The sequence below is a fragment of the Syzygium oleosum genome, unplaced genomic scaffold (assembly GCF_021117445.2).
Source record: "Syzygium oleosum isolate NSW1041296 unplaced genomic scaffold, Sole_v2.1 Sole_v2.18, whole genome shotgun sequence".
Classification (NCBI taxonomy): domain Eukaryota; kingdom Viridiplantae; phylum Streptophyta; class Magnoliopsida; order Myrtales; family Myrtaceae; genus Syzygium; species Syzygium oleosum.
The window spans coordinates 1575-73395 of record NW_026607502.1 but is presented as its reverse complement, the minus strand read 5'-3'; the positions used below and the strand labels follow the sequence as shown (position 1 = coordinate 73395).

General features: G+C 41.3%; 4 protein-coding genes and 1 pseudogene across 4 annotated transcripts; all 5 read left to right on the top strand.

Annotated features, from left to right (window-relative positions):
• Nucleotides 1-611: 611 nt before the first annotated feature.
• LOC115661744 (G-type lectin S-receptor-like serine/threonine-protein kinase At1g11330) lies at nt 612-4414 on the top strand. Its single transcript, XM_030583947.2, has 7 exons — nt 612-2157; nt 2498-2602; nt 2696-2895; nt 2985-3195; nt 3388-3625; nt 3713-3863; nt 3952-4414. The coding sequence occupies exons 1-7, from the start codon at nt 858-860 to the stop codon at nt 4258-4260; spliced, it is 2514 nt and encodes an 837-aa protein (XP_030439807.1). The 5' UTR covers nt 612-857; the 3' UTR covers nt 4261-4414.
• Nucleotides 4415-6294: 1880 nt separating this feature from the next.
• LOC115661743 (G-type lectin S-receptor-like serine/threonine-protein kinase At1g11330) lies at nt 6295-8502 on the top strand. Its single transcript, XM_030583945.1, has 2 exons — nt 6295-7848; nt 8398-8502. The coding sequence occupies exons 1-2, from the start codon at nt 6295-6297 to the stop codon at nt 8500-8502; spliced, it is 1659 nt and encodes a 552-aa protein (XP_030439805.1).
• Nucleotides 8503-21568: 13066 nt separating this feature from the next.
• Nucleotides 21569-28179, top strand: LOC115663073 (receptor-like serine/threonine-protein kinase SD1-8). Its single transcript, XM_030585125.2, has 7 exons — nt 21569-23080; nt 26054-26224; nt 26325-26515; nt 26609-26819; nt 26916-27153; nt 27239-27389; nt 27542-28179. The coding sequence occupies exons 1-7, from the start codon at nt 21787-21789 to the stop codon at nt 27848-27850; spliced, it is 2565 nt and encodes an 854-aa protein (XP_030440985.1). The 5' UTR covers nt 21569-21786; the 3' UTR covers nt 27851-28179.
• Nucleotides 28180-32813: 4634 nt separating this feature from the next.
• LOC130140426 (uncharacterized) lies at nt 32814-43338 on the top strand (annotated as a pseudogene).
• A 3481-nt stretch (nt 43339-46819) lies between these two features.
• Nucleotides 46820-51047, top strand: LOC115664141 (G-type lectin S-receptor-like serine/threonine-protein kinase RKS1). Its single transcript, XM_030586087.2, has 7 exons — nt 46820-48243; nt 48444-48566; nt 48975-49159; nt 49600-49810; nt 49899-50136; nt 50340-50490; nt 50584-51047. Exons 1-7 carry the CDS (start codon nt 46974-46976, stop codon nt 50887-50889), a joined length of 2484 nt encoding a protein of 827 aa, XP_030441947.2. The 5' UTR covers nt 46820-46973; the 3' UTR covers nt 50890-51047.
• Nucleotides 51048-71821: the final 20774 nt, after the last annotated feature.

Genomic DNA, 71821 nt, shown 5'->3' with positions numbered 1-71821 from the left:
AATTAATGATGCAAGTTCAGAGAAATTACTGACCTACTGACTAAAGGATGTTAACTTTGATACAACTTAGTAAATTTGGTTGCTCGAGGTCTCAATGCATTAAACTGTGATGCTACACGTATTGGCGTGTTGCGAAAGTTTCAAATGTTATAAATTGTAGAAAAACCAAAAAAAGTCGGGCATGAATTCTTAAGGGATCAATTTTATCGAGTAACGAGTTAAGGAGGAACTCTTAAGCGCGTATTTGAAATGACTTTTTTTCCCTGAAATTGTTTTTTTTCATAATTTGTGAAAAATCATATGATTTTACATGAGTTCAAATGCTAATATCCATATACTATATGAAAGTCGAGATGCTCAATACTTCAAATGAAATTTAAGACGCTAAAGAGAAAATGAAAGTCGAGTGAACGGATCCTAACAAACTCATGACCAAGAACAAGAAAATTGTTGATGTGAAGAACAAGTGGTTTAAGTGAAGATGATAGAGATCCAATATGCACCGCCTATGCTGAATAGCAGAGACCAGAGTCTTAAACTCTGCGAAAAACTGTGGGGCCATCTAGCTAGAAAAATCAGACTCTTCACTACCGCTTTATTCATGGAGCTCCTTAAGTCCATTAGCCAGGGACTATGCACATGATAATTAGGCCATGTGGGTATCTCTTATAGTGGGAAACCGCCATCACCTTCAACCACTAGGCCTTCCTCTGCAGAATTCTGATTTTCATCTTCTGTCCTCAAATTCACTTGCGGCTCGTGGTGTTCTTGGCACTTTCTCTACCATAGCCAATAGTGCTGCGGCAGCGTGCCATGTTATAGGTTGTTGTTGAGGAGGAAAGATTCAAGTTGTCATCATGATATTTCTGGGAAAAGCAGGATTGTTCTCTCTCTTTCTAATGTCTCATTATGTTGTACAATTTTGCATTGGAGGAGATGTCATCACAGCAACTGAGTATATCCAAGACCCTGGAAGTATAACATCAAGTGGAGGCCTCTACAGAATGGGATTCTTTAGCCCTAATGGTTCTGCAAATCGGTATGTGGGGATTTGGTTCAATAATGTTCCAACATATAATGTTCTCTGGGTAGCGAACAGGGAGAATCCGATTTTAGACTCTTCTGGTGTTGTGACGATATCCGATGATGGTAATCTTGTGGTCATGAATGGAAAGAGGGAATTAGTTTGGTCATCAAATGTTTCCAACACTGTAACCGATGCAAAAGCTCACTTGTCAGATTCTGGGAACCTTGTCTTGCTCAAACGGATCTTTAACTCTAGTGCAAATGATGCAGAGACTCTCTGGGAAAGTTTCCAGCACATGACCGATTCATTCTTAGCGAAAATGAAGCTCAGCACTAACTCAAGAACAAATGAGAAGCAAGCACTAACATCTTGGAAAAGCCCTTCTGATCCGTCAATTGGAAGCTTCACGGCGAGTATTGATCCCCGAAATATTCCTGAACTTTTTATTTGGAATGGCAGTTCTCTGTATTGGCGGAGTGGTCCATGGAATGGTAATATATTCATTGGAGTACCTGAGATGCAATCATTCTATATTAATGGGTATAACTTGGTGGATGATCACGAAGGAACAGTCTATCTGACTTACAGTTTTGCTGAGGCGTCTTATTTGTCATATTTGTTATTGAAATCAAATGGTGATTTGGTGCAACCACGTTTGGATCAGAATAGCAGTTCCTGGGGGATTGTTTGGTCATCTCGGGTGAGCGATTGTGATGTCTATGGCCAGTGCGGACCATTTGGAATGTGCAATGCCAAGACATCACCAATTTGTAGCTGCTTGAGAGGCTTTGAGCCTAAAAACTTTGAAGAATGGAGCAGAGGAAATTGGTCCAGTGGATGCATTCGGAAGTCATTGTTGCAGTGCAATGGAACTACAAATGGTAGCAGTACAGCCGGCAAAAAGGATGGATTTTTAAAGCTAGAACTGATGAAAGTGCCAAATTCTGGAATTTTTTTTTCTACTCTTGAAGCCGATTGCCCAGGAAATTGCTCAATTGATTGTTCATGTGTAGCATATGCATATGACTCTGGTGTCGGCTGCGTGCTCTGGAGAGGAGACCTAATTGACCTACAGAAGTTCTCCATTGGAGGAACAACTCTTTACGTTCGGCTGGCCCACTCAGAACTTGGTAAATTAACTTTACTCTTAGATGATGGTACTTGTCAATTTGGTACTGCAGCTTATGTTTAGATGGATCAATACCTTCGGCTCGACTCATTCTTCAAGACTTGGTGGTTTTGATTAACAAACCAACATGCGCACACACGTGCACGCTCAAATATAGACTCGATCAGGGTCTAATATGGAACCCTGATAAAGGAACAGATATTTGCATATCTTCTTGACTATGACCAAGTCTCATTATTAGCTATAAAAAAAGTGTTCCAAAATGATTCGTTTAGTAGTTGCTTACTAGCAGCATCAACATAGTCTGAGGCATCAGTTTATGTCTCCGTTCTGATCTCCAGATGAAAAGAGACATCTGAGAGAAATCATAGCAACTACAGTCATCATAGGAACACTCATCGTCATCATCACAATATCGTTTGCCAGGAGGAAGGCGAAAAAACGAGGTAACGAGTAATGCCGCTGTTGAATCTTGGAATTGCCAATAATTTCTGAGTTTGCATGGATTAAATAACAAACATTGTTTGCCGGATCAGCAGTAAAGGAAAGCAAGGAAAAACATTTGTCCAGTGGAGAAGCCCCTTTTGTGGTTTCTAATGAAATAATGCTTGGAGAGAACTTGAGCAGAGTTGAATTCCAGGAGTTTATGAAATATAAAATTGAAGAATTAGCTGCAGCAACAGGAAACTTTGGTGAGGCCAATAAGCTTGGACGGGGTGGTTTCGGGCCAGTATATAAGGTATAAGTATGCATGTAGAGTTAAGTATAATCAATGTAGGTGCGTGTGCGTGTGTTAACTTTAGTGGCTCATTTAGTCACTGTGTACAGGGGAGACTACCAAACGGTCAGGAAATAGCAATCAAGAGGCTATCGAGAGCCTCAGGACAAGGGCAGCAGGAATTTATGAACGAAATGATGGTCATTTGTAAGGTCCAACATCGAAATCTTGTTAGACTTCTCGGATGCTGTGTCGAAGGAGATGAGAAAATGTTGATCTATGAATTCATGCCAAACAAGAGTCTAGACACATTTCTTTTTGGTAATATTTCGCTTATTTCAATGTTGCCTCAAACTATCATTTATACCATATATCCGGAAAGCCTCATTTGTTTAGTTAGCCATTTGAACAGGATTGGACTGCTCTTTCTGTTTGGTTTTGAACTTCTGTGCATTTCACTCTTTTCCAGTTGCAAAAATGAATTTTTTGCATTAAACTTCTATGTCTATTCAGATCCACTTAAACGAGTACATTTGGATTGGAGAACACGGTTCAACATAGTTGATGGTATTTGTCGAGGTCTACTTTATCTTCATAGGGACTCTAGACTAAGGATTATTCATAGAGATTTGAAGGCAGGCAATATACTGCTGGATGAAGAGCTCAATCCAAAAATTTCCGACTTTGGAATGGCTCGGATATTTGGGGGAAACGAAAATCAAGCCAATACACGAAGAGTTGTGGGAACCTAGTTAGTACCTCTTTAATTTTGATGTTCCTAGTGATTTTAGGCTCTACTCATAAAAAGGAATCTGAATCTGTATGATGGATAATGCAGTGGTTACATGGCTCCTGAATATGCAATGGAAGGGCGATTTTCGGAAAAATCAGATGTCTTTAGCTTCGGCATATTATTGCTGGAGATCATAAGTGGAAGACGAAACACTAGTTTTCATGAGGAAGATCAATGCTTGAGCCTTCTAGGACTGGTAAGCTCTCATTGATATAGAAGTTGGAACTGGATTCTATTCTCATAAACTGGGACTCCAAAAGTAAATTGACTTGATTAATTTGCAGGCATGGAAGTTATGGAATGAAGACAATGTACTAGCACTAGTGGACCCAAACATACCTGTGACATGCTTTGAGGTTGAGCTTTTAAGGTGCATAAATGTGGGGCTTCTTTGTACACAAGAAAGGGCAAAAGATAGGCCTTCCATATCAACTGTTATTTCAATGATCAACAGTGAAATTGTGGATCTTCCTCGTCCGAAGCAACCTGCATTCACCGCGAGGAAACTAACCCAAGACACAGATTCCTCTGGACAAAGCCAAAAGACATGCTCTACCAATGACGTTACTCTTTCCGTTGTTCAAGGCAGATGACATGATCTGAATATTTGCACAATTCTCACTACGTGTCCTGTTCTTACCGTTTTGAGTTCGACTGGTTTTATTTTTACGCAATCTTGTTTGGAAATGTATAGAAACGCAAAACATGAACTATTTTTTCCACATTACATTACAGTTCTTTACCACACATATTTGTGTCATCAAAAGTTGGCCTTCAAATATTGGGAAAATTCCAAAAAGGGGCCCGAAGTGGAGTCATTTTCTCAAATAAAAGCCTGAAGTGGACCTTGACTCAAATAAGGTTTTGAAGTGCCATCATTTTCTCAAATAAGGGCCTGAAGTAACCATATCAGTCTCAAATAAGGACCTAACATCACTGGCCAAAGGGTATTTTCTTCTTTCACTTTTTTGAATTCGTTCTTTTTTCCTTTTTCCGTTTTTTCCTTTTCCTTTTCTTTTCTTTTTTTCCTCTCTTCCCTCCGTTGGCCATCGCCGGGGCCGGCGAATGCCGCCCTCGCCCACCCAGCCCAGGTAAGGCGACCCCCGCCCTCGCTTAGGTCGCCCTTCCCGACATCGGGACTGGTCGCCTCACTTGGGTTGGGTGGGCGAGGGCGACCCTCGCCCAATGTCGGGGAGGACGAACCTCGCCCAACGCTGGGGAGGGCGAGTGTTGCCCTCGTCGGATCCGACGAGGGTGACCCTTACCGGATGCGGGCTAGGCGGCCCTTGCCCGACGCCGGCGAGGATTGCCCTCGCCTGAGGTCGGCGGAGGTCGGCGGCTAGGCAGAGTAGCACCGGGAAGGGAAGAAGAAAAAGGAAAAAGAAAAAAAGAAAAAGGAAAAGAAAACGAATGTAAAAAAAAACAAAAAAATATACTTATAATTTTTTTTGACTAAAATAGCCCTTCTCCGGCGACGGAATAGTCACCGGCCGGCCAAAGGTCCTTATTTGAGACGATTTGACAACTTCAGGCCCTTATTTGAGAAAATGACTCCATTTCGGGTTCTTATTTGAAAAAAATAACTCAACTTCGGGTCCCTTTTTGGAATTTTCCCTAAAATATTTGGTAACTCCCGTTGGGAATAATGCTTCTACTTCTCATCTCAGGAGGCAGTGGTTTAGATAAAGTTCTGGAAAAATTGCAAACGGCTCCCCTCCACTGTGGGGTGAATTTCAATTAGCCCCTCCAAATGTTCGTAACTACACCTTGACATTTCTATATGTTCCAAATTAGACTCCAAATCTTAGCAACGCTGGAAATGCCCTCAATTTTGCAATAGCCACAAATGTTCGCTAACGTTCATCTCGCATGATAAATTCAACGACGTAGCTCGCTCAAAGAATTAAACTAATCCAGTTGGTTAGAAAGATATGGTTTATTTTATTCAACACTGCAATCCTTGTGGATTGATTGTAAGCAACTGGAAACAAAGTGCGTGGAAATGTTCATGAATCTACAAAGAAAGTGGCAATTCAAAAAAGGCAATTGGGGCCACAATTCTGAATGAAGGCAACAATCTAAAATTTCCATGGCATGCTCTCTCTGACTGGTAATCCTCCAAGATTCAAATGCTTTTTCTACAGTTGCTCTCATCGGCCAAAAATCATGATGTAGAAACTCAAGCACTTAGTTAATGCTCTCACGTTGGCGTGCTAGGTCAATATTCTTTTCTCATAGGTCAAGGTGTGGTGACACTTTAAGAATCTCACTATGAGGAAAAATAACAATGTCGATAAGAGAAAAAGAGGAAAGTGGTCTGATTAGAGATGTTATACCCAACATGTGACTCAACAGTAAAGACCACCACGTGTAAAACTTTTGAAAGGCCAGTTTAAGCCACTAGCCGGAAAAAACAGGACAATGACAGCAATAAGTGATGAGGAAAACTGTCATTAGAGCAGTATAAATTTCTTCATGGAGATGCTTAAACCATATTTTGCAGATTTACCATTATCTTCAACCACAGGGTTTGCTCTCAAATAATTGTGATTTCCACCTTCAGTCCCAACTTCAGGTTGTCTTCTAATGTTCTAAATCAGTTGTTTCTGAGAAGAAAAATTCAAGTCATGATCTTCCTAGGAAAAGTAAGAATATTATTTCTCTTTATATTGTCATGTTATGTTGTGAAATTTTGCATTGGAGGAGATGTCATTACAGCTTCTGAGTACATCCAAGACCCTGGAAGTATCATATCAAGCGGAGGTCTCTACAGACTGGGATTCTTTAGCCCCAATGGTTCTACCAATCGGTATGTTGGAATTTGGCATAACAAGATTCCTGCGTTTAATGTCTTTTGGGTTGCGAACAGGGAGAAGCCTGTTTCAGATTCTAGTGGTGTCATGACCATATCCGATGACGGTAATCTTGTAATAATGAATGGAAAGAAGGATGTACTTTGGTCATCAAACGTTTCCAATTCTGGAGCTAATGCAGAAGCCCAATTATTAGATTCTGGAAATCTTATCTTGCTCAAACAAAGTTCTAACACAAGCAAAAATGATACAGAGATGGTATGGGAAAGTTTCAAGAACATGTCTGATACATTCATGGTAAAAATGAAGCTCAGCACCAACGTGAGAACAAATGAGAAGCAGGTACTCACATCTTGGAAAAGCCCTTCTGATCCATCAATTGGAAGTTTCTCAATTAGTCTTGAACCGCTAAATATTCCTGAAGTTTTCCTTTGGAACGGCACCACTCTATCTTGGCGGAGTGGTCCTTGGAATGGTAAGGTTTTCATCGGAGTTCCCCAGATGGAATCAGTCTATCTTGATGGATTTAGCTTAGTTGATGATAAAGAAGGAGCTGTCTATCTGACTTACAATTTTGCAGAGGTGTCTTATTCGTCATACTTTTTTGTGAAGTCAAATGGGGAGTTGTTGCAGCCATTCTGGGATGAAAAATATAAGCATTGGCGGATTGATTGGTCAAGCCAGGAGTCCGAATGTGATGTTTATGGCAAGTGCGGGCCGTTTGGATTCTGCAATGCCGAGAAATCACCAATTTGCAGCTGCTTGAGAGGCTTTGAGCCTAAAAGAGTTGAAGAATGGAGCAGAGGGAATTGGTCCAGCGGTTGCATCCAGAGGTCATTGCTGCAATGCGACAGGATAAAATATGGTAGTACTAAAGCAGGAAATATGGATGGATTTGTAAAGCTTGAGAATGTGAAAGTGCCAAATTATGCAATCTGGTCATCTCCTTTGGAAGACAAGTGCCAAGAGCAGTGCCTCAGTAATTGTTCATGTGCAGCATATGCTTATGATGCGGGTCTTGGTTGCATGTACTGGAGGGGAGACCTAATCGATGTACGGAAGTTTTCCTATGGGGGAACAACTCTTTATGTTCGACTGGCCCATGCAGAAGGAAAACGAGATCAGAGAGCAATTATAGCGGCTGCAGTTGTTGTGGCAACAGTTATTTTCAGTGTTGGTGCTTTCTTCGCCTGGAAGAAGTCAAAAAAACAAGGAGGTAAAGACGGAGAACAATTTCCAGAGGCTTCTAGTGAGAACATGCTTGGAGAGAGCTTGAGCAAAGTCGATCTCCAGGATCTTGTGCCATATAAATTGGAAGAGCTGGCCGCAGCAACAAGCGACTTTAGTGACACGAACAAGCTCGGAGAGGTTGGTTTTGGGGCAGTATATAGGGTAATACGTTGTTGTGTAGAGGACCGCAGCTCCGTTTTTTTTTTTATCTTTTTTTAATTTCAGCAGCTCATTTTAAGTCCTTTTGTGCCAGGGAGACTGTTAAATGGAAAAAAAATAGCAGTCAAAAGACTATCAAGGGCCTCAGGACAAGGACTGCAGGAATTTATCAATGAAATGGTCGTGATTTCGAAGGTCCGACATTGAAATCTAGTTCGACTCCTTGGATACTGTGCCGAACAAGATGAGAAACTATTAATCTATGAGTTCATGCAAAACAAGGGTCTAGATGCATTTCTTTTCGGTAATATTCCATTTTTTGCAACATTCCCTCGATCTATCATCAAATACCAGTCTATAGGGAAGTCTAATTTTTAATTTTAGTGGTTTAAACAGCATCTGGCTGTACCTGTAGCACATACTTCACATTTTTGGTTTACATGGGAACCTCTTTCTTTGCATTTCACTCTTCTCCATTCACAAAACTAACAAATTATTTATGAATTTCACTTCTCTTGTATATTTCAGATCCGATCAAATGAGAGCAACTGGATTGGAGAAGACGGTTCAACATTATTGATGGAATTTGTCGAGGCCAACTTTACCTTCACCGTGACTCCAGACTACGGATAATTCATAGAGATCTTAAGACGAGTAATATCCTGTTGGATGAAGAGCTCAATCCAAGAATTTCAGACTTTGGAACGGCTAGGATATTTGGGGGAAAAGAAGATCAAGTAGATACACTAAGAGTTGTGGTAACCTAGTAAGTATTTCTTATATTATGAGTCTCATACTGATTTTATCTTTCTACCTAGCATAACGATTATGAAAGTGTTTCATGGAATGCAATGGTTACATGACTCCAGAATATGCGATGGAAGGGCGGTTTTCAGAAAAATCAGATGCCTGTAGCTTCGGGGTATTATTGATGGAGATTGTAAGTGGAAGACAGAACACTAGCTTCAATGAGGAAGACCAATCCTTGAGCCTGTTAGGATTGGTAAGCTGTTACAAACAGGGAGATTACCCTATTTCCATCAACTCAAATTCTCAAACTAATTGGACTTGAATTCTGTTTTTTGGCAGGCATGGAAATGTTGGGAGGAAGACAATGCACTAGCCCTCTTCAATGTTTTGCGGGGAGGAGAGGCTTGTGATCGCAGGGAAGTGTCGGGAGTCTGGGAAAGAGAGCCCCTACCAGCGATCTTGCCAAGTATGTCCTCAGCCTCAAAAGCAAAGAGGTCATCTCAATAGCTCTTCCACCAGTTGCCAAAGCTCTTAAGAACACTCGGAACCGGTGCAAACGACTTTACCACATGACCCTTTGATACTTCTGAGATGATCCAGCGACAGCAAATGAAAGGGTCAGATGTTTTGGTGACTGCGAATTGACGCTTCTCATTAAAAGGGAAGTCCATGGAATAGGGGGCAAGAATCGGCAAGAATCGGGATACCGTGCGTCAATCCAAATTGCCAAGCGCAGTATTGAGGAGAATATACTTCAACCCCAGATTTCAGTTTTCCCTTTAGAGGCGGCCTCAGTGTAAGATCGGATGCAACTAAAACAGAAAGCCAGAATCTCTAGGTATCTTTAGAGCGAGAGAAAGAGAAGATATCTTGGAAATCTAGGCGGGAAAGTGAACAGAAGTCGCTATCGCTTAACGAAATTTGGTAAAACCAATGAAGATAATACTTGAAGGCAGTGTTTCCTTTAGTAATGGGACGCAAACGGAAGCTCAGTAGCCGGGCTCCTTCGCTGTTTGGAAAGTAAGGTACAGCCTTGTGTCCCGAAGGAAGCTGAATTCGAGATTTAGAAAACAAAGATGGAAAATACAAGTGAATCCAAGCTTGGAGAATCCAGAAATGACCATGAAAAACTCTTGAAGTTGGCTCACCCATGTAAGTAGACGCGAAACCCAAACCTCGATATAAGGCGGTCAAGGCCGAACGCCCCATGGCGATGGGTCTACCTTTCGACAAGTGGAAGGCCAAACTCCTCAGCTCTTTTGCCACCTGAAGCGAGGGATGGAAAAAGAGGGGCTTGGACAACTAGTAAAGAAGGAAAGTGATATGTTCTTCTTCCTCGATATACCCCTTCCGAGAAGCGTACTCACTCATAACACGAGCATATGAAGGATCAGCAGTCTTAAGGAAATCTGGATAAGAGGAGAAGCCAAATAGGTTGGGGTCTTCTCCTGAAGGGCTTAACCCGGAGATGGCATAAACATCGAGAACGGTTATTGACATGGGACCCGATTGAAGAAAAAAGCAATCAGCAGACGGAGACCAAAAACAAACAAGGGCGCCTAAAAGCCTAGGGTTTAACCTCCAATCAAAGGTACAAAACTCAAGGGCCTTGTCAATCTTAGCTTTTCGCCATATCTCGAGCATAATAGGCTTGAGCCTGTTATACCATTCAAAAAAGATAGGATCAAAAGGAAAGAATGACCTGAGCCTCTAGGATGTGGACATCCAGACGTAGTCCACAATATGCTCTTTCTGAAACGGAAGAAGCTCGGTAGCATGCCGAGGGAAACAGTCGGAAAGGAAAGGTGGAGGACATGGAGTCCAAAAGACACGGACCCAAAACGATCTCCTCGTTGGCCTCTGAAGGGCAGTTTTGCAGCGACAGGAAAACGTTGTCTGCATATGCTAGTGATTGAAGCTGTTTGAAGAGACCCAGGTAGGTCAAAAAGTCGGGTGTAGAAGACATGGTAGGACCAGGGCAGAAGAAGAAGGTCGACGATGGCAACAGAAAAAGGATAAAAATCTGATCTTGGAGCAGCTGTCAATGGCGTCGAGAGGAGCTTAAAAGGCGCTTGGGATTGAAGCCCTAAAAGATATCGAACTGCAAGAAAGGATTTGGGGATAGAAATGACGCATAGCGCGAATCCAGAGGATAAGTATTAGCCAATACAATCGTCAAACCGAATTCTTTTAAAGGAGGCATTTGTTGGCTCTCAAATTTGGCTGATTGGGCTAGAAGGAAGAAAGAAAACCTCAAGCCCAAATCGCAAAAACAACGGCTAGGGTAAGGAAGTTGCATAAGGCCCAATACACAAGATACCGAAGACTCGGCATCAATAACCGCTCGAGACGATAGGGTAAAGATAAAAACAATTACCCCACTTGGTGCCGACAGTACTGCGGATAAGAGGAAACGGTTATCGGGAAGGAAGTTAAACATTTCGGAACAATCTAGAGTTGAGATGATAACTGCTCGACGGCGGTTATTGATAAGCAATAGCTATAAATAGCCGAAAAGCAGTCATTGAGGGGACCCTTTTTTGCAAAAAACACACTACTAAACCAGTTATCTTTGTAATCTTGTTTTATCCAATTGTTATCGTTAATTTACCTTTTATTGCACATTTTGTTTTATCTCGTGCACCTTTACCTTTATCGTCATTAGAGTAGATTTCGTCGCTTCCTTTTCGAAACGACACAGGACCCGGTTACTCACAAAAAACCGAAGATATTCCCCTTCATTGAAAGATTCTTCATCCAAGGCCAATCTCTGCGAAACAGAACTCAAAGCATCCTAACCCCGAAAACCTACCTGACAGTGCTCCGCTTCTGTTATCGTTCTGTGAAAAATATTCAAATATCCCTCATTCAAATTAAATTAGTTAACTCCGAAACTTTCATAAGTTAAATTTTAATGAAATAAACTGTAGAGTATCATATTTGTTATTCATTATTAGTCTTGTTCTTTTTGTTTTTGTATTAGTAATTTATTGATTCGTGGCAAAACTCGATGTGGGAGGATGTTCAGTTGTGAAGAACTGGGTTTCGATGAATTTCAATCTGACAGCCTAATGTTGCCACTGCTAGGATACACGCACACAAAGATTTATGTGTGGAATTAATGCTAATTCATTTTTTCTTATACACGTATCAAAATGTCATGACAGTTCTCTATATTGATGCTTGGTTTGACATTTTACTCCGGTATGATCAGTACCTACCGTGTAATAGCGGAACTACATCTGTTTGATAAGGAAGTAAGTTTACATTTGTCTTTTTTTACTTTATTTCATAAGGGCATCGGACTAGAGGAACTACTGGTACTTACGTTTTTAGGGTCACATCAGCCGAGTAGGAAGTTCTATTTAGAGCGTTTTAATGACGATTAAATGTACCGAAACGGTTCTCGCTCGAAATGATTCTTTTTTTCTGTGCCAGGAATTGATTACGAGCATTTTAAGGCGTTTGTTAACGGCCCAAAATTCCATCCCTGGAATAGAAAAAGAACAGAAATATGTTTGGTAACGCCACAAAATTTCTTTTTATTAATAATATTTTTAAATATTTTAATATTTCTTTCTTTTTTTCTTTTCTTTTTTCTTTTCCTCCTTCTTGGCCATGGCACGCTTCGCCCCATGGCCGGTAAAATATTTTTATTAATAATATTTTTATTAAAAGTATTTTTCTTTTTTGCCATGGCACAGTCGCCGACCATGACCGGTAAAATATTTTTTTATTAATAATATTTTTATTAAAAATATATATTTTATTTTTTTGGCCATGGCACAGTTCTGTATGAGCCATGGCCGGTAAAATATTTTTTTATTAATAATATTTTTATTAAAATATTTTTTTTTATTTTTTTGGGCCATGGCACGGTCGCTAGCCATGGCCGGTAAAAATATTTTTCTTATTAATAATATATTTTTATTAAAATATTTTTATTCAAAATATATATTTTTATTTTTTTCGGCCATGGCCTGGTCGCCGGCCATGGCTGGTAAAATATTTTTTTTATTAAAATATTTTTATTAAAAATATATATTTTTCTATTTTTTGGCCATGGCCGGCGATCCGGCCATGGCCTATAAAATATTTTTTTTATTAATAATATTTTTTATTAAAAATATATATTTTTATTTTTTTTTGCCATGGCCTGGTCGCTGGCCATGGCCGATAAAATAATATTTTTTATTAAAAATATTTTTTTTTTCTTTTTTTACCATGGCCTGGTCACCGGCCATGACAGGTAAAATATTTTTTTTATTAATAATAGGGTTAATACCACAAAAAACCCTAAACTGGTACATGTGTGACAATTTTACCCCGAACTTTTTTTTTTACCACCAAAAACCCCAAACTGGTACACCTGTGATAATTTTACCCCAAACTTTTTTTTTACCACCAAAAACCCCAAACTGGTACACTTGTGACAATTTTACCCTGATCTAAAATTTTAATATTAATTTTTTATTTTTTCGAATTTTTATTAATTTTTTTGCTTTTTCTTTTCTTTTTTTTTTCATCTTCAACCTTTGGCCGGTCGCCGGACCGGCAACCGGCCAGAGGCGGAAGCCGACGAGGTCGGCCCTCGCCCGACTCCAGCGAGGGTCGCCCTCGCCAGATCCGGCGAGGGCAGCCCTTGCCCGACTCAGGCGAGGGTCACCCTCGCCCGACACCGGCGAGGGCGGCCCTCGCCAGCAGCCGACGGGGTCGACCTCGCCGGCTTCCGCCTTTGGCCGGTCGCCGGACCGGCGACCGGTCAAAGGTTGAAGATGAAAAAAAAAAAGAAAAGAAAAAAAAAATTAATAAAAATTCGAAAAAATAAAAAAAAATTATTAAAATTTTAGTTCAGTAAAAATTGTCACATGTAATACCAATTTGAATTTTTGTGGTATGTTGGTAAAATTGTCACAAGTGTACTGGGTTTGGGGTTTTTTGGGGTATGTTCGGAGTAAAATTGTCACATGTGTACCAGTTTGGGGTTTTTGGTGGTAAAAAAAAAAGTTATGGTAAAATTGTCACACATGTACCAATTTAGGGTTTTTGGTGGTATTAACCCTATTAAAATTTTAGTTCAGGATAAAATTGTCACATGTGTACCAGTTTTGGGTTTTTTGTGGTATGTTCAAGGTAAAATTATCACAAGTGTACCAGTTTGGGGTTTTTTGGAGTATGTTCGGGGTAAAATTGTCACATGTGTACCAGTTTGGGGTTTTTGGTGGTAAAAAAAAAAATTCGGGATAAAATTGTCACACATGTACCAGTTTAAGGTTTTTGGTAGTATTAACCCTTAATAATATTTTTAATTAAAAATATATTTTTTTATTTTTTTATTTTTTTGGTCATGGCCGATAAAATATTTTTTATTTTAATACTATTTTTTATTAATAATATTTTTTGTTAAAATATTTTATTCTCGTCAGATCCGGCGAGGCGGTCCTCGGGCCGGACATTAGAAGCTATATTAAAAACCAAGAAAAGGAAGAAGAAAAAAAAATTAATTCTCAAAATTGTTCCCAGAATCAAGAAGCTACTTTTTTTTTTATTCTTGAAAACTGATTCTGGGAACAATTTTTGACAAAATTTTGCCCAGAATCAAAAAATTAAATAAACGCATTTCTGTTCCCAAACTGATTCTGGGAATAAAAGAACAGAATCAAACACTGTTTGGCAAGTTGTCATGCGCAGCCTTAGAGATGCTGCGCACCATAGAAGTACCTTCTCATGTCATGCTATGAGAAGTGTTTTAGAAGTAAATTACTGATAAAGGAGGATAAAGTGGCTGGGAAATAAATTTAAACCGTTGTAGTATAAGGGAAACTTGGTTTATATTTAGAAGGTCATGGGATATTCAATCTGGGATGGAGTCATCCTCCTGTTGGCCCCTTTAACTGACCATTCGATCCATTTAGTAATGTATAGTCATTATATGTTTTATGGTAGACATGTACATTGAGGGAATTTTTTCTTTCTTGTGAAGTTTGAGGTTGACCATTGTTTTCACATTGCTTTATTGCATGGAAATGTTACATTCTGATATTAAAAACCAAGGAAAGTGGGCTGGTTCAACACTGAGAATCACCATCTAGAAAAGTAAAAAGGAAAAACCAATTTGACCATTAACTAGACAATCATGGCATTGACAACTAGTTTGAGGAGGATAATATCAGAATGTAACATTTCCATGCACCAAGGAAAGTGGGCTGGTTCAACACTGAGAATCACCATCTAGAAAAGTAAGAAAAGAAAAACCAATTCGACCATTAACTAGACAATCATGGCATTGACAACTAGTTTGAGGAGGATAATATTCTCCAATGAAGGATGATTACTTGTGTGAGATTTTCCAATATCAAAGAGCTGCTTAAGCCAAACGGCAACGGGATAATTGTACAACTTCTCCTGCAAGGTTTCTGTCCTAGAGTTCACTTTGTCGTAGTTGCTGTTGGGAAGAAATATTCGAGCAGTTATGAAGCTTCTGGGAAAGGCAAAAGACATATGATTGCATAAGGCATAATACGTTCTTCATCAACCGGTGCATCGACCCATCAAATCTCATGTGTCCATGGAAAATTGGTTGCAAACAACTCCGGTATCTTCATCCTCGATGAACATCTTCATCACCTTCACCTTGATTGAACACAACCAGTTTATTAAACAATATGCGAATCATTTTCTTTAAGAGATGATGACTAATTTCAGGAACGTTTTGTTTCCTACCAACGTCACTCTTACCGCTATTGAAGGCAGATGACATGAGATGGCTTGCATATTCTTGAACCCTAGCGCGGGTGCTGCTACATATTGCCAATTACATGATGTTTACTGCATATCCTGCTCTATAGTACCTAAACTTGAGGCTTTCATGGTTTTCTTTGGATCTTGGCTGGAGTAATGTCAGCCAGAAGCAAGGGAGGTTCAATAGGCAAATGGGTATGAAGTGGCTGGTTGATTCTTGACATACATATTAAGCATGAAAAGACATGCTTCCACGCTAATCTCTCACTAAAGGCTTGTGAAGTAAAGCAGATAAAGTATTCAGATTAGGAGATTTTCCATATTACCCATCTCATCGTCAACACAAGGACATAATTACATACGACCACGCACAACCATTGAGAAGTCCCCGCCAAGAAAGAAATACTTGCAAGCTCATTTACGGCGTTAACGTGGACAAAATCAATCACAACACCTAGAAACAGCGTACGAACTTCTGTGGTTTCCTAAGAGGTTTGTGTCATTTCTTGCCACGCGATCGGCCTAATCTGGCACAATAATTTCTACCCTATCATTGTAAGTTTATATGGATATAAGCGAAAATAGGAGATCTTCGAGAAACGAATGAGAATTATAACCCAAGATGATTAGGAGAATTGCCCATGTGAAGCATGAGAATGGTCAGTTCGAAATGGGAATTGCTATCTCTGGAAAAGGAAGGAGCCAAACAAAGCGCCCGAGATTACCGGTCGATAACAAACACCACTGGCTTGTGAAGACTCAAGCGCATAGGTCAGCACCACGTAAAGATTCAATCGACACCGGAATCACAAATTGATCACTTACGTGAAGACTCAATCGACCACTTGCCCCGCAATGTTCCATCGGCCTTTAGAAAAGGATGCTACTTGGCAACAAATCTTGTTAAGTAACCAAGAATGAGTGATCAAGCGCCTTGGTAGAGTCACGTGAAGACTCAATCGACACCGTGATCACAAATTGATCACTCACGCGAAGACTCAATCGACCACTTGCCCTACATTCCACTGGCCTTAAGTAAAGGATGCTATTTTGCAACAAATCTTGTTAATTAACCATGACTGAGTGGTCAAGTGCCCTAGTCAGGGCCACGTGAAGACTCAATCAACACCGTGATCACAAATTGATCACTCACGGGAAGAGTCAATCGACCACTCGCCCCACAATGTTCCATCGGCCTTTAGAAAAGGATGCTATTTCGCAACAAATCGTGTTAACTAACCATGACAGAGTGATCAAGAACCTTGGTAGCGCCACGTGAAGACTTAATCGACGACTTGCCCCACAATGTTCCATCTGCCTCGAAAAGAAGGATGCTATTTCGCGACAAGTGCCGTTAATAAACCGACGACGGAGTGGTCAAGCGCCTTAGGCAGTGCCATCATCCACTGATATTTGGACTGATAGAAACAATTTGTCCTGAGCTCGTGACCAAATATTACATTGGAAATCAAAACTTTCACGAGATAACGTGTGATGACCTAGGGGCAACAACTTTCACAATTTCTCATGATTTTTTTGCACGTGTTCGTGACTTTTACCTATTCAAAACTAGGGAAGTTCACTTTCGATCCCATAACTCTAGAAATACATAACTGACCCAGAAAAATTTCTTCGATCTATAATTGAATTCTCTACATTTCTAACTTGTGCAATTGAGTCTTTTTGTCAACGACCATCAGTTTTGCTAAAGTGACATAGCTGATGTCTGCAGAATTGCCAATTGAATTCTCTACATTAGCTCTCTCTCTCTCTCTCTCTCTCTCTCTCTCTCTTCTGTATTTTGCGACATGCATGTCACGACAATTTTTAACCACACTGATTGTGACAACATTCGTTAATGCGGTGACAAAAAAAGAACAAATTGGACACGTTAAGTAAGTTTGAAAAACTGTTTGTAAACGCCAAGCAAGTCAGAGGACTTGATTGTACATAAAGAAACAGATTTTTGTGGATGATGAAAATATCTTATGTTGATTAATTATTTCAAGCGATACAAACGATTATTTTTAAAAAAATATTTTTTTAATCATTCATTTTTCTTGAAACAAACGGAGCTTTCGCGAAAAGTGTGACGTTTCTAGAAAATATTTTTCAATTATCATTTTCCGATATTTGGCTGAAGCTTGAAAATGAACTAGAAAATATTGTTTGCCATTTAGTAGGGAAAATCTAAAAATTACCAAATATTCAAAATTTTAATTATTTTAATTATTGTTTTCTTTTCATTTTTTTTCTTTTCTTTCCTTTTCTTTTTCCTTCTTTCTCGGCCGATGGCCAGCCACAGGCGAGCTCTTCCCTTGCCTATGGCTGGTCGTTGGCCATCGCCGTGGCTGGCCACTCGCCAAGGGAGAAGGAAAAAGAAACGGAATGAAAAAATAAAAGAGAAAAAATAAAATTAATTAAAAATTCGAATTTTAAAAAATAATTAAGAATTTGAATTTTAAACATAATTAAAAAATACAAATTTCTTATTAAACATTTTTATAAAAACGAACATTTCATTAATTAAGGACCCAAAAACAAGTGTCAAGAACCTGCTCACGGCCTTTGTGGACCAGAGCTCGAGCATTGGGGACCGAGCACGGCCTTTATAGGCCCAGGCTCGGGTGCTAGGGAATCGGGTATGGGCATCAGGGGTTCAAGCCCAGCCTTGATGGACCTGGATATAGGTGCTAGGGCCCGGGCTCAGCCTCGATGGACCTGGGCCTGGCCGTCAGAAACTTGGTCTTGCAAGCCAAGATCCAGCAACCAACGCAAGGGTTTTCATTCCCAAGTATAGAGTTTAGGGTCCAAGCGCCGATACTTAGTCATATTTAGAAAGAGGAAATTATTTTCCTAGATTTAAGCATAGATTTTTCGTTAACTCATTTTCTTAAGCAAACCAAGCATTTTCCGTGAAATAAATGGAGTCTTAGAGTACTTTATTTTTCCCTCCTCCTCCTCCTGCCGACCTGTCTGGTGCATGTATGATCGACTAAGCCCACCCCCACCTTCGTCTCTTGTCATCATTGAGACAATTCCAGTCACCCTTGCCACGTTAGGGCATCATCCCTCTCGCCACGACTTTCTCTCTGTCTCTCACCTAATTGTGGTGAGAGGTCGCGAGCTCATATCTAAGGTCATCCGTCTTAAGCAACTGACAATCAACTTCCTAGGCCTAGTAGCAATGACCACTTCTAACAGTTCACATATTGATCAAATGTGAATATTGTAGTGATTCAGGTGAATCTAGACACTTGATTTTTCACTTGTTCACATGTCAACTATTTCAAACAAATAAGTTTCATAATTGAATTGGCTCCCTAAATTTACAGAATCCCAATCCCATAGATTTAATTGCCACGCCATGTCATATTTGCCGAATACCAAGAATTGCAACTCTCCATAGTGCAGGCATAAAAAGAAGAGATAATGACCCAAATAATTCCTGAATTTTTAATTTGTTCAATGTCGTCCCTGAACTTTAGCTTATATTCAATGTGGTCCTTGAACTTTTGGTACATGTTCAATGTAGTCCCTGAACTTAAATTAGTGGAAGGACTACATTGAATATTTTTATATAGTTCAAGGACTAAATTGAACATGTACTAAAAATTCATGAACGACATTGAACAAATTAAAGGTTCAGGGACCACATGGTACATTAGGTTAAAGTTCAGAAACCATATTGAACAAATTAAAAGTTCAAGAATCATATTGCATATTGGGTAAGTTTATGGACTGTTTATGTCATTTTTCTTAAAAAGAAATAAATGGGAATGTTGGTCCCTAAGAATAGGAAAGCAAAGTTAGGAGCATCTCTTGCCCTTAACGCAACGCTTGTCGTTTGAAGATGTCGAGAGGAGCTTTAACATCTTTTCTTTCTCCTCCCCAATTCTTGATTGGCTCTCGACAGGGGGAATTGCCATCAATTTGATTCGGCAGATAAAGATAAAGACGCATGACATTCTCAGCAACTTCCAAAAAGGATTATCGGTACATGGTTGGAATGATCAATGATGTCACCAACGTTTGGCAAATACACTAAGGCTGCGTTTGGTCGTCCGGATTTCTAAATAGGATAGGACTAGATAGGATAGGATAAGAAATCCTAGGATTTCTTCATATCCTATCCACTGTTTGGTGGACTACAGATTTAAAGTCGGATAGGATAAATTTTTTTTTTTTTTTTGCTATTCACGGGTCCGGAGGAGTCGGTGAAGGAAAAAAAGCCGAGAAATTTTTTTGGTGAAAGCGCACAAGGTGTGGGGATGAAGATGACGGCGAGTGGAGCGTAGGGTTTACGGAAAAATAGACATTAGAAATCCTATCCGGTGCTATCCCACCCCCCCGGATTTTTTATCCAGCTATATCCTCTTCATATCCGACCTTATCCTATCATGGACCACCACCAAACACAGGATAGGATAAAATATATCCTATCCTGGCTTTTATCCGGTCGACCAAACGCAGCCTAAGAATTCAACCTAGATGGATGTTATCCAAAAAAAAAAAAAAACCTAGATGGATGCTTTATTATAACTTACATATTTTAAATTAAGGGCACAATTAGATCAGTTGGATTAACTAAGAAAGAATATTATCTGAAACGAGGCATTGAAGAAACCACATGGAAGGCGACAACAGTAAAGGAAACAAGCCGATGTTTGTTGATTAGGCACACAAAATAAGAATATACCGGGGCCTAATCCTGAATTGATCGTCTTTCTTCCTATCATACCGACTCTTCGGCGTGACGATAATTCGTATATAATATGGAAAAAAAAAATCACATGACATGCTAACATGATTATAAAGCTCGGCCTTGTCTATATGGACCGAGCCCCCGAAAAGAGTGCCTCGACAAACCACACAAGGTGGCGACCTTTTGGGAGTGCCTGTTTGCTCATATATCACCAACCGGACCTTTCCCATCCGACGTCAAACTTGAGATGTTACAGTGAGTACGTTTTTGTTTTTTGGTCGAAAAAGTGACTACGTTAACCAGTTCAAATGTATAATCTTTTTATATGGATGAACAACATTAATTAACGAAATGACTCGGACATAAGTATTGTCTAAAATAGTGGGTACTTTTCTATTCTTGAAGGTTCTGCTGGTGGCGTCCATCCATGACTTTTATCGTTCAACATTCTTCTATAATCATAAGAAAAGAAAAAGGTGGTGCTTGTAATTTGTTCTTGTGATTGGGTCTCGGTCATGCTTTTCTATCGAAGAACAAAATGACCGGTGAGTCACGAACGCGAAGTAGGCCCAGACAGAGACCTGCTTATTCCACATTGACTCCGTCACCAGAAGCTGCAGAACAACCCAAGAGCGATGGACATTGATATTGCTGTTCGAAACGACTTATACATCAGCATCTAAGCTCGTCAAGCTCGTGCCGGTTTCATAAATACGAAACCCTAGTTTTCATGAAAGCTACTTGCAGAGCGACGGCTCACGTAAATTACAGTCCTTATCAGATTGGCCTCCTTGTTTTTACACATGCGGTCCTTGTAATCAAGTCAGCAACCTAATTTGCCGATGTCGCCGTTGTCAGATTGCATAAGCAAGAATCACGGGAGCAATGTGGCGCCAAAGGAATCTTTTCATGTCGAGTGAGAACGAAAGCATGCAAAGATGTCAAACTTATCTGATATCTCGCTATATTCTTGATGGAAAATTGAATCTTCTGCATAGAGAGACAAAGTAGGTGACAAACATGAGAGCGCCATCCGCTAATACTTCTATGTGTCCTTGTATTTTCTTGTGTCGACATTTGGCTCTGCTCGGCGTGGGGCAACTTTGAATCGGTCCATCGGTCGCTTGTGTAAAATTGTAACTCCTGGTGTCTATTAATACGCACTAATTCAAGTTTAAAATAGTCGATTGCGATTTCTGATGTAATGGACAAAAGCAAAGCTATATAGTTCATGCATATGTGTTTGTAGAAAATGCATATTTTTTCCTTTTTCTTTTTAGGTGGGCGAGTGCTAGGGTAGTTTCCTCATTTGAATCTTTTCATAATTTTGTAAGAGGAAGGAAAAAAGAAAGTGTGCTAAAAATATTCGTGACAAAGAGGAGTTAGGTGACCTTCCCAATTTGACCTAGGAAAACACCTTGGAAAAAGCCCAGCTAAGGCCCAAGGCTTTACGTGATTCAAACCTTTGAAACACGTTGTCTTATAAAATTTGTGGACATTATGTTGTTCTTTAAAGGCTTCTAGCTTATTAAATGCAAGAATCAGAGATCGGACAAACGAGGGTGTTGGGGTCAAACCATCTGTCATTTCCCCTCCTCTTCCGTATCAAACCACACCAGATGTCTTGAACATGAAGGCAAGAACAGAACACCGCAGATGCTTCAGAGAGAGAGAGAGAAAGAGAGACATCCTCGAAATCGCCACAACCCCGTTAGTGGAGAATGAGTGGAGTCGCAGCTCTCCATTCCTGCTTCGCTTTACTCGTAATCATCACCTTCTTCGCCACTAGCACCACCTCCTCGGACACCATCTCTGCAAACCAATCGATCAGCGGCGACGGGACCCTCGTCTCTGCAAATGATGTCTTCGAGCTCGGGTTCTTCACGCCAGACGGCACCAACTACTACGTGGGCATATGGTACAAGAACATCTCGGACAGGACATACGTCTGGGTGGCCAACAGGGGCACCCCGCTCACGAACTTGTCGTCATCCGCGTTCAAGATTGGGGACAAGGGCAACAACGTGGTCGTTCTTAACCAGGCAACCAACATCGTCCTCTGGTCAGCGAATCAAACCGAGGCCAATTCGAGCCCAGTGAACCCTGTTGCTCAGCTCCTGGGCAATGGCAATCTTGTCGTCAGAGAAGAGGGTGACGAGAGCAGCAACAACTACTTGTGGCAGAGCTTCGATTTTCCCACAGACACCCTCTTGCCCGACATGAAGCTAGGGTGGGACTTCAGCCAGGGCCTTGACCGGTTCTTGAATTCTTGGAAGAGCCTACAAGACCCGTCCCCGGGGGATTTCTCTTTCAAGCTCGATTTCCATGGATACCCGGAAGCTTTTCTCTGGGACAACGGCACGAAGTTATACCGGAGCGGCCCGTGGAACGGGATCCGGTTCAGCGGCGTCCCGGAGATGGTGTCCACGAGCGACATCGACTTCACTTTCATCTCCAATCAACAACAGGTGTACTACTCCTACGAGGTGAACAACCCCAGCATAATCTCGAGACTGACCGTGAACTCAACAGGGTATCTTCAGAGGTTCACTTGGGTCGAGGACAGCCAGTCCTGGAGCTTGTTCTGGTATGCCCCGAAAGACCAGTGCGACAATATCGGCGAGTGTGGCCCTTACGGGATCTGCGACACCAACGGCTCGCCGGTCTGCAACTGCACAGTGGGGTTCAGTCCCAAGAACCCACAGGCGTGGAACTTGAGGGAAGGCTCAGATGGGTGCGTGAGGGACAAAAAATTGGACTGCTCGACCGATGGGTTCTTGCCATTGAAGGGGATGAAGCTGCCCGAGAGCAGCAACACGCTGGTGGACATGGAGATGAGCCTCCAGGATTGCCAAAAGGGCTGCGCCAAGAATTGCTCCTGCACCGGCTACTCGAGCGCGAACATCAGCAACGGCGAGGCGGGCTGCGTGATGTGGTTTGACGATCTGTTGGACATGAGGCACTACATAGATGGCGGGCAAGATTTCTACGTCAAGCTGTCTGCTGCCGACATTGGTAAGTCCTTGGTGCTCCTTCAATCTCTCTCATATTTGATTGTTTGATCCTGCATCAACTGTGAATTCACCGATCTAAGGGATAGATGCCAAGGCCTAGGGGGTGTCATGCTTGTTAGGGAATTAAATTGGAAAAGCTCATAGGGAAAACGGCTTAAGCGAGGTTTAAACCGGGCGAAATCATCTCAACACGAAGTTCGATAGCGAAACACAGAACCCACTAATCTCGAGTTCGATTCGAAATTCAAATAAAACCAAAACTCTTAGCCTCTCCATTAAATTCGAAAACCGTGCCTCGCCATCTTCATAGTTCACAGCTCACGTTTTATCTATTCATTTCAATTTCTTCTTCTTCTTCTTTCTTTTTTTGAAAATTTGAAAATGATGGAGAGTTTAGGGGGAGTCCTAGAAGACCAAATATGCCCCCAAATTTTTTTTGTTGGGGGAAAATGGGAACGGCCCTCCCTCTTAATGATTGTGCAGCGACCAGCCGGTGCAAAAAACATCAAAATTGACAGAAGGACAACCTGGGGGAGGCCGCGAAGGAGCGGTGGTGGGGGGATTCATCCGAAGTGGTTCCCACCTTCGTAAAAGTGGGTTGGTGTGGGGTTGTGTCTTCTTTCACACACACACACACACGCTGAGAGCTCTACCTTATTGTGTGGCGCACGTGCTTCGGACCACATGCGCCACATGGGCTGGGCCCCACGTTGGCCCCCACGACGTTCCGACAACGCACCAAGTCATCATCATATAAAACTCATTATTCTTTTTTTAAAATTTATAAAGCTCTGTTCATTATGTAGTATAGGTTAGTAACTTAATATGCCTGCCCGATTGATATAGGGTTTTTCTCACGTCCACTTGCACGGTTTGCACATATTCGTGAGTGATGATTGGTGGGAAATGTTGAGTCAGTCTCTTAGCACATGGTATTTGCTTGTGTCTAGGAGTCGAGGGTACGATTAGATTTTTTATAATCTACCAGATGTCAACCATTTCTACCTACCTGATTTTGATTTGCATCTTACCTTATTTGCTTTTTTTAGTACATCTCATGTCATCGAAGATGAAATTATTGTTTTTTTTTTTTTTTGCGTATAGGAAAGAGTTGATTCTGAGTAAGTAGACAATGCGAGGTAGGATAGTTTTGAGCTGGATTGTCTGTGGTACATTATTGTACCGCACAACCGAAGGGGCGACCGGCAATAGTTGGTTGTCCCGCATTCCTTTTATAGTCTAGGCGAGTAAGGTATATTGTGCAACGTTTTTGGCCTAATGTACGACCAAATGTCGTGCCATCCTAAAGTAGCAAAACTAAAGTACAACAATTTTCTCTTAAGGATGACATACCGTCGTAAGATTGTGCATAAAAATATTGCAATTCACCAAAGTATCATTGAACATCCTATCATTTAATATAAAAAAATTATAGTCCAAAGCTTTGCACCTTGACATGAAAACTATATGCATAATATAAAATTTTTCTATTTATGCCGGTACATCATCGTCTTCTTAATAATGTTGTAAATGTTAAAAAAGAAGCCATACAACAACTTTAGCTTGAAAATGACATAACGTCTTACAGTCATACTGAAAAAAATTCTTTATTTACGGTGATACGATATAAAGTAGTACGCAATTACATACCATTGTACTATAACAAAAATTGCATACAACTTTTATCTTGAAATTCTACAACTTTGTAATAGCCACGGGAGTGTTGCCGCTACCCCCTCAGTGAGGGCAAGTAGGCCCTTACGGATGCGGTGGTATCACCAATGTCGCCATCGCCGAGTAAGGGTGGGCTGGCACCAGTCGTCGCTCGGTGGCGGGGTAACCATAGTGCCACCACCTGCACAGGCGAGGGTCGGCCATCCCGTGGCCCCCTCGACACGTGGATCCGTGCTCTTTGGAAATGCCGAGGTCGGCCGACGCGTATACCGTGAGCTGACGTAAGCGCAACGCCCGTGATGGTTAATTCCGTTGGTCCCCCATCACCATAGCTTAGGGTACTCCTTGAATGGTTGCGGTGATTGCAAAATGGCATAATTAAAGAGTTGATTAAATGATGGGGGGTGGGCCCTGCGAGTAGATACCCCTCGATCTCTCCAATCTATCTAACCCCTCAACGCCTTGAGCCGACACTGTTGACTTCCAAGCTTCAGAATTCTTTCTTTTCTTTCTCTGGGGGCCTGTCCATTTCACTCTCTGCTGCCTTCAAAGCAATTCTGCAATAGTCAATCATGGAGTCTTTAGTTAGAATTTGCTCGGGCGGGGTAATACTAGGGGCCCGTTTGGTTTTGGGAACTTTTTCAAAGAAACCCAAGTCAAATTCGGTGCCTTGAGAAGGGCCTAAATCTTGGAACTATTAAGATAAAGCGCTTGATCTACTTTTTGGTAGGAGGGGTTAGCTTTACATCAGATCAGATCCCTGTTGATCATGCTGGGTCCGTCTTGTTGATGATTAGAATAAAGACTAAATTTGTTTGTTTTAGTTATGTCTTTTGGGATAAGATGGACGGATTTATTTAATCGGAGAAATGAGATGACGAAGTTCGCGACATGTTTCTTATGGCTAAGGTTCGAGGAGTTTCCCGGTTCTCCATTTGCGAAAGTAATTGAGGTCGTGGCGCTCTAGGATTGAAAAAGTGGCTGGTTATCGAGAATTCACTTGTGAACAAAGTAAAAATCGAGGAAATTACAAATACCCTTTTCAAAGTCAGGTAATTGGACATTGAATTCCTAACAGTAACATGGCTATTGTTTGGTTAAGTTCTACTTGTCTAGTTCAGTCCGGTCGTGATTATGCAAGCTTTTGCTAGATGATGAGAAAAGGAGTAAATTTTACCATACCAATTATGAGTATATGTATGTGATTTCCAGTTTAACAGGTTTGAGGAGCTCCCTTTACTAATTTATATCGAATATAAGGTCCAATTCCTAATGTTCCAAAATTCTTTTGATGTATTAGCGGCTTACGGCGGACTGTTCGCTCAAAAGAGTTCGAGCAACAGACTGGGAACATTATCAATAGTGGGCATTGCCGCTGGTGGTGGCGTTCTGTTACTAGCACTCGGTGCCTTCCTCATGTGGAAGAGGAAGCCTTTGGTGATTTCCCGTGCAAGAAACACCGAACCAAGAGGTAGTTCTAGTGTCTTACTTACCGATAACATGTACTAAATGAATCGGCATGCAGTAGGAAATACTATTTTGATATGATGACTGCTTCTTCGCGAGACCAGGAGCTCTTGAGAGAAGCCAAGATTTTCTGTTAAATGAAGTAGTCTTCTCCAGTAAGAGAGACTATTCGAGGGAAAACAAGCCCGAGGATCTAGAGTTACCATTGTTCGATTTCAACGCGATTGCTTTGGCAACCAAGAACTTCTGCGACGAGAACAAGCTTGGGCAAGGCGGTTTCGGCTGTGTTTACAAGGTGAGTGCTCCATTTCGAATAGACGAATGTGGCCAGAAAAATGTCAATGGAGGAAGCATCTTGAGAGCTCCATTTGTTTCCTTTGTGCTTCAGTGTAGGATTGAAGAAGGCCCAGTAGTAGCGGTTAAAAGGCTCTCGAAGAATTCCGGGCAAGGAACGGAAGAATTCAAAAATGAGGTTCGATTGATTGCTCGGCTTCAACACCGAAATCTTGTGCGACTTATCGGCTGCTGCGTCGAGCTGGATGAGAAGATCCTAATTTACGAATACATGGAGCATAAGAGTCTGGATTCTGTTCTATTCAGTAAGTTCCTGGAATTACCCTTTTTTCTCATATTATCAAAATGGATTGGAAATGTTCGAGTTTCTGTTTCAGGATCATCACCCTAAGTCTCTGCAGGTAAAACCAAGAGCTCCATGTTAAATTGGGAGCGGCGGTTTAACATCATCTGTGGGATCGCTCGAGGTCTTCTTTATCTTCACCAGGACTCCAGGTTTAGAATCATACATAGGGATCTCAAAGCGAGCAACATCTTGCTCGATGGGGAGTTGAACCCCAAAATCTCAGACTTTGGCATGGCCAGGATTTTTGGCAGAGATCAGATCGAGGCGAATACGAGGAGAGTCGTTGGCACGTAGTAAGTACCATGGAACATTGTTTTCACGAGTTCCAGGATCATATTTCTGAAATTGCACTAATTCTATTTTGCCTAAACCCCGCAGTGGGTACATGGCCCCGGAATATGCCATGGACGGACTATTTTCAGAGAAGTCCGATGTGTTCAGCTTTGGCGTGTTGGTCTTGGAGATTGTAAGTGGTAAAAAAAACCGGGGATTCTATTATGCGGACAGCGAACTGAACCTTCTTGGACATGTAAGTATGGAGAGATGCTCATCCATCGAAACATGAATAGTTATCTGAAGCAGAAACTTTATATATATGCCATCTGATTTGACATTGCTAGTGAAGTGTTTTGATTTTGTCCCATAGCCACATGTCAGTGAACGTTGTCTTGTTAATTGCAGGCATGTAAGTTGTGGAAAGAAGGGAAGGGTTTGGAGCTACTGGATTCAGCGGTGGGAGATGCATACTCGATGAATGAAGTATTGAAATGCATTCAGGTCGGCCTTTTGTGCGTCCAAGAGCATGCGGAGGACAGGCTGGCCATGTCGTCTGTGGTCTTGATGCTGAGCAGCGAAAACCCAACAATGCCACACCCTAAAAATCCCGGCTTTTGCTTGGGAAGGCCTGTAGAGACGGATTCATCGTCAAGCAAGCATGACGAGACATGCACTGTGAACCAAGTTACAGTCACAATGCTTGATGCCAGATAGAGATTGTTGTCATGCCCTGATCCAATTTATTTGTACATCTGAAACTCCAAAGATTTCTGTTCATATATATGTATTCTTAGTCCTTCCTTCTGCTCAATTCTTTTATTTAGTTTCTTTTGATTTTCGAAATTTTCTTTTGTATTTGTTATTGTGGAGAGAGGAGAGGGGGGTTTGTCAATTTTGGTCCAGACATGAAGAAAAAGTCTTTGACATTGACACACTACAACTCAAACGGTTCAGTGACTAGCAATGTGATGAAGTTCACAGAAAACAGAAACATTGTTGCAATTGCAACTGCAATTCAATGCTGCAGTGATCGGTTTTGCTCTTTGCCGATCGTGATTTCTTGACCGGCTCAGACCAATTTCCTGTCAATTTTTTGTAAAACAAAGAAATGGTTGTTGCACAGAAGCAGACATAAGTATAGAGCAAGGATCATCGTCTTCAATGGTAGTAACAGACCGTTAAGACTAGGTTGTTGATGATTCAATTAACTTCACCGTCTTCATGTTTCAGTCAGCGTGAGAAGTGAGAACTATTCTCCATGGTAAATCAAGGCACAGAACAGCAGCAAAGCCTCGGTTTATATGTCGCCCAAACAATGTACCTTGTGAAACCGAAACATCGAGCTTCATTTGAATAAACACAGCGACTGCGCATTACTTATGTCCAATTACTTTTGAAGCAGTTCAGAATAGAAAGAAGGCAAAATGACAATATATATCTCAACCTTTCAAAGATTTTTTTGATTTGATCTGACCTTTCAATGCTGTAAAACAGAAGAATTCAATGTTTGGAATTTATTTCAAATCTACTAGAGTTTCTTTAGCACCAATTGTAAGAAGGATTATTCTTTTTATGGAGTTTCAATTATGTCCCTACTTTTGTTTTTCTGTTTGTTTGTGGGATTTTCTCCCACCCCTTTATGTCTTTTATCTTTTAAACCGGACAAATATTTACTTGGCTTTATAGAAGTTATTTTACTTATTTAAAATTCTTACATTTTTTTGTTTGAATAGAAAATAAAAAAAAAATTTAACAAAATACGGTCTCAATGCGAATTCGTAAATACACAATGCTAAAACAGGCAAAAGGGCAATTAAAACATAGATTTGAAGTTTTGCCTTGCGATAGATTTGTTATGAGTTCAAGAGGTAAGGATTTATTTTAGGGATAATGATATAGATAGTCTCTAAACTTTGGCCCAATGTGCAATATAGTCCCTGAAATTTTAATATGTTAAATTCGGTCACTGAATTTTGGCTTAATATGCAGTGTCATCCCTGAACTTTTAATTTATTCAATATGATCCCTACACTTTCCGTAAATGTTTAAATTAGTCCATTTATTATATGAAAATATTCAAAACATTAAATATTTTTGTTTTGTGGACTAGATTGAACATGTATAAAAGGTTCAGGAATCACATTGAATAAATTAAAAGTTCATAGACAACATTGCGCATTGGGTTAAAGTTCAATGATCACATTGAATAAATTAAAAATTTGAATACCACATTGCTATATAACCCAAAATTTAATGATCAATCGTGTCATTTACTCTTTATTTTAGTAACCTAAAAAGATAGGATAAAATTGAAAAGAGGACGAAGGACGAGGACGTTTACCGCACCTATAAAGAGTAATTGAAAAGTTAGAAAGATTGGAAGTGAGTAAACAATAAAACAAAGAGGTTTTCATGGGCTATATCAATTCATGGCTTCAATATAATACTCGAGCAGGAAAAGAAAAACATGATACAAGATGCAAAGAAGGTAGAAGACAAGATAAAGGCTGTGAGAAACGACTTTTCCATTCAAACTGCGGGCTCATGCCAGTCAATCGTGCGGACAACGTTCATGCCTTACATAAATAATACTAAGAATCGCTTGGGCTATTGCCTTTAGCTGCAACAAGCCATAGTATAGTGTATTATCCCAGTTTACTCTTTGACCAGGAATTCGTAACACGTGCAGCAGAGGATGCTTTTTCTTTCTTTACGAGGAGTTCTTTCCTTTCTAGAAACTAGAGAATGTCGTAATGGAGTTGTCTTATTAAATTTCAACGTTGGTTTTTTTTTCATGCCAATCACGTAAGGACCTTGGCATCGAGAAGACAAGCTTTCCCACTTTGTCTAGGTCATTAAAATAATTTGGTTATTATGGTGCTATGTCTTCAATACACAAGAAGTGACGACACAGAAGGTCTTTATACTTTTTCTCAATATTCAGTATGGTTCTTGAATTTTTTTTTTGTTTCAATGTGATTTTTGAATTTTCGGAAATTTTCTCAATGTAATCCGTCTGTTAAAACTCGTTATGGTGGCGGTTGTCGTGAAGAATGATGCCATTTGTTTGGACACGTTGGCATCCACATATTGTATGACATGTCGTCTATGTCACACTTCTCTCTCTACAAAAAGAATACTGAACACCAACAAACCTCTCGTGCTTGCCGGTTAGGAGTCGGCACTAGATTGTGCGAGCTCAACCCAACTAGGACCATACCCAGGCACGAACCATTGGGTGGCGGGCTAAATGATCTAGAGGTCCTAATGGACTGGCCTGGGCTCAACATTCTTTTTTATGGTTTCAGGCTTCCAATCGAACATTAAATACATTGTGGGGTCTCCGTCACAAGATTAGTGATCCAGCGACCGTTGAACACCCATTGGTCAGCCGGTGGAAGGGGAAAAAATTTCCCCTCTATAAATCGGCTCCCTCCCGCTCTCATTTTTTACCATTCTTCAATCCTCACTCATATACCATTTTCTCACAATTTGCTCTACAAAATGATTTGTCAATTTCATTTCTCCTGAAAGTGATTTAATCGCATTCTAAATTTTGTAATGGAGGATATTACCACCGGCGATCGGTTTTGATCGTCCCAATCAAGCCGGACTTCACCATGCAATTGTTGTGGGGCTTGTTTAGTGACTTCTGTGACAACAATGTACAATTGTCTTCGGACTTGGTTATTGACTTCTGCAACAACAACATATTCATATCAGCTCTCCCCGCAACAAGCCAAGTTTGATGACCATTAGACCGAACGATCTAATGATTTGAAGGAATTGTAAGGGCAAACGTCGGAAGCTAGTCTGCGCCAAGACACTTCCCCATACGAAACCCTACATACCGGAGATAAACTGCCAAGCAACAGCAGCACCGGCCAAGCGGAGAAGAACGTTTGAGATGTGGAGGACATTTTGGCTCGAGAATAATGCCAATGATTTCAAGAAGGCCATTTGCACATTATTTGACATCGAATTCTCCGGCGAATCGTTCAAGTGGAAGGGCCACTTGAGGAGGTACCAAGCAAGACATGATGCAGAAGTGTCTAGGGCTAGGGGAGCTTTTCAAGTTTAGTGCTGCGTACAAGTAGTCGTTCGAGTTAGGTGAGAGGGGCAATTAGTGGGAGCTTGCATTTATTGTTTTGCCCCCGATCAACCCTTTAGCTTCATTAAAAACCCCATTTGTTCACTATGCTTGATAGCTCTACAGCCTCAGTTTAGGCCCGTTTCACGAACAACCGAAAAAAAAAAAAAAACCACAAGTTGTTGTGCAATAGAGAAAAGGGCGGTGTTGATGCATCTGCTGTCGACAAGTAACTTTTTAAATCTCTTTAACTTCTAAGTTATGGATCAGCCTTTTAAATTACACATACGGTATTGTCACGGGCCAATGGGTCCATGAGTAATGGGAATTACGTCATCGAATTCTAACATTTAAGAAGTTAATATTCTCACATGATTTTTGAAATGTGGCTGCCAAAATAATGAGAGCAGCCAATTGGTTTCACATTTTTTTAGGAAATCTTCCGCATCACCTTATATAATGCCGGCGCGAACACCTCCCTAGTCCAAAGTCTGTACCAACAACTAACTTCTGATTGCGATGGGATTTTCTTCCATGTGAGTGTGTCACTACATTAACTTCATTATGCGTGCAAGATGGTCTCTACAAGTTTTATGATTCCATGGCCATCATACGTGGTAGGTCAAATACAACAGATCATGCATCCTTATCAGGCATTAAGAGTTGGAGGTCCTGTACATGACACGGGGAAGGAAAGCTTAGAAGTTCTCTTTGGACATAAGAATAAGGTGAAATTTAACCTATAAGATGTTGAAGAGGGGATGCGAGATGATGACCATTTGGGGAAAGGTTGTCCCTCAAAATATCCTCTCCCTCTAAATATGAGATTTGAAGCGTCACATTATAAGCCCTTATGCACCATTTGATAAGGTAGCTCCACTTGGTTTTACATAAAATCCATTAGATTTAGATACCTTAGATGGATTTAGGGTGCATTTTACCCATCCATCTAATTATTTTATCTGAAAATTGAAAAGAAATCCTAGAGAATTTCGCAATCTAACGCGTAGTTTTACCAACATATCCTTGATTTTCTTAAAAATTCTTGTAAAAACATTACTTTCCCTAACCACCAAAACATATACAAGCAAATTGATGCATGAACTGATTACAATAGTCTCTCCATTCTTCCACTATTGAGGTTTTTTTTATTTTGGTCAGACTTCCACTATCGAGGTAACTTTATATCATCCACTTGTCCATTTCTCGAGAAAATTGTTCAATCAGTCCTAAACCTATTGCATAAATGCTAATTCTGTTCTAAATTTTCTACATTTATTAATTTAATTCTAAATCTTCGCGGGAAATTCCAATTATAGTCATTCCGGTTAGTTTTCACCATAAAACCGTTTTTGTGGCGGTCCGATCACTCAAGACGAACATATCTTGGTAGGTCGGTATTACTCTACCTCTACAATAATATTAAATGAGGGACGGGGAATGTGATTTTTCCGCGTCATATTCAATGCGGGCAGGTGACCTTTCGAGAGAGAGAAAGAGAGAGAGGGCCTCGCGGACGGCTTTGACGTGGCGGACCTCGCCGTCGTGGAACGACGATGCATTTTCAACACATTTGGCTCCGAGTCGGACTGTTTTAACCGGCCCGTGTTGATTTGGCGGTCTTCCTTCTTGACTTCTGGAAGCAAAGCACGACACGAGTGCACTGCACTGTGTCATTCGTTTTCGACGACGATCCTCTTGCTCTGACAAATTTTCATGTGAACTCGCACGTTCGCCACCTTTGACCGTTCCAAAGCTCAGGTGTTCATGAATGAAAATCTTGTCGTCGGGTGCGACGATTGGATCAACCTCTCTGACCATTCAATGCATCACATCACGAACCGCAATCTCTCTCTATCTCCACCACCACGCCAAAAAAGGCCTTGCGATGCGCTTCCCACTTCGCAATTTTGCAGCTCCACGAAATGCCCACCTCCTCTCTCCATCAAAGCCATGGTGTTTCCCCTGTTTCTGGCTTTCTGTTGCTTTCTTGGATCGTCGCTGGCACAAGCCACGGACACTCTGTCGGCCAACCAGACGCTGCAGGATGGACAAACCTTGGTTTCATCTGGGCAAGTCTTTGAATTTGGCTTCTTTAGTCCTAACAACACGACTGCCAGGTATTTGGGGATTTGGTACAAGAACATACCTCTCGAAGTCGCTTGGGTGGCCAACAGGAACAACCCAATCACCAATTCCTCAGCAGAAGTGGCACTGAACTCGCAAGGGTCGGTGTCTCTCCAAAATGGGTCCACAAATTACTGGTCTGTGACCCCAGTTGGGGCTGTGAATGAGCCGTTCTTGAGGCTCCTGGACAATGGCAACCTCGTTTTGAGTGATGCAAGTGTTTCTGATGATTCGGGGAACTATCTCTGGCAGAGCTTTGACAACATAACTAACACTTTGCTGCCGGAGATGAAACTGGGGTGGAATTTGAGGACCGGTTTGAAGCGGAACATGACTTCGTGGGTCTCGGCAACCGATCCGTCGAGCGGCCTATACACGTTTAGCCTCGAGCCGCCCGATGCTCCACAGTTGATTCTATGGAAAGGGAGCCAGAAGCAGTATCGATGGGGGCCCTGGAATGGAGAGAGGTTCAGTGGGAGTAATGAGCTCAAGGCCAATCCGGTCTTCGATCCGATGTTCAATTCTAGCCCTGAAGAGGTGTATTACACATACACGGTGGTTGATAATTCGACCCTATCGAGATTCGTCGTGACCCCGGAGGGTGCGATTCAATATCTCGCTTGGATGGACAATCAATGGACGAATTTGGTTACTCTACAGAGGGACTATTGTGATAATTATGGCATCTGCGGGCCATATGGAACTTGCTATGATTCCTCTGATGCAAATTGCAGGTGCTTGAAGGGGTTCCGGAAAAACGATTCAAACCCCCTTGATTGGACCGGCGGGTGCTCCCGGACATGGGGTTTGAGTTGTGGAAATGGTGACGGCTTTGTGAAGTACAAGGGTTTGAAGCTGCCAGATAATTCGCGTCTGTTGGGGAATAGGACCTCGAGCCTTGAGGAATGTGAGACGGCATGTTTGAAGAATTGCTCTTGCATGGCATTCACTAGGGTAGATGTCCACGGGAATGGCGGGGATTGTCTTTTGTGGTTTGGGGATTTGGTTGACATGAAGAACTATCCTTCAGGCGGAGATGTGATATATATACGAATGGCACGAGCAGAGATAGGTACTAATCCATCTAGCTCTTAGTGATTTTCACTCGTCATCTCTCGGTAGTTTTAAAGAGGTTTTCAGTTGAATAGCTTCTAAGGAAATCCATGTCCTTGCCTTTTCATTTTCTTCTTCCAAGCCCTTCTTAGTTATGTGAATGTGATGACATAGTTATAGTTGATATTCGCATTGATAAGACTCATAGACGATCACTAGTGTGTTTGTGTCACCATTGAATAGGATTTCTAAGCCCTGGGAGTTTATTAAGAAATGCTTCTTTCTGTATATGCAATCACATAGCATCTCCTAGTTCTACACATTGATATATGTTTGATATTTAGATAAAAGGACGAGTACAAGAAACATTTCTGTATTGAATATTCTGCGATGTAGAGAGCACAGTCGCACAGATAAGAACTATTGCCATCTGGTTACTTAGCTTTCTGTTTGAGTATGACAGCACATGATTAATTTGAAATTTTTTGATGAACAGATGCAATCGCTCGAGCTAAGAGGAGAAGGCGTATAATTACCGTCAGCATCTCTGTATCGATTGTATGTGGAATGCTTATATTAGCATTCATTGGCTGGTATGCTCTCCGAAGAAGGAAAGAGAGGACGAGAGGTAAAGTCATTGTCACAGCATAAAACTATATATTGTAAACAGCATGATTCTCGCTTCTCTCATTTTGAATAAGAAAAGTAAGAAATCGCTGAAAGTATGTTCATGACTCTATATCTTTATATGTTCCTTTCTTGCTTAACATGCTAAAAATATTTCCTTCAAAGAAAGCATACCTGAAAGGCCTATAAATTTATTAACATCCTTAATAAGGGCCTAAGAAAACATTGGTTAGCTTAGCATCACATCCAGTTTAAGTCTGAGAAAACACTATCTCTGATATTTATTTTCGGGTTCCTAATCAGCAAGTTAGAGCGAATAGTAATTACTTCAAGGAGCAAATGATCATCCCTTTGAGGAAATAAATGCTTCCTAAAGTTGCTTTAATTGCTAACTGTTAGCTTTATTTCCCTTTTCTCAGCGAACCAGCAGGATATGCTGGACCTTTTGTCATATTTTTGAGATTGTGGTGCATAATTACGCGTTTGTTTATGCTGATGGCTGATTTATATCCTCTGTCACAGAGGATATGCTGATTTATCGAGATTCAGGAGATGGTGGTCCGGAGGAAGACCTTGAATTACCCCTTCTTGATTTCATTGTGGTTGCTGATGCCACTAGCAATTTCGCTTTCCAAAACAAGGTTGGGCGGGGCGGGTTTGGTGAAGTATACAAGGTACTTTTTTTGGCCAAAGTATACAGGGTAGTTCGAAAGTCGCACTTTCTCGTATTAATTCCATGAAGATTGTTCCACATACAAGAAGATGATTTTATAATTCTTTTCTACTTTGATCGTACTAACATGTAATACGCTATCTGTCAGGGTGTATTACCTACAGGACAAGATGTTGCCGTGAAGAGGCTCTCGCTGACCTCTGGGCAGGGCCTGAAAGAGTTCAAGAACGAGGTCATACTGATTGCCAAACTTCAACACCGGAATCTTGTGAAGCTCTTAGGATGCTGCATTCATGGAGATGAAAGAATGCTAATCTACGAGTACTTGCCGAACAAAAGCTTGGACCACCATCTTTTTGGTGCGACGACCATCACCCCATTTACACTTTTTCAACCTGCTTGAGATTATACAATTTTTCCCTCTATAACTTATCTCAAATTTTGTGAAGATCCAAATAGACGTAAACTTGTGACCTGGAAGACACGCTTCAGCATTATCATGGGGATTGCACGTGGACTTCTCTATCTCCATGAAGACTCCAGGCTGAGAATTATCCACCGAGACCTCAAACCGAGCAACATCTTACTAGACAGTGAGATGAATCCTAAAATCTCAGATTTTGGAATTGCAAAAATATTTAATGGAGAAAATACCAGAGAAATGACCAATAGGATAGTTGGGACATAGTAAGTTATTCTGTTGCTTGTTTCAAGGAATATTTTCGAAGATTTGTGGCTGTACTGATACTCTATTTCCTTCTTACAGCGGTTATATGTCTCCCGAGTATGCAATGAAAGGCCACTTTTCAGTAAAATCAGACATATTTAGTTTTGGCGTACTGTTACTGGAGATTGTAAGCGGCCACAAGAATTGGGGATTTTATCACCCGGACCATGACCTCAATCTCGTGGGACATGTAAGTATTTCCCTGCTTATGCTTTAGCTCGGATTGGATGCTGTCTTCACTTTTTCTATTGCTCTATGATATGTATTAACTTGGTTTTCACGTATATCCAGGCATGGAAACTGTGGACCGAGGGGAATCCACTTGGACTAGTAGATGCCCTGATGGGGGAAGAATTTCTCTTCAAGGAAGTGATGAGGTGCATCCAGGTAGGACTCTTGTGCGTGCAGCAGCGACCCGAAGACCGGCCGACGATGTCATCGGTCGTGCTTATGTTGGGCAGCGAGACTTCTGACATTCCTCAACCTAAGGAACCGGGATTCAGTGCTGAGAGCTTCGCTATGAGCACCGACTCATCCTCAAGTGTCCAAAGACTTCACTTTTCCAATGATATAACCATCACAGCTCCGGAGAGTAGATGAGAAGAATACTCGAGTGATGAGAAGAGTTACAATTGATAAATACGTTTATCCACGAAAAGAATGTAGGGCGCAGATGTGTACAGATACTTCATATTTTTTTCTTTTTTTGTTATAATTTGATGCATAAGATTTGGATGTTCATGCGAAGTGTCACTACTTCTGGGTAAGCTAACAGCTTTGCCTGCCTCATTCCTTCAGCAATGACTCAAAAGATCAGCAACAAGGAGGAGTTCTGAAACTTGATTTGGTATTAAATCCTTTACTTCACTATACGTATAACATGACTATTGGCGAAGCGCGAGCCAAAACAGAAAACAAGACCTGCAACGCGATCCAATTTTCCCATGTCACATGATAGCCTTAAACTGATAACCTAAGTTAATCACTTGAATTTATCGTTCCCCTCGACATCGTGTTATTGTAAGGGTTGGGCTTAAAATAATTAAACCCAAAGGCCCAACTCAGCCCTCAACCCATCGCTGACTATGAGGTTTATATACTCTTTATAGACATGTGTTGTCTCAATCTATTAACTTAAACTTTTGGATTGAACATTATATTATGATATTAAAGCTAGATTGTGCCTTAGTTTATTTTACGTGTTCGTTCACCCAATCCGACCTCCGCGTGAGAGGGAACGTTGAAATATCCCACCTATTAATTAACTTTTTGGGTTTGACTTTTCTAAAACAAAATAAAAAGGGTTAAAATCAAAAAAGCGAATAATTAGACTAATTAATTTTAGGGGGGTCAAAAAAGCCCGGGCCGGCCCGGCCCTAAAATTTGGGGTATTTTGAGGTTGGATCTTAGTCTTCTTCGGGTAAGGCTTTTAGGTATGGATATTATTAAGGTTGGGGTTGGGTCAGGCCCAACCCATTGACACCTCAGGACCACCCACACATCTGCCCCCCTCTCTCTCCCCTTCTCTCTAGTCTCTTTCTCTACGTGACGAAACCCTAGATCTAAGCCAAATGATGGGCGACGCAACCGATCGCCCCCTTCGCTTGCCATAGACTTCAGGGGACTGGTAGCCCTTGCCTCCCTCACCGTTCGCTTCCTTCAACTCCACACTGTACGGTGATGTTGATGTTGGTCCCGATCTGGTGGTTCTCCATTCTCAGCTGAGCGGCCTGGGCCCTCAGATCATCCAGGCGCTTCTGCTTCCTCATCCAGGACCACCGCGTCGACTCGCGGCTCGAGATCAGAGAGGACTTTGCAAGAGAAATAGAGCAGAGGAGGAATTAAAGCCGACCCGGCCCGGGCCAGCCCGACCTGGCCCGGCACATCTCTTTGGAGTGTATACTGAACAGTATCTCGGGTCGGGTCAAGCACGACCCTCTAGGTTACAGGTCGAGCAGGGTATTACGAAAGACTTGACCCGATCCATTGACACCCTAAAATTAGTTATTTGATTTGCTTTTTTCCTAAATTTCTATATTCTGAAGATCTCCCGTGCAACCATCATCACATATTCATATATATAGTCTCTGTTTCTTTGAACCTCCCTTCACAACAATTTCATTTCTTTTTTACCTTGCTCATCTTCCAGCATCGACATAGCAACGGCGTTTCCTGTTTCCTAATCCTTCACGAACTTAATTGTACATACTCAACAGCCAATAACAGTGAGACATATTCAATTCTATTAACTTAGACCTTTGGGAGGGTCTTTCAAAAGTGAAATGAAAAGGATGTTGACTGGCTCATTAGATGGCGTTCCCCCTTGGTTCCCTTCTTTTCAAAGCATGTTCCATTGACTTCTAACTCTAGAAAATACATACAACGGGAGTACCTATCTGTGTGATGATGCATCTCGACCGACGGTTGGCATAAAAAGACTAGAGATGCGCTGGTATTCAAGTAATGCAAGCAAACTATATTGGATATATAAAAGGAGCAACCCGAGAGGAATGAAGAAGAGTCAATCTTGGACGGTTGACGTTGACGTTGACGTCGCCGCTTCATGGCACGTTTTCCAATGGGGCACAGTATTGACCGAAGGATGGTCAGCAATGGCGGTTCCTCTCATCGATTGAAACCTCGACCACATTGAGAAGTTTCTGCTTTGATGGTTATGAAGCAAAAGCCATATCTCTGCTTTCTTGCCTGAAACATAAACACGCTGCATCCCCCATGTAGGTACAACATGAGCACTCAAACAGTGTCATTGCACACCCTGGTTTTATTTCTTCTGCTTCATTTGATTGATTCTTTGGACACCCTCGCCCCAAACGATACCGTGAAAGATGGTGATGTCTTAATCTCCCAAGGAAGAAAATTGCTCTCGGTTTCTTCAGCCCAGGTAATTCAAGCTTGCGTTACGTGGGGATTTGGTACTATGGACAACCGGAGCGAACCGTCGTTTGGGTTGCTAACAGAGAGAATCCCGTGAATAGCACTTCAGGGGTTCTTGCATTTGATCACTATGGAAACTTAGTGATCAATGAAAACAATGGGAGCTTCCCCATTTCGTCAACCAATGTTTCGTCCATGACTTTAAATAATTCTTCCACTGCTCAGCTTTTGGATTCAGGTAATCTGGTTTTGAAACATGATTTGAGCAAAGTGGTTATTTGGCAGAGCTTTGATTATCCCACAGATACGTATCTTCCATCCATGAAGCTTGGGTTGGACCGGAGAACCGGTTTGAACCGATTCGTGACATCTTGGAAATCCAAAGACGATCCAGCACCGGGCAGTTATTCATACGGGTTTGAACCAACAGGGTTCCCACAGTTGTTCCTTTACAAGGATCGAGCTCCATATTGGCGGGGCGGAGCAATAATTGAGAAGCCGCAGGGTGATGTTCCTGAGATGGCTAATGATTTTGTCTATAATATCACAATTACGATTAATGCAATGGAGGTTTCTCTAATGTATGGTGTCGCCAATGCATCAGTTCTCTCTAGATATGTGGTGGACGAGTCAGGGTACCTTAAACACTTCATATGGCACGATGAAGAGCAGCGGTGGACTGAGTTTTCTTCCCATCCAAAGGAGCAGTGTGACTACTTCAGCAAGTGTGGGCCTAATGGCAACTGTGGTGCAAACAATGCAGACCAGTTCGACTGCACATGCCTGCCCGGCTTTGAGCCCAAGTCTCCCGGCAATTGGTACCTAAGGGATGGATCAGGCGGGTGCAAGAGGAGGCAAAACGTATCACTGTGTCGAAGTGGGGAAGGTTTCGTGAAGGTGAAACGGGTGAAGTTGCCGGACACTTCAACAGCACATGTCGACATGGGCCTGAGCTTGAAGGAGTGTGAGCAGGAATGCTTGAGGGATTGCAATTGCACAGCTTATTCGAGTGCAAATGAAACTATGGGGGAATTTGGATGCCTCAAATGGTATGGAGATTTAGTCGATACAAGAGAATTTTCAGACATGGGTCAAGACTTATATGTGCGGGTGGATGCAATTGACTTAGGTACTCATTGCTGATATCTACTTCAAATACTTTTGCTGCTGTTCTGGGGTTGTAATTGTTGTCCCAATCTCTACTTCTCATCTTAACGAAACTGTTTGCTTCTGATAGTTCATCTTATAAACTGCACTTGTTGCATTAATTTCCATAATATCTGCTCATTCAATGTCATTGGCACGCTTCTCATGCCTTATTTTTACAGCTCGCTATCGGAAAAGGAGTACTCTTGTCAAGAAGGTAATGGTGGTAATAATATCGGTAACTGCACTAGTGTTGCTGCTCTTAGGCTCCCTTATGTACTGCCTTATGTCGAAGAGGAAAAGAGGTGGGTGATCAGCCTTGATAGAAGCTTTTTCTGCCATATTTATTACTGTCTGTTTTACAAGTAGGCATTTATTTCGATCTTCAGGGTTAAGAAATCGATTAAATTTAAACTGGAGCTAATCTAGCCAGGATTTTAGGCTAAAGCGTGGTTGATTTCAATACCGCAAACCTCGACCAATAAAGCTGCACAGACGCAGATAGATGGAGAATGCTGTATGACGTTTCATCTTGAAATTGAGCCTATGTGAATCGATCTTATGGAACAAGCGATAAGGTCATTGTTGGAGGAACAATTTGTATTGTTCCTTCCTGTACAGAAAATTTCCCAAATTGGCCAGAACAGCCAAAAAAGAAGCATTACACAATTGCTTTCATTGTCTTTCTTAAGCATTTTATTCCACTGTATGACAGCAGATGGAAGAGGGCGCAATCCTCTTGTTAGTGGTACCACAAGCTTAGCATATTTCAACGATCTTCCAGGTCTCAAAGACCTCAACAGCGAAGGTGGACGAAAAAAAGATCTACCACTCTTTGATTTTGAAACTGTAGCTGCAGCCACAAGTAATTTTTCCTCAGTCAATGAGCTCGGCCAAGGTGGTTTTGGATCTGTATATAAGGTAATTAATCTCCCGACGCGACTGAATCTAAATGGTTATTGAATATTAACTATATTTAGTCTACCAAATTCATTCGTCTGTTGGTTATGGGGATTGATGTCCTCGAATAAAATTGTCAGAAATGAGCCATTTTTATCGTAAAGGACCTTTTTCTGCTTTGAAATTGTTGAAAACTAAATCCATGGAGGTGTCTCTGTAGCGATTCTGATCTTCCAGTCATCACAAACCCAGGAAGTGACTGACAAAAGATGAGGGAGAAGTAGAGAACAGCACAAGTCTATGTCGCTTCTCTAATTTTCTAGATCATACAACTTGTAATGAGTGTAATTGACACATCCTCCTGGCAAGTTTAACTACCTAATAAATCTTAAAATCTACTCATAATAGCTTTCAAGCGACCGGCTTCATCTCTCTCAGGTTTCAATACTTATTCTTGTGATGTGTTCATTTTCACAGGGTGTGATGAATCACGGAATAGAAATAGCAGTTAAAAGACTCTCAAAATATTCTGGACAAGGAAATGAAGAGTTCAAGAATGAAGTCAGATTGATTGCCAAACTCCAACACCGGAATCTGGTGAAAATCTTGGGTTGCTGCATTCAAGAAGACGAGAAACTGTTAATCTATGAGTATTTGCCCAATAAAAGCTTGGACTCATTCCTCTTTGGTAAGTCCTCTCTTCTGATGGTCAGAATTTCAGTTCTAGAGAGAGTATTATGGATAATAACTTGAGGAAATCCCCAAATTGGATCCAGATGATACAAAGAGATCACTTCTGGATTGGGGAAAAAGGTTTGAAATCGCGTATGGGGTAGCTCGAGGACTCATGTATTTACACCAGGATTCGACAGTGAGGATAATCCACAGAGATTTGAAAGCTAGCAATGTCTTACTAGATGTTGCATTGAACCCCAAGATTTCAGATTTTGGGATTGCTAGGATATGTGGAGGAGACCAAATTGAAGGAAAAACGAAGCGTGTGATCGGGACATAGTAAGTGTTTTTTTTGAACATTAAATTCTGCTTCACTTGATTAGATAGCGAGAAATTAGAACAAAGAAAATGAAAATGGTTCCAACTATTTGCTTTCATACTAACGTTTCAACCTTTAGTTATCTCCACTAAAATTCCACAAGGAAGTTTATATAGTGAATACGATGTTGATTACTTCTATCCTTTTTGGCTTCTGTAGTGGGTACATGGCACCAGAGTATGCTCTCCAAGGCTGGTTTTCAATAAAATCAGATGTCTACAGTTATGGAGTTTTATTGCTAGAGATCATTACAGGCCAAAAAAATAATGGGTGCTATCATAATAACCCCTTTTGCAATGTAATTGGCCATGTAAGTAAGAAAGTGTCATATTATTCAATGCAATGCACAATTTGACCAACCTCTACATTCACATTATGACAATCCAGGGTGCTTGGTATGTGTTCTTCCCAGGTATGGGAGCTGTGGAAAGAAGGAAAATGCATGGACATTGTTGACAAATCAATGGACAAGACATATTCTGATGAAATGGTATTGAGGTGCATTCAAATCGGCCTTTTGTGTGTGCAAAGATATGCATCGGATAGACCAACTATGTCCACGGTGGTTTTCATGTTGGGGAACGCTGATGTATTACTTCCATCCCCGAAACAGCCAGCATTCATCGACGACAGTGCCTACAATGGAGATAATCAGTCGACATGTAACAGAACATATTCTGTGAACGGAGTTACAACTACTGTTGTTGAAGCTCGCTAGTCGCATGCCCTCGCAAGGGAACTGCGTAATCTACTGAAGTTGAGAAATGAGATGCTGTATCGGTAGAAAGATGACACCTAAAGGCTAATCATGTCATATGTGAGCTAACTTCTTGTTCTTGTGCTTATGAGAAAAGTTTATAAGCAGATTAAATACAATAGACTTCTGCTGAAATTTTCCTTGATTTAATAATTGGGCACATTCTGTCTCATAAACAGCGACTTCTACATGTTGCTGCAGCATTTTCTTTCTCCCACAATCAACTAATTTTTGCCGATCTCATTTTATTTTGGCATGAAGCTATCGGATTGCATCTTGAGATATAAAAAATATCATCTACCTTTTCTTTATTTACCTTATTTTTGCATTACAAGTTCACAATAGAGACCTTGCTAGACAGGAATCCTTTAGTTCACCCACAAACTTGAACATGGAAATGAATGAATTAAGAGCGAAGGGTGAAACTGAAACTGACTCTAGGCAAAGGGTCTTCTAGTAAGATACATTTTAGCTCTTTCATTCACTTCTTTGGTTAACAGCTCTTAATGTCACCATAACAAATATAAGTAAATCAATCGTGTTCCTAAATGACACTATAGTTGGTTGACCTTATTCTGTCTGGACCGTAGAGTGTTCCTTCATCTAACTGATTAATCATAAAAGAAAATTTATCATTAGTCTACTAATTTCCAGGTGAATCTGTTATGTCGATTCGTGCTGATATCCTAACAAGGATTGATGATAACAAAAAGACAATCTCTTTCTTTAAGCCTCTTATTTAGCAGAATTGTTTTCTTTTTTTTTTTCCAATTTCTTCCAGCATACTTTCATGAAAATCCCCAGTTTTCCATGTCCCAACAACCTTCCTTTTGGTAAAACTTATCTGCATACAGTAATACAGTATGCCTTTGGTGATGGAAAGAAGACATTTTTATGGCTGGATCCATTGCATCCTTTAGGACCTCTTGTGAATACTTTTCTTACAGAATTATGTATGATGTTGGACTTCCTTTTGAAGCAAAAGATGCTGATGTCATTGACAACAGAGCGCGACACTTGCCTGCTGCAAGGTCTGAAGAACTGGTGCAAATTTGGTAACATGTTTCCTAACATAAAGTTGACAGATAGGGTCAAATTACGCCGTCAATTTGACCCCTAATTTTCTAAAACAAATTCATGAGTGGGTTATGAGCGAGACTTTAGGTGTCAACAAAGTGATTAATGAATAAAATAAAGCGGTCACATTTTAATGAAAGATGGAGGAACATATATCTTTGATAATAAAGAAAACATATATTCCTTTTCACCGTAAGAAATACATCTTTAGGTAAATAACTATTCAAAGGAATAATGAATAAAATCCGCAGAAGATTCATTAGTTCGCCAATTAAGGAACTAGAACATACGGACAATATAAATTTTTTTTAACATAGAAACAAAAAATGTTAGTGACTAATGAAAAAATTATGTTATTAATCCATTCAATGGAAAGCGTAAAAAAGTGATCAGTTAGTCATTTACTTATTTTAAATGGATTAGTGTTATATAGAAAGTGGTCACTTGGTAAAACTACAAAGGTGATGACAAAATAAGCTTGCCTGAACACTTATTCAATAATGCGGAATTTATAAACTTAATCAATAATGCTAAATTTATAAATTTACTCAACACTTATTCCCTTTTTCACTTAAGAACATAATGCTGACTTTATAAACTCATTAAAAAAGTGATTAGTCAACAAAATATTTACACAGTATAATTTCTATTAAAAAACGTAGAAACAAAAAATGTAAGTTTTCTCATTTTTAGACGTGGGAAAAGCAATTAGTTAATTACTACAAAATGAATAATCATTCCACTTATCTACAATTTAAAATGGATTCACTTAGTATGTCAACAGTTCATTAGAGAAAAGTACAAACTAATGACATAAAAAATTTCGGGATTACTTATTCAATAAAATGGTGCAAAATAGAAACTGTTAAAAAAAGTGACTAGTTAGTGATTTGACAAAATAAAACAGACCCACAAAAAATATAAGCTGATGGGAACTAAGAACATAAAGGATGGAGAAACATATATTGATTTTTCATTTCTAGATGTGGAAAAATATAAGCGGTCTACTGGGATTCTTTCATCTGGGACTGTCATATTGCACCGCGCCACGGTTTTTTGATGTGGTTGATGGCCCTTAATAGGCTTCCCACGCAGGTCTTCCTACTGAACTATCATAGAATATCTGAAGGTTTATGCGCCTTTTGCCACCTTAGACCAGACTCGGTCAATCATTTATTCTTTGGGTGCATTGCTACGGGATCCCTAGCGCAATATTGGGCTACTAATTGTCACCTTTCTTGACGTAATGGGTCCTGGCAACAGAATCTCCGATGGGGTGTTCGTTTCATTGGTGGAGATAGCTTTCATCAACGTATCTCTCGGTTTGCTCTTGTGGCATTGTGCCACCTCATCTAGATTGAACGGAATAATATTCTCTTCAGGAATGGCACCCATTTTATGCCTGCTCTCCGCAACGATCTTGCCAAGGTAGTTAGAGACAAAGGCCTTTCTCTCAAAGCGGTCCAAGACAATCCTCGGAATAAAAGGATTCAAGCTAGTTGGGGCATATTTGACTCCATTTTTAGCTGACCTCCTCTTGGAGTATATGTGTTTGTCTTCTGTTGGCTGCCTGTTAGCCTTCCTTTTATTGCACTTCTTGTGCTTTCTGTATTAGCCGCAACACCTTTGTACTGGTCGGGACACTCTCTGTCTCCTCAGGTACGAGGTTTTTGTGTTCGGCCTCCTTTGCTGTAAGTTGCGCGTTGAAAAGTTATATACTACTTACTTTACGAAAAAAAAAAAATTATACATGTAAAGAACACAAGTGATTGAAAGATGATCCCAAAGATGGCAGGTTTAGTTTGTGGTGGTTTACGGCTTCTTCGTTGGTGATGCTGTGCCCATGTTTCCTTCCATATTGGTGAAGTTCAAGTAAACACAACATTAAAGACGCTTCAATCGCCTTCCATAGTCAGTCCAATGGTGTAAATTGCCGAATTGAAGGGGAGTTGCAAGGGCATTCCAATGGTGCCAACTCCATGAGCAATAATGTTCAATTGACTTGGACTTTTGGGTTCGGAAAAGCAAACATCAAGTTCCTACGACGTCATAATCTCATGTATTTACACTCATTCGGTAGTCATAACTTTTTTTTTTCGATTACTTGAAATACTTAATATAACTTTTCAATCAATTACTTGAAATGTCATAACTTTTTAAAAACGTTCCCCACAAGTGCTATACCAAGTCAGATTTCTAGCACTTGAGTGAACGTTTTTAAAAGGTTTTGGCACTTAAGTGATCAATCGAAAATTATGGCACTCAAACGAACATTTATTAGAAATTATGATATTTGTGGTGTCCTTATCCTGACTTTGGGGCGGGTTTTTCCAAAAGTAGAAGGTAGAGGATGTGACTGGCCAAGTAAATGAAGACTCTACCCAACCTGTGTGAATTTGCGTCTGTCCAGGAATGAAGCATCTCAATCATCGGCAGGCAAAAAGAAATAAATAAATAATGAATAAAGGAGCACCTAGAGAGGGAAGAAGAAGAGTCAAGCATGGAAAGGTGATGTCAAAGTCGCCGCTTCACGGTACAGTTTGAATATTGAATTTTCAATGGATAAGGATGGTAAAAAATGGGTGGTTCCTCTCATCAATTGAAACCACGACTACATCGAAGTTTCTGTTTTTTTGGTTTTAAGCAAAAGCCATATATCTCTGCTTTCTTGCCTGAAACATAAGCACCCTGCATCCCCGTCTAAGTACAACATGAACACTCCAACAGTGTCATTACACGTCCTGTTTTTATTTCTTCTGCTGCATTTGATTAATTCTTTGGACACCCTTGCCCCAAACGATACCGTGAAAGATGGTGATGTCTTGATCTCCCAAGCAAGAAAATTCGCTCTCGGTTTCTTCAGCCCAGGTAATTCAAGCTTGCATTACGTGGGGATTTGGTACTATGGACAACCGGAGCAAACCATCGTTTGGGTTGCTAACAGAGAAAATCCCGTGAACGATACTTCAGGAGTTCTTTCATTTGATCGTCATGGAAACTTAGTGATCCGTGAAAACAATGGGAGCTTTCCCATTTGGTCAACCAATGTTTCCTCCACTAATTTAAGTGATTCTAATACTGCTCAGCTTTTGGATTCAGGTAATCTGGTTTTGAAACATGATTTGAGCAAAGTGGTTATTTGGCAGAGCTTTGATTATCCCACAGATACCTTTCTTCCATCCATGAAGCTTGGGTTGGACCGGAGAACTGGTTTGAACTGGTTCCTGACATCTTGGAAGTCTGAAGATGATCCAGCCCCGGGCAGTTATTCATTCAAGTTTGAACCAACAGGGTACCCACAGTCGTTCCTTTACAAGGATCGAACTCGATATTGGCGGGGCGGACCAATAATTGAGAATCCTCATGGTGCTGATCCCTCGATGCCTAAAGATTTCAACTATACCGTCACAAATGTGAGGAACACGACGGAGGTTTCTACGATGTATGGCACATCGATTATCTCTAGGTATGTGGTGCAGGAGTCAGGGTCGATTAAATACTTCGTATGGCATGACGAAGAGCAGAAGTGGAGCGAGTTTGCTTACTATCCAAAGGAGCAGTGTGACTACTACAGGAATTGCGGGCCTAATGGTAACTGTGGTGCAAACACTGCTGATCAGTTAGACTGCACATGCCTGCCCGGCTTTGAGCCCACGTCCCTGGGCAAATGGCACCTAAAGGACGCATCAGACGGGTGCAAGAGGAGGCAAGGTGCATCAGTGTGTCGAAGTGGGGAAGGTTTCGTGAAGGTGCAACAGGTGAAGTTGCCGGACACTTCAACAGCACATGTCAACATGAGCCTGAGCTTGAAAGAGTGTGAGCAGGAATGCTTGAGGGACTGCAATTGCACAGCTTATTCGAGTGCAAGTAAAAGTATGGGGGAATATGGATGTCTCAAATGGTTTGGAGATTTAGAGGATACAAGATCATTTTCAAACTTTGGTGAAGATTTATATGTGCGGGTCGATGCAATTGACTTAGGTACTCTATGCTAATATTAGTCCAGCTACTTTTGCTGCTGTTGTGGGTCGTAATTATTGTCCCAGTTTGTCCAGACCTCTTGTCTTGACAAAACTGTTTGCTTCTGATGGTTCATTTTATAAACTGCACTTGTTGCATTCATTTCCATAACATTTGCGCGTTCCATGTCATTGGCACACTTCTTGTGCCTTCTTTTACAGCTCGCCATAGGAAAAGGAGTATGCTTGTCAAGAAGGCGGTGGTGGCAACGGTATTGGTATCTGCACTGGTGTTGCTGCTCTTGGGCTCCCTTATGTACTGCCTTCTGTTGAAGAGGAAAAGAGGTCTGGTGATCTAGCCTTGATAGAAGCTTTTTCTGCCATATACATAACTCAGTCTGTTTTACAAGTAGGCTTTTACTTCAATGTTCAGGTCTAAGATATCAATTAAATCTAAACTAAAGCTAATGATGTTAGGCTAATGGGTGGATGATTTCTATACTGAAAACCTTGATCAACAAAGCTGCACAGACAATGCTTGCCAGTCAGATAATGCAGTATTGTGATTGAACTTGAAATCGAGCATATGTGAGTTCATCTTAACGAACGAGTGATAAGGTCATGGTTGAAGGGAAAATTTATATGGTTCCTCGACATAAAGTTCCCCAAATTGGACGAATGGCAAACAAAGAAGCATTACAGAATTGCTTTCATTTTCTTTCTTAAGCATTTTATTCGACTGTCTGACAGCAGATAGAAGAGGGCTTACCCCAAGCTCAACATATTTGGACGCACTTCCAGGTCGGAAAGACCTCGACAGCAAAGGGAGACGAAAAACAGATATACCAGTCTTTGATTTTGGAATTGTAGCTGCAGCCACAAGCAATTTTTCCTCTGTCAATGAGCTCGGCCAAGGCGGTTTTGGATCTGTATATAAGGTAATTAATCTCCCTATTCAAGCGAATTTAAAATGGTTATTGGATATTAAATATGCGTCTTCTACCAACTTCACATGTCTGTCGCTTATGAGGATTGATGTCCTCGAATAAAATGCTCGAAAGCGAGCGAGTTTATTGTAAAGGACCTTTTTCTATTTTGAAAAAATAGAGCTGTGTCCTGTGGCGACTCTACTCTACCCGTCATCACAAATCCAGGCAGTGACTAACAAATGACGAAGGAGAAGAAGTAGAGAACAGCACAAGTCATGTTGCTTCTTTATTTTTCTAGGTCACACCGCATGTAATGAGTGTTACCAACACATTCTCCCAGAAAGTTTAACTACCTAATATATCTTAAAATGTACTCATAACATCTTTTGAGCCATCGGCTTCATCTGATAGGTCTAAATAATAATTCTTGTGATGAATTCATTTCATAGGGTGTGATGAATAACGGAACAGAAATAGCGGTTAAAAGACTCTCGAAACATTCTGGACAAGGAAATGAAGAGTTCAAGAACGAAGTCAGATTGATTGCCAAACTCCAACACCGGAATCTGGTGAAAATCTTAGGTTGCTGCATTCAGGAAGACGAAAAACTGTTAATTTATGAGTATTTACCCAATAAAAGCTTGGATTTATTACTTTTCGGTAAGTCCTCTTTTCCAGTGGCGAGAATTTTGGTTCTACAACTAGTATTATAGATAATAACTCGTGGTAATCCCCAAATTTGGTCCAGATGAAACAAAGAGATCACTTCTGGATTGGGGAAAAAGGTATGAAATCGCATATGGGGTAGCTCGGGGACTCATGTATCTACATCAGGATTCGACCTTGAGGATAATCCACAGAGATTTGAAAGTTAGCAATGTCTTACTAGATGTTGCATTGAACCCCAAGATTTCAGATTTTGGGTTAGCGAGGATATGTGGAGGAGACCAAATTGAAGGAAAAACGAGGCGTGTGGTCGGGACATAGTAAGTGTTTTTTGTTGAGCATTAATTTCTGCTTCACTTGATTAAACAATGAGAAATTAGAACAAAGAAAAAGAACTCAGACCAACCATTTTCTTTCTTTCATACTAAAGTGTCGACCTTTTGTTTTGTCCCCCAAATTTCAACAAGGAAGTTTATGTGGTGAATGAGATGTTGATTACTTCTCTCGTTTTTGGCTTCTGTAGTGGGTACATGGCACCAGAATACGCTCTACAAGGCCGGTTTTCTATAAAATCAGATGTGTACAGTTATGGAGTTTTGTTGTTAGAGATCGTTACAGGCCAAAGGAATAGTGGGTGCTATCATATGAACCCCTTTTGCAATTTAATTGGCCATGTAAGTATGAAACTCTTGCATAATTCAACGCTATGGACAATTTGACCAGTCGCATTGTCACAATCCGAAGTGTTTGGTATGTGTTATTTCCAGGTATGGGAGCTGTGGAAAGGAGGAAAATGCATGGACATTGTCGACAAATCAATTGACAAGACATATTATGAGGAAAAGGTATCGAGGTGCATTCAAATCGGTCTTTTGTGCGTGCAAAGATTTGCATCGGATAGACCAACTATGTCCACAGTGGTTTTCATGTTGGGGAACGCTGATGTGTTACTTCCATCCCCGAAACGGCCCGCGTTCATCGACGAGAGCGCCCACAATGGAGATATTCAGTCGACATGTAACAGAACATGTTCTGTTAATGGAGTTACAATTACTGCTGTTGAAGCTCGCTAGTCACATGCCACCTCAAGTGAACTGCGTAATCTACTCAGCTTGGGAAATTGAGATACTCCCTGTATAGCTAGATAGATGGAACCTAAAGCCTAATCGTGTCGTATATGAGCTAACTTGTAGCTCTTGTGCTTATGAGATAAGTTGATATGTAGATTGGATACAATATACTACTCTTTAAAATTTCCTTGATTTATTGATTGAGCTCAATCTGTCTCTTAAACAGAGATTTGTACATGTAAATTGCTGTTGCCGCAGCATTCTCTTTCTTTTGCAATCATCTAATTGTTGTCCTAACTCATCTTATGTTGCAGGAAGTTATCAAATTGCATGTAGAGATGAAAAAGAAGCCCTTTTATCTTTTCCTTTTTCACGTTTTTTTTGCAATAAAAGTTCATAATAGAGACCTTGCTCTCAAGAGGACAGGGATCATTACTTCACCCGCAGACTTGAACGTGGAAAATTAATGAATTAAGAGCGAAGGGCGACACTGAAACTGACTCTAGGCAATGGGTCTTCTAGAATCATACGTTTTACCTCTTTTCAGTCACTTCTTTGGTTAATAATTCTTAATGCCACACCCCCTACTCTACAACTACAGAGGCAATGACACGGCTGTCCTTCCATCGGAAGGACGCAACCTTAAACATAATCATCATCAATGTGTTATCAATATATATACATCCATGTCACGCCCCGTACCCCACGAAGCGCGAGCATCCCACCTTCGGTCGTTTGACTGCGACGTCCTAGGAAGCATCGCCGACCCACACCCATACAGAGATCAAACACAAGCGGAAGCATAAAATAAACAAACCCAGATAACTACGATATGAGCCAAGGATAGCCATACATCAAACGCCATCATAGAAAATAATTACACATTTATATTACTATTAAAAATCCTTTGTACAATATTTACAAGTACAAATAAAAAGGCACACATGATCAGTAACCACTTGGTCAAAAGGGATAAGTGGCTAGGGAGGTCAGGCTAAAACTCAGGGGGAGGGCTACAGTCCAAAAAGTAACGGTCCCCACTACTAACTAAGGACATTGGGTGACCCTAAGGTTCCCAATCAGGATCGGATGACTCGGAAGAATTCTCTGACAACTCCTTGGAGGCGTCCTCACTAGACTCTGACTCCTCCTCTTCCATCGCCTGGGCTCGCTCATCCTCGGAGTCCGTCTCCAACTCCGGGTCAAGGTAAAGCTCGAACCCCTCCTCATCTGATCCCAGCTCTGTCACCTCTCCGTCCTCCTCTACGTCCTGCTCCATGGCCTTGGGTTCATCCTCCTCCTCATCCATCGGCTCGGGGTCCTCCGCTAGTACATCAGGCTCCTCATTCACCTCCTCCTCCTGCATCATCCACTCCGGGTGTAACCTCAGGGTCGATCACCTCACCATCAGCTATAATTGGCTGCATCAACCCAACATCATCGACTGGGATATCAAAGGTCCTGAGTGGCTCTCCCACATTTTCATCGGCATCCCGGTGGCACCATGCCACGTACTCCTGCTTCTGGTAAAAATACTCGCCTATCTCCACATATACTACTGATCGATACCTCACGAAAGCCTCCCCATTACCTGAGGGGTAGGTACTGGTATACTGCCGAATCTGTACAGGGATCCCAAAAAGAGTCGGTGGTCTCTCCATCCTCACGGTTGGGGGTCTGAAAAGTTTCGGTTTACACAACCGTGAGACGAATCTCAATGTGTTCAACCCCTAAACCTAGGCTAGGCTAGCATGCAATCTCCTGACCGGAAACAAACATTTAAATCACATTACAACAATAATCAAACCATTCTCTGACCCTGCAGGTTAGACAGATCAACATATAATAGTCACGGCACATACGTGGCACACATTATCACACGTACGCCAATCACCTGCTCATGCATCGAGTCTCACACACTCGCATGCCAGTCCATGCATATTCATACATGCAAATGTCGTCGACAGGTCACGTGCATTTTCCGGCCCACTGGCCCACACTGGCAATCGCCCAATTTATTATTTATTACGACGACTCGAGTCAACAACATTCACGGCCCGGTGCGTCTAGCCTGCTTCAAAGTGCATGAGGCGCAGCAACCGATCTGGCCCAGTGTGTCTAGCCTGCTTCAAAGTGCATGAGGCGCAACACTGATCTCCTTACGAACCAGAGCCTGCTTCAAAGTGCATGAGGATGGTCGTCTTCCGGACGTATCGGGCATCGTCCTGCTTCAAAGTGCATGAGGACGGTATCTATCCGAAAGTTACGACCCGAAGGTCTTTAGGTGATCACACAACTCATTATTATCCGAACCCAGCGTATGACGCTTCAGGGTATTCTAGGTGATCACACACTCATGGCAGGCACGCATTCTCGCACAATTTCCCTACATGCCTCACACTAGGCATACATAATGCGTGTCCATGTTATGCAATGCAATGCACCATGAGCACCAATGAAATTCAAACACTCAATATCACAACACGTGCTCAATTGGCCCAATTAGTACCGTGTGGCCCAATGTGCGATTCATAATTCAATAATTAATTGCAAGCCAAACAGTAGCCAGTCGCACTCCACAAAAATCAGCCACACCACATGCGACATAGCAGTACTCAATAAATCACAATTAAGCACGAATTACATACAATCAGTCAACCCGGACATACCTGGCAATTCCACCAATGGGCTCCTAAATTGGCCAATCAATCCAATTATTCTTCCCAATAAATTTTCATTGATCCACTACATTTTTCCCGATAATAATTCCTACCAATCGATACACTAATTCCTCTCAGCATATACTAGTATTCCTAAACCAGTCCAGAAAAATGCACTATCAGTCCTAATCCGGGTTTAGGAATTTTACTCACTTAATCCAAGGTCACGACGATGGGGAACGGCAGCCGATCACTGGTGAACAGTGAAACCGGCGGCGGAATTCCCGGCGACGGCGTACGGACGGTGTGAACAGTGATCGTACGGATGCGGTGAATGAAACAGCACGACCGCATGCACACCGTTACGGGGACAAAAAGCGGTTGGCGTCGTACAGCGTGGCTGGACGGCTGGGTAGCGACGGAACGGCGATCCGAGCTCTGGCGAAGCTCCGGCGGCCCTATTTGCCGGACGGGAAAGAGAGAAAAAGAGGAGGAAAGAGAGAGAAATAGATAGAGAAAGGGGCCGGACAAGGGTGAGGCTGAGTGTCACGCCCCGTACCCCACGAAGCATGAGCATCCCGCTTATAGGTCGAAATAGTAGTGCGACGCTCCCAGGACACGTCGCCGACCCAAAACCCAACACAGAGATCAAGCCACAAGCGAAAGCACGATATATAAATAAATATATATCACCCAGACAAAATAAACACGAGCCAAGGATAGCCGCACCGAGTGATCAGCAAATAAAAACAACTATACTCTTTTATAAACATATAGAAGCTTATACAAAATCCATTTACAAAGAGCCAAAATCAAAAACGAGTCGCGGCCAAGACGAACAAAAAGGATCAGTGGCCGGGGTACTAAACTGAGCTAAGATGGGCTTCAGTCAAAAAGATATAGCCCATGCTAAAGTATAATACCTAATGTACATATTTCCGTCCCCCACTAGGTGTACAGACATCGTCTTCTCAATGAAGTGGGGAATCCCAAAACGCACGAGCGGCTTCGCCATCTTTACTACCGGGGGTCTGAAATATCAATTTTCCAACAACCGTGAGATAAAACTCAGCAAGTACAAAACCCCGAATCCTAAACTAGGCTAAAGTGCACCTCCAGACAGGTAAATCGACACAATAAATTCATGAACCAGTAAATCACTATAAATTCGCCTGGGCTCACAGCCCAATTCGTTATCTCAGCCCTGCAAGTTAGGCATTTGAATTCAATATGAATCATGCACAATTATAACGACTCGAAGGCCCACAATTTGATAAAACGACCCGTAAGCCCGACTCGAAGGCCACAATTGAATATAGCGACCCGTAAGCCCGACCCGAAGGCCACAATTGAATATAACGACCCGTAGGCCCGACCCGAAGGCCACAATTGAATATAATGACCCGTAGGCCCGACCCTAAGGCCATAATTGATAAAACGACCCGTAGGCCCAAATTTGAATCACTTCAAACATGTACATCAATGCGCCCAATTCTAATCAATCAACATCATGATATATGAATTATAAGCGAAGGCACTCAAGATCAATTTCCAACACCAATATGCCAAACACCCTCATTCTCGATCTAGATGCATTCAATGCACCCTCGGCACATTCAATTTATTTCCATTCTAACCCAAACAATTCAACATTGATTCCGCACATTTATTACAAATCAATTTAATGCGTCTAAGGCCCGCCTTGGGCAAATTGATCTCGATCTCCGCTCTCACCATCTAGGGGTCTTCCAATAGGGTTTAGACAAGTCCCAACTCAACCCCTAAATTGGCAAAATTCCCGCATTAATCCATCATCCATTAAATACTCAACTTGGACAAATTAAGGCATTTTCGGTACTGAATGAACAGTACCAGTGCAGATTATGCCTTAGGCACTAAATCACACTTAAACAATCTCATTAGGGCCTAATCACATACCCTAACCATCCAGCCACCAAACACACTTAATTAAGCCTTGTCTAAGCCTAATTAGCCTCTCAAATGCTGAATTCAAGACCTTAATCCATGAACCCACTTAATGCACAACTTAAGCCATTTTATTGCAAATTCGGTATCGGTGAACAAGATGCAGTCAAGAGACTAATTAGGCCCTAATTCACCTCTAAACCATATCATTAAGCACTAGTTAGGTCCCCTAATCACCCCACACAACATTAAACCTAATTAGAACCTAATTAAGCTTAATTAACCTCCTAATTACCCTCTAAAAAGCACAATTAGACTAATTAAGGGTTTAGGGGTTTATACTCGCCTGAATTTGATTCGAGGCGACGGGAACGGGCGGTCGATTACCGACACGCGGTGAGAATCGACGGCGGCGTTCCGGGTGCAAGCCGGCGGTCACTGCGGCGACGCGGGATGGCGAATAGTGGGCAGGGTCTTCTGGCTTTGAGGCCGGAAACGGGCCGCTGGGTGGTCGACTAGAGGAGAGGGAGGTTGACGGTGGCTGAGGCGTTGGCTGGCTCGGCAGGGACGGCTCCGGCGTGGCTGTTCCGGCGTGAAGAGCAATTTCCGGTGGTGGTGGCGTCCAAGAGGAAGAAACGGCGATGAAGAGGAGGAAGGAGGGAGGTCTCGGCAGATCAGAAAAAATGGGAGAGAGAGAAAATAATCTGGTCAAAATGAGTCAAGATTGTGTTAGTGGAGTCCAAGTGTCAATATCTTGAGCCATTGGACAATTTTGCCCTTGATCCAATGGCTAGGATTTGATCTAATCCAATAATGTAAGGGCTCAATGGTCATTTGTCCTTAACCATGGCTGACCAGACCTAGGTTAGTCCCATTTAACCTTGGTTAGTCCCCAAAATTTTGATCAATTTTCGGAATTAAAGAAAATGGCCTTAGGGGCATTTTCGTAATTTTTCGATTCCTAACCGAAATTTCAATTTTTGTCCATACCGGTCCTATATATGCATGGCCAGCATAATACGGTGTCGGATCCTTAAAAATCATCCTTTAAGCCCTCGAAAATCAGTCCAAAAGTTTGGAGGGGCAAAACCGTAAATTCTCATTTTTCTCCCACCAAACGGCGTCGGATTAATTCCGATCCTTCACGGAACTTTCTCGCCATAAAATAACGGTTCTAAAAACCCAACTTGCATCCCGATCGGCCCATCACGGCCCCATGAACAATAGATCACAGCCACTGTTATTTTCTAATTTCCAATAATTAATGCCCGAATTAAATCCCAAGGCCCGCCATAAAATTTCCACTACTAAATCATACAATTCCACACCTAACTTTATACAGATTTCGCCCAAAATCGCCCGTCGATACCCGAAGTCCAAAATTGTGTTTAGAGCATGACTTACTAAAATCAAACGAGCATTAACATACACTTCATTGGTCACAGTAACGGATCAAAATTCAGGATGTTACAACTCTTCCCCCTTATAAAAATTTCGTCCTCGAAATTTGTACTGTAAACTTATTTCCTCAAACAACTGGGGGTTTGACGTCATACAGTCTCTTCACTTTTCTCAAACGGCACCTTCTGTCCGTTGGTGCTCCCAGACACTTTGACCACTGAGACTGTCTTATTATGTGGCCCATGATCATTTCTGTCCTCAAGCTACACTGGCCTCTCCACGTATGACACTTTGTCGTCCACGTCTGTCTTCTCTTAACTTGGGTCATATTTGGTTCATATTTTCTCCGCATCGACCCGTGGAATGCGTCATATACTTAGGACAAATTAGGCGGCGAGGTAAATCGATAGGTCAGTTTTCTAATCTTTTCCAGAATATCAAACAATCCAACATACCTCGGATCAACCTTTCTTTCTTGTCGTATTAGGGCAATCTTTTCATAGGGAACACTTTGACTCACATTTGGTCCCCACTCTCAAGTTCTAAAAGTCGTCGTCCCCGATCGTGCAATCTTTCTGATGACTCTACTTATCTGTCCGACTCAAAGTCCGATCGTATTGTCAGGAAGTGCACTGACTTAGTCAGTCTATCACCTATTATTCTGATGGAATCAGGTCTTCTCTGGCTTCACGTTAATCCCGTTACAACATCCTTGGGATCATGTCACATTTCCATTCAGAACTTTTTTTTTTTTTTTTTTTTAACGGTCATAATAGCCCTCTAGGCTTACCGTGCTGTGTCCTCACTTATAGGCACGTCAAACACCTGCCCACACACTTGGCCATATTTACCCTCATTCTATTCCACCAGTAATATTGCCGCAAGTCCTGACACACCTTAGTGCTACTCGGGTGGACACTATACTTACTGCGGAAATTTCCATTCAAATTTTTCCTCCTCGAGTTTCGCCTCATCGGGTACACACAATCATTCCTAGAACCTCAAGATTTCTATCCCCGAATACAGGGAAATCCGACTTCTGCTTATCGGTATCCATCTCAACGACTTTTTTTTTTTTTTGAATCTCGTGATCCAAAGATTGCCATTCCTTGTTCTGGGCCTAGATTTCCAAACTAATCCTCAAGGCGGTCAACAGATTCAATATTCGGTTCACCTTAAATTTAACTTCCGAGTCCCTGAGCCTATCCGACAAGGCTCACTCTCTAACCATCATACACGCCATCACTGGCTCACGACTTAACACATCTATTACTCGTCTAGCCCTTCCCTGGCGACACCAGTCATCGCAATCAATTCTCCGTCGTGCATCAGATAAATCATCTCGTACGACCTCAAATGGCGCGACGCATATGCTACAACTCTACCGCGTTACATCAACACACACTCAAGTCTTCTTAATAAAGCGTCACTATAGACCTCGAATCCTCCTGGTCCGGGTTGAATATTCAATACCGGGGTAATTATCAGCCTACGCTTAAGCTCTTGGGAACTCCAATCACAGTGATCATTTCATTCAAACGGATTTCCTTCCCAATCAGTCGTGCCCGTAGCACGGCTATCGACGAGAATCTTCCACAAAACGTCGATAATTGTTAGCCAAATCTACGACACTTCAAACCTCAGTTATCGGCATTAGTTCTGACCACTTAGTTATTACCTCGACCTTAGTCGGGTCCGCGAAAGTTCCATCTTCCGAGATTATACGCTCAGGGGACGCGACTCCATTGAGCCAAAGTTCGCACTTGTCATACCTGGCGTGGAGTGTGTGTTCTCTCAAAGTTCATAATACCACAGCCAGACTTGCTTCTTGCTCCCAGGCTCCTCGAGTCTCCCAATACATCATCAATGAAAACCGTTACGAACTAATCCCAAAATTCTTGGAACACTCGGTTCATTAGGTTCACAGAAGCAGCGAGGCATCCCTTAGAGCAATGGGCATTACTATGAATGCATAGTGCCCATACCTCGTCTGTTAAGCAGTCGTAATTACATCCTCTTTTTCATATCCTTAACGGAAAATTTCCAGTCCGTAACACAATCTTAGGAGCATCCTCTTTCTGAATTCTTTGCCGGTGACATCCGTCCATAATTCAACCTTAGAGGACACTAAAGTTTCTTGCAATTTATCGTACATGCTATTGATCCTCGGTAATGGGTACTCATTCCTTTTTGTCACCTGGTTCTGCTGCCGGTAATTTACGTACCATCTCAAAGTCCTGTCCTTTTTCCTCATACTAAATACAGGAACTCCACATAGAGATACACTAGGGCGAATAAAATTTTTGTCCCCGAGTTCTTACATCTGAACCTTCAATTCCTTTGATTTCCGGCAAGGACACTCAATACAATGCCCTCGAAATCAGTTCAACTCCCGGGCCAAATCTGTCACGATTCCACTTCTCGTTCTAGTGGCAACCCCGAAATTTCTAAGGAAAGACCTCGGAAGGTTATCCGACTTTAGTTCCGTCACGATCGGGTCAACCACGCCCACTAAGCGTCCTTCACAATCTTCATTTGACATCTAATCACCTCAAGCAAGGGTATCCAAGGAATCGAGATTCCTCCTTGACTTTCCTGAAATCCAAACCTAGAATGTCTATTCGGACTAAACTGGATTACCCTATTGTCAGAATTCATTACAGCTTTCTGCCTTACAAATCACTCCGTATCAATTTCGACGACAAAATCGTACATAACCAATACTGCCAAGTCGACACTTCTTTCTCTACTATCAATTACTGTCTCACAGTTAAGACACCTCAACGACACCATCACCTTATCATTCGAGGAATCGTCACACCAAACGTGACTCAAGCACAACAGACTTAATCCCATCCCGTTTAACTAGTTGTTCCGACTCCCACTTTCGATGCAAGCCTCATAACGGCTCGTTTGACGGTTCGGCTTTCTGATATCCTTCCTAACCAGTGGGACGAATCACTTGTTTCCCCGCCATCTGCCTCTTCTCGAAGCGGCGGTTATCTTTAATTTGAGCAAATCACTATCCAGAAGTAGTTGCACTTTTCAACTGATCTCGCTCTATTACTTGAGCTCATTCATACACTTTCCCATCATTCCTGATGTTCCATGAAATCATTAGGCTTCGGAGATCCGACTTCTGTTCATCTCGGAATTTCTGAACCTTGTCCTGTGGATTCTCAACCAGCCAAGCAGACTCCATTTCATATCATTTCACAGTCATCTGCCCTCGGCGAAGTCACATAAACTCCGTCAGTTCCCTTTTTCTTGGCACTCTCCGGGAAATATTTTTCCCATAGGAACTCTTAACAATCATGGCCCAAATTTAGGCTATACTCATTGGGGATATCTTATCCCTGGTGGAAGGCCATCTATAACTGGCATGATTCTGTAACTGATACACCGCCAAATTTACTTTCTCAATCTCGGTGCACTCCAGTGTTTCAAAGGCTTTCTCAAATTCTGCTATCAATCTCGGTGTAGCCTTGAGGTTACCCTTACCATTGAACTTAACAGAGTTCAACTCGAGAAATTATTCCACCAATCGGTGCACTTGTCTATTGGCCACTATTTGTACTTGGCCTAACTGACATTATTCCCATACATAGCAGTAATCACTGCAACCTCAGCAGTCTGGGCAATAACAGCGGCCCCTTTCCCGAGCTTGCCTGCCCATACTTTCCCTATTTCTTTTAGGGTCTAAGTTACAACCTCTAATCTTAGGTTCCGGCCTCATGGCCTATAGCACTCGACTGCTCTTGAGCTTCCTTACCCCTCATACTATCATTCATACAGCCTCACTGTCCAGTTACCTGCTATAACTCCCCTAAAGGAATAGAGACCTAAACCAATCTATCCAGTCTAAGGTCCTAGGCAAGTATTAAACATCAATTAAACAATCAGCATGCGACTTAATAAAAACTAGCCAACTCATCACCCAAGGGATTCACATACTCAACTCGGGTCCTTCCACACCTGCATAACACTGGTTCAATTAATCACTAAAACACTCAAACACAAGCAGTCCGGAGGTACACTTAGCACACAAGGTCACCCTACGGCTACCTATGGTCAATACTCCTTATCACTCCAGGGTTCGACCAGATTGGATCGAGCTGACCTTGCTCTGATACCAATTCGGATGGGGATGTCACGCCCCGTACCCCACGAAGCATGAGCATCCCGCTTATAGGTCGAAATAGTAGTGCGACGCTCCCAGGACACGTTGCCAACCTAAACCCCAACACAGAGATCAAGCCACAAGCGAAAGCACGATATATAAATAAATATATATCACCCAGACAAAATAAACACGAGCCAAGGATAGCCGCACACGAGTGATCAGCAAATAAAAACAACTATACTCTTTTATAAACATATAGAAGCTTATACAAAATCCATTTACAAAGAGCCAAAACAAAAAACGAGTCGCGGCCAAGACGAACAAAAAGGATCAGTGGCCGGGGTATTAAACTGAGCTAAGATGGGCTTCAGTCAAAAAGATATAGCCCATGCTAAAGTATAATACCTAATGTACATATTTCCGTCCCCCACTGGGTGTACAGACATCGTCTTCTCAATGAAGTGGGGAATCCCAAAACGCACGAGCGGCTCCGCCATCTTTACCGCTTGGAAGTCCAAATATCGGTTTTCCAACAACCGTGAGATAAAACTCAGCAAGTACAAAACCCCTAATCCTAAACTAGGCTAAAGTGCACCTCCAGACAGGTAAATCGACACAATAAATTCATGAACCAGTAAATCACTATAAATTCGCCCGGGCTCACAGCCCAATTCGTTATCTCAGCCCTGCAAGTTAGGCATTTGAATTCAATATGAATCATGCACAATTATAACGACCCGAAGGCCCACAATTTGATAAAACGACCCGTAGGCCCGACTCGACGGCCACAATTGAATATAACGACCCGTAGGCCCGACCCGAAGGCCAACAGTTAACAAAACGACCCGTAGGCCCGACCCGAAGACCACAATTGAATATAACAACCCGTAGGCCCGACCCGAAGGCCAACAGTTAACAAAACGACCCGTAGGCCCGACCCGAAGGCCACAATTGAATATAACGACCCGTAGGCCCGACCTGAAGGCCATAATTAATAAAACGACCCGTAGGCCCGAATTTGAATCACTTCAAACATGTACATCAATGCGCCCAATTCTAATCGATCAACATCATGATATATGAATTATAAGCGAAGGCACTCAAGATCAATTTCCAACACCAATATGCCAAACACCCTCATTCTCGATCTAGACGCATTCAATGCACCATCGGCACATTCAATTTATTTCCATTCTAACCCAAACAATTCAACATTGATTCCGCACATTTATTACAAATCAATTTAATGCGTCTAAGGCCCGCCTTGGGCAAATCGATCTCGATCTCTGCTCTCACCATCTAAGGGTCTTCCAATAGGGTTTAGACAAGTCCCAACTCAACCCCTAAATTGGCAAAATTCCCGCATTAATCCATCATCCATTAAATACTCAACTTGGACAAATTAAGGCATTTTCGGTCTTGAATGAACATAGCACTGTGTGGCGGATTATGCCTTAGGCACTAAATCACACTTAAACAATCTCATTAGGGCCTAATCACATACCCTAACCATCCAGCCACCAAACACACTTAATTAAGCCTTGTCTAAGCCTAATTAGCCTCTCAAATGCTGAATTCAAGACCTTAATCCATGAACCCACTTAATGCACAACTTAAGCCATTTTATTGCAAATTCGGTAATCGTGAACAGCACCAGGTCGTGTACATTAATTAGGCCCTAATTCACCTCTAAACCATATCATTAAGCACTAGTTAGGTCCCCTAATCACCCCACACAACATTAAACCTAATTAGAACCTAATTAAGCTTAATTAACCTCCTAATTACCCTCTAAAAAGCACAATTAGACTAATTAAGGGTTTAGGGGTTTATACTCGCCTAAATTTGATTCGAGGCGACGGGAACGGGCGGTCGATTATCGACACGCGGTGAGAATCGACGGCGGCGTTCCGGGTGCAAGCCGGCGGTCACGGCGGCGACGGGGATGGCGAATAGTGGCTGGTCTTCTCTGTTGGAGGCTGGAAACGGGGCTGTGGGTGGCTGACTAGAGGAGAGGGAGGTTGACGGTGGCTGAGGCGTTGGCTGGCTCGGCAGGGACGGCTCCGGCGTGGCTGTTCCGGCGTGAAGAGCAATTTCCGGTGGTGGTGGCGTCCAAGAGGAAGAAACGGCGATGAAGAGGAGGAAGGAGGGAGGTCTCGGCAGATTCGAAAAAATGGGAGAGAGAGAAAATAATCTGGTCAAAATGAGTCAAGATTGTGTTAGTGGAGTCCAAGTGTCAATATCTTGGGCCATTGGACAATTTTGCCCTTGATCCAATGGCTAGGATTTGATCTAATCCAATAATGTAAGGGCTCAATGGTCATTTGTCCTTAACCATGGCTGACCAGACCTGGGTTAGTCCCATTTAACCTTGGTTAGTCCCCAAAATTTTGATCAATTTTCGGAATTAAAGAAAATGGCCTTAGGGGCATTTTCGTAATTTTTCGATCCCGAACTGAAATTCCAATTTTTGTCCATACCGGTCCTATATATGCATGACCAGCATAATACGGTGTCGGATCCTTAAAAATCATCCTTTAAGCCCTCGAAAATCAGTCCAAAAGTTTGGAGGGGCAAAACCGTAAATTCTCATTTTTCTCCCACCAAACAGCGTCGGATTAATTCCGATCCTTCACGGAACTTTCTCGCCATAAAATACCGGTTCTAAAAACCCAACTTGCGTCCCGATCGACCCATCACGGCCCCATGAACAATAGATCACAGCCACTGTTATTTTCTAATTTCCAATAATTAATGCCCGAATTAAATCCCAAGGCCCGCCATAAAATTTTCACTACCAAATCATACAATTCCGCACCTAACTTTATACAGATTTCGCCCAAAATCGCCCGTCGATACCCGAAGTCCAAAATTGTGTTTAAAGCGCGACTTACTAAAATCAAACGAGCATTAACATACACTTCATTAGTCCCGGTAACGGGTCAAAATTCAGGATGTTACACTGAGGTTGGGGGCTGAGGTGGTCGGCGGCGAGGCACGGTGGCTGGCGGCGGTGCTCTGGTGGCCAGCGGTGAGCTTCGGCCAAGCTTGGCCGAGAGAGAACAAGAGTGGAAGAGAGAGATTTCGGGAGGAGAGAGAGAGTGAACCGGCCAGAATGAGGAGAAGAGAGAGAGAGAGGGCTGGTCCAAGCAGTCAAATATGGTGGACCAAGGGCGCCACGTGTCGCCGATCCGGGAGATTTGACCAAAATACCCCTAATCCGACGGTCCTCGATTAATCCTATCCAATAATTGAGGGCAAAGTGGTAAACAGGGCCAATAATTCAGCTGATAATTAACTTTAATTATCCCAAATAATTTCCTAAAAATTCGGACCCGAAAATAGCCCAGGGGCAAAACCGTCATTTTTCCGGTCCCGGGGCGAAATTCCATTTTTCGCCCGTACCAACCCTCCATGAGCGTGGCCAACATAATGTGGTGTCGGAAATGCGAAAACAGCCCTTTAAGCCTTCTAAAATCGACTGCAAGGTTTTCGGGAATAAAATAATATTATTTTTCTAATTTCTGTCGAAATTCCAATTTTTGGCCATTACGACTCCTGGTATGTGTGGCCACCCTAAAATGGCGTCGGCCTCAAAAAATAACCTCATTTGGCCTTGAAAAGCAACGCTGGCGTCCCGAGGGGCAAAATCGTAATTTTTCATCCCCTGACCGAAATTCCAATTTTTACTCGTACTAACTCCAAACGTGTGTGGCCAGCGTGATATGACGTCAGATTCCCAAAAATAGTCTCTTAAGCCTTCGAAAATCGGCATCGAAATCCGGGTCCAATTTCGTGATCAAAACTCGCTCAATTTCCAATTTCAGGGTCTCTCACTAACGGGCGGCTGTTTAGAGGTTACGCGTATCGACCTAGGGTTATCCGAGTCATAACGGTCCGATCATTGAGAGAATGAGAAATTATCACTAGTCCCAGAAGTCACGATCGTCTGGTTTAAGTTCAGGACTAGTTGGCCACATGCACTCTCGGTCATGCAGAATCACCTGCGATCCGATTGTACATCGTTGCCCTTGGCCAAACCAAATCCGTCACCTTTCCTAAGATCGATCCACATTGGTTCATAATATTCTCTCATCATTTCTCGTGATTGGTGTCCGCTTCGCGATCGGGTCCTTGGTCCACGTACCATTTCCTAATTAGCCATACCCTATTAGTTAGTATCCCGAGAGTGATCAGCTCTGGGCGAGACTTACTAAAATGAAATGCGAATTAATATCAGTTTTATTGATCCCGGAATTACATCGAAATTCGGGCTGTTACAATCCATATATATATTTGATAAAAGAGTCATCTGGTTACAATATCAGAGTTTCTATAATTCATCAAAAATATATAAATACATCTCCAACAAATAGCTAACTCAGAAGTTCATCGTACCCCTATACAACTCATAGCCAAAAGTCCCCATGATCAAAATTGCCGCCTTTTAATGATAACGCTCTTGTTCCACTTATGATTCGTTGAAGAACCTGAAAAGCAATTATGACGAATGGAATGAGTAATCATAGCCTAGTGAGTAATACATCACTTTTAAGCAGATCGAACATTCACTATGCATCTTTATAAACCGATATCATAACTCATCGATTTCAAATCCAGAATACAATATACGTAAAATATCAAAAGTGGATAATATCATTCCAACAATGCTTTTTACCAATAAGATCAATCAACAATATCAACTCAACTATAACAAATCAACCATCAATGGTCCACTACATTGATTGTTCTCAATCAAGCCAAACGTTAATGGTCCATTCTATCGACTAATATAATCCTCAACATCTAAATATGATCACGCTTAACGGCCGTGATAAAGGCGACTAAGTTTATCCAATTAGCTAGGTCTCCACCTGTATTAGCTGGTGGTTCGGCCCAGATGGACGTCCTGATACAGTATGCATACTTACCCCTTCATTGGGTTCTAATCATGACGACATGAGCATAAACCACTAATGTCATTCTCAGATAACCCACAAAACAAATCCATAATTTATCTCATAAACTGATTTCACAAACCAAATCATATAATCTTTCTCAATTCCATTTATCAAATATAATGCATTTCATAAAGCATTTCACAAATCAATACATATCGCATTTGGCAATTCCTTTCACAAAGCATTTAATCAATACCTTTATGAATGATCATTTTAAAGTGGTTCAACTAAGGCTTTCTAATGCCTTTTCAACCAACTAAAAATGTAGTAAAAGTTAGATTCAATTTATGCAAGAAATATGCTCTTTCCTAGCTCATACTACATTAAATCTCTACCACTTTCAAGATACGAGTTTCTAAATTTATAGAAGAGATAGTACTTTCACTTGGGAAAGCTAAAACCAACCTATGAAAGTTGCTTAAGCCGAAGCACTTGTATTCCTATCAATTAATCGAGAAACGGTATAAAAAATCAAGTAATACACTATTCTAATGAACAACTCGACTAAACTATGCTTATTCGTTGAAAAAACGACTTGTACATGCTAACGAAAAAACTTGTTTACAACGAACGTTCATCTTTGCCCGTCACGTGTAACTCGCATGCGAAACTTCATAAATTCGTTCCGATCAAATCGTATTTCAGAATTGATTTTTGTACAACCCTATGGTTCCACAACACCATAAATTATCTTTTCCATATAAATCTATAGATTAGTAACTCTAAAATCGAACTTCGTAGCTCGAAATTCACGTAACTCCAAATTTATGACCTAACTTCGAAAATTATTCCAAATAGACAAATAAATGGCTTGAATACTTACCAGGCATTGCAAAATGGAGTTGATTCGGCTTGTTGGGGTATTTAGATCAGCTACACGCAAAGATTTTTCCTTCTTTCCTCTCTTTTCTACTTTTCCTCTTTTCACGAACGAGCTTCTTCTTGTGTTTTCCTGGGAAAATTTCAAAAAGGGACCTGAAGTGCTCTTCTTTTCTCAAAAAAGGATCCGAAGTAGAGTTTGTCTCAAATAATGATCCGAAATAATTATTTAATCTCAAATAAGGACCTGACTTTCCGACCGGCGAACTAATGCGTATTCTGGCAACTTAGGCAGGGGTATTTTCGTCCAAAAGTATTTTAATTTTTTTTTCACTCTTCTTCCCTGTTCATCTTCTTCTTCGTTTGACCCAAGAGGGAGGTGAGCTCAAGAACAGCCGAAGATGCCGTCAATCTGGGAGCGATGGTGGGAGGGCTGGCCAAGGTTGCCCTCACCGGCCACCGTTGAGGGACGGCCTCTTTTGGGCGAGCTGGCGAGGGACGGACTCGCCAGCGGCCGGCGAGGTCGACCCTCGCCAGATCTCGGCGAGGATCGCCTCGCCAACGGCCAGCGAGGGATGGCCTCACAGCCATCGGCGAGGACGGCCCTCGCCGCAAGGGCGATGATTCGAAAGAAGAAGGCCGAGAGAAAAGAGTAAGGAGGAGAAGTGGAGGCGGAGGAACCCATCAAACCCACCACCCAAAACCGAAGCCAAAAGGCCGCGAGCATCACTGGTGACGACAGCCCCCCGCGGGAGGATCCCTCGATCGCCGCGATCCGCAGATCGATCTGAGCGCCCTGCGATCTCCTCACCGCATTGTGCATGACGCACGCCCAACCCCACCACCACCACCCACACCACCCCCCCGGGGACATTCCCTCGCTTGTGCTTGCACAGAGAGAGAGAGAGAGAGTATGGTGGTAGTGGTGGTGGTTGTCGTGGGACGAGGAGGGAGAGAAGAGATTGACGGCATCCTGGAGCTCACCTCCCTCTTGGTTGTGGTGGGATGAGGAGTCAAACGAAGAAGATGAACAGGGAAGAAGAGTGAAAAAAATAAAATAAAATGCTTTTGGACGAAAATACCCCTGATTAGGCTGCCGGAATACGCACATAAGATGCATCAGTTCGCCGGCCGGCAAGTCATGTCCTTATTTGAGACTGAATAATTACTTTGGGTCCTTATTTGAAACTAAATGATTACTTCTTCTGAGATAAGCTTCGCTTCGGATCCTCTTTTGAAAAAAGGAGAGCACTTTGGGTCCCTTTTTTAAATTTTCCCTGTTTTCCTTGTTTTGTCCGCTGGCCTCGTTAACTTCACCTTGAATAATCTGCGAAGGAAAATGAAGGCGGGCTAAGGGCTTGGGATTTGGGTTGCAAGAGACATGGTTGGGCTGGGCCTATTATTACACTTAATGTCACCATAACAAACATAAATGAATTAATCATGTTCCTAATTGTCAATTTAGTAGGTGTACCTTACTGTTTTTGAACCCTACAGAGTTTTGTCATATAACCGATCAATAAAAAAAAGGAAAACTTTCAAATAAGGGCTTGAAGTATCTTCATTTTCTCAAAAGAGGACCTAAAGTTAGGGGTGAGTGGTTCCAAATTTTATTTACAGGTTTCTCATTTTTTGGAACTTACCCTTTCTCATTTTTTGAAACCTGAAACCCACTCGTCGGAACTTGAAACCTAGAACCGACCATGTCACAAGTTTCAGGGTCAGCTCCAGGATCTAACATGTTTTTACTTTTTTTTTTCTTTTTTAGTTAAGCAAAACGAAAATGAATGCAACAATCAAAATGAAAGTTTCTCATTGATTCAGTCAACCAAAAAAAAAAAAAAAAACCAAGGGCTATTGTGCCAATTCATTTTTAAAATTATGATTATATATGGATACGGGCTAAATGCAATATTTAAACAATTCAAACCCACTTATGATTATATGTGTAGACATTCCATGCTCTTCAGGTAAGTATCATCTCTCTTTTCCCTTCTGAAGATGAATTTCTAATTACTCTCTTTGTCAATGAAACTGAACAAGTAAAGTGTAAGCTATTAATCCCAAAAATTCCAAATAAACTATGCTCGGACTCACACTCTGGTATTGAACGTTGACTAAGCTAAAAAATTAATCATCAAGTACTTCTTGAAGAAATAAGTTTGTTAAATTGGGTTCCCAAGAGGAGAAAAATGATTATGACAGGCAGAGCATACGACATTTATCTAATGGCATACTAAAATAAAAGGTAACGGAGGAAGAAAAATAGGATTTAGGATTCGCGGTCTGGTTCCCTTCTTGGTTCCCGATTTGATTCCTGGTTCCCGATTCGGTTCCTATAGGAATCGGGAATCGAGAACCGGCAGTTCCTAAAGGTGGAACCGAGAACTGGAACCTCCCTCCCTAGAACTCGAAATCGGACTGATTCCCACTGGTGCCAATTCTCCGATCCTCAGTTCTACCCTAGAATCATGCTCACCTCTAACTAAAGTGTATCTTGCTTCAAATAAGGGTATGGAGTGGCAATTTAGTCTCAAATATGGGTCCGAACTCATTGGCCAACCAAATCTTTGCCGACTAGCGAGTTCGAGCCCTTATTTGAGATTAAATGTCAACGTTGAACCCATATTTGAAGCAAAGTTCACTTTGAGCCATCTTATAAAAAAATGAGGGTACTTCAGGCTCTTGTGTGAAATTTTTCCCAAAAAAAATTATTATTAGTGTACTTATTTTTTAGCAGATCTATTATGTTGATGTGTGCTCACTGCCTATCAAGGATTGATGATGACAAAAATACAATCTCCTCTTTTTTTTTTTTTGGTAAGGTAAATACAATCTCCTTCTTCAAGCCTCTTATTTCGTAGAATGGTTTTTTTTTTATTTCAATTTGATTCCAGCATAGTTTCATGATAAGTCCTGAATTTCCATGTCATAAAGGTAAAATAAAGCACAAATAAAGCATAATGCTGACTGTACAAATCTACTTAACACTTATTCCCTTTTTCACTTAAGAACATGATGTTGACTTTATAAACTCATTAAAAAAGTGATTAGTCAACAAAATAAGGGTTAATATCACAAAAAACCCCAAATTGGTACATTTGTCACAAATTTACCCCAAATTAATTTTTTGAGCACAAAAAACTCCAAACTGGTACACCTGTGACAAATTTACCCTCCGTTAGTTTCCGTTAAATTTTAAGCCATCTTATAAAAAAATGAGGGTACTTCAGGCTCTTGTGTGAAATTTTTCCCAAAAAAAAATTATTATTAGTGTACTTATTTTTTAGCGGATCTATTATGTTGATGTGTGCTCACTGCCTATCAAGGATTGATGATGACAAAAAGACAATCTCCTTCTTCAAGCCTCTTATTTCGTAGAATGGTATTTTTTTTATTTCAATTTGATTCCAGCATAGTTTTATGATAAGTCCTGAATTTCCATGTCATAAAGGTAAAATAAAGCACAAATAAAGCATAATGCTGACTTTACAAATCTACTTAACACTTATTCCCTTTTTCACTTAAGAACATGATGTTGACTTTATAAACTCATTAAAAAAGTGATTAGTCAACAAAATAAGGGTTAATATCACAAAAAACCCCAAATTGGTACATTTGTCACAAATTTACCCCAAATTAATTTTTTAAGCACAAAAAACTCCAAACTGGTACACCTGTGACAAATTTACCCTCCGTTAGTTTCCGTTAAATTTTAAGCCATCTTATAAAAAAATGAGGGTACTTCAGGCTCTTGTTTGAAATTTTTCCCAAAAAAAATTATTATTAGTGTACTTATTTTTTAGCGGATCTATTATGTTGATGTGTGCTCACTGCCTATCAAGGATTGATGATGACAAAAATACAATCTCCTTCTTCAAGCCTCTTATTTCGTAGAATGGTATTTTTTTTATTTCAATTTGATTCCAGCATAGTTTCATGATAAGTCCTGAATTTCCATGTCATAAAGGTAAAATAAAGCACAAATAAAGCATAATGCTGACTTTACAAATCTACTTAACACTTATTCCCTTTTTCACTTAAGAACATGATGTTGACTTTATAAACTCATTAAAAAAGTGATTAGTCAACAAAATAAGGGTTAATATCACAAAAAACCTCAAATTGGTACATTTGTCACAAATTTACCCCAAATTAATTTTTTGAGCACAAAAAACTCCAAACTGGTACACCTGTGACAAATTTACCCTCCGTTAGTTTCCGTTAAATTTTAAGCCATCTTATAAAAAAATGAGGGTACTTCAGGCTCTTGTTTGAAATTTTTCCCAAAAAAAATTATTATTAGTGTACTTATTTTTTAGCGGATCTATTATGTTGATGTGTGCTCACTGCCTATCAAGGATTGATGATGACAAAAATACAATCTCCTTCTTCAAGCCTCTTATTTCGTAGAATGGTATTTTTTTTTATTTCAATTTAATTCCAGCATAGTTTCATGATAAGTCCTGAATTTCCATGTCATAAAGGTAAAATAAAGCACAAATAAAGCATAATGCTGACTTTACAAATCTACTTAACACTTATTCCCTTTTTCACTTAAGAACATGATGTTGACTTTATAAACTCATTAAAAAAGTGATTAGTCAACAAAATAAGGGTTAATATCACAAAAAACCCCAAATTGGTACATTTGTCACAAATTTACCCCAAAATAATTTTTTGAGCACAAAAAACTCCAAACTAGTACACCTGTGACAAATTTACCCTCCGTTAGTTTCCGCTAAATTTTACCGTCAAATTGCTTAGTTAAATGGCACGTGACAGTTGATGGGTGTACTAGTTTAGGGTTTTACCTCTCTCTTTGTCACATGTTTACCAGTTTGTGATTTTTCGTGGTATTAATCCAATTTAATGGAGGGTATGCAGTGAACCAGTTTGGGGTTTTTTGTGGTCAAAAAATTAGTTTTTGGTAAATTTATGACATGTGTACCAGTTTAGGGTTTTTGGTGGTAAAAAAATTAGTTTTGGGTAAATTTATCATAAGTGTACAAGTTTGGGATTTTTTGTGATATTAACCCACAAAA

What these genes read in the sequence shown, in the direction of transcription:
- LOC115661744 (XM_030583947.2), top strand. Translation starts at nt 858, where the DNA reads ATGATATTTCTGGGAAAAGCAGGATTGTTCTCTCTCTTTCTAATGTCT. An exon ending in GCTGGCCCACTCAGAACTTG is followed by an intron (nt 2,158 to 2,497) that starts GTAAATTAACTT and finishes TCTGATCTCCAG; the next exon opens with ATGAAAAGAGACATCTGAGA. An exon ending in GCTTGAGCCTTCTAGGACTG is followed by an intron (nt 3,864 to 3,951) that starts GTAAGCTCTCAT and finishes ATTAATTTGCAG; the next exon opens with GCATGGAAGTTATGGAATGA.
- LOC115661743 (XM_030583945.1), top strand. Translation starts at nt 6,295, where the DNA reads ATGATCTTCCTAGGAAAAGTAAGAATATTATTTCTCTTTATATTGTCA. An exon ending in ACACGAACAAGCTCGGAGAG is followed by an intron (nt 7,849 to 8,397) that starts GTTGGTTTTGGG and finishes TGTATATTTCAG; the next exon opens with ATCCGATCAAATGAGAGCAA.
- LOC115663073 (XM_030585125.2), top strand. Translation starts at nt 21,787, where the DNA reads ATGAGTGGAGTCGCAGCTCTCCATTCCTGCTTCGCTTTACTCGTAATC. An exon ending in AAGAAACACCGAACCAAGAG is followed by an intron (nt 26,225 to 26,324) that starts GTAGTTCTAGTG and finishes TCGCGAGACCAG; the next exon opens with GAGCTCTTGAGAGAAGCCAA. An exon ending in GTTTCGGCTGTGTTTACAAG is followed by an intron (nt 26,516 to 26,608) that starts GTGAGTGCTCCA and finishes TTTGTGCTTCAG; the next exon opens with TGTAGGATTGAAGAAGGCCC.
- LOC115664141 (XM_030586087.2), top strand. Translation starts at nt 46,974, where the DNA reads ATGAACACTCCAACAGTGTCATTACACGTCCTGTTTTTATTTCTTCTG. An exon ending in GTTTTGGATCTGTATATAAG is followed by an intron (nt 49,160 to 49,599) that starts GTAATTAATCTC and finishes TTCATTTCATAG; the next exon opens with GGTGTGATGAATAACGGAAC. An exon ending in AGGCGTGTGGTCGGGACATA is followed by an intron (nt 50,137 to 50,339) that starts GTAAGTGTTTTT and finishes TGGCTTCTGTAG; the next exon opens with TGGGTACATGGCACCAGAAT.